Raw genomic sequence first — 72089 nt, 5'->3', positions numbered from 1 at the left:
GGATACAATACAAAAACGTTCATCAGGTTTCTCAAATAATATATAGAATTGCAGTGTACAGTACTTTCTGCAAGGCTTACGTCTTGTGCCCCATGCGTTTTGCCTTTTGGCTTCCTCAGGGGATTTATTGAGATTTTACCTGGTATAACAGAAATATATTGTCATTGTGTTATATTGACACAATTTGTATATAAACTATGTAATAAAACATATTTCAAGATCCCATTAGAAAATTAATTCCCTCTGACCTGCTAAATTCTGTTTAGGGCCAGAGGAAGGAGCCACAGTAGTGTAGTGTAGGAACAAGGTATTGTATGCTTATTTGAAAGCTGATGGATACTGATGGATGCCGCAGTATTAAAATGGTGGAGGGAAACAGGGGGTTAGGAGATACAGGCTAATGAAGGGGTGAGTTTATTGGATCTTCTTTTGCAGAAATTTTATTGTCTTGAATGTCTTTCTGTAGAGATTAGGAGTCAAAATCAAGAATTAGCATTTACTTACACCTAAAATGCCTACATTTTCTGCTGTCCCTTATGGACTCCTCAAAGAACCTCATAATTAATACAGTTAGAAGCAGTGGTAACTGCTGTGATCAATTTGTAGCACTGATAGTTACCTAAATTTGTAATGAAAAAGTGTTAAAATTCCATACAGTTTGTGGTAATAACATAAAGCATGAAAATCTGCATGTGGTATTTGCACATATAATGTGATTACGTTTTTTGAATTAGATAATATATTTCTTCTCAAATTATAAAGTTATGATGTAGTGGGCCATGGATTCTATGTCATTCCTAAAATTCAATATGAAAACAATTCAAAGGTTTGACATTGGCATAAACACGATAAAAGATTTTAGTTTAAATGCAGTTTTTTTATATATACAAAGATAATCCAACATTACCAACAAGGTTAAAAATGTAAAAGAAGCCAGCACTACATATTCATAGTACAATATAAAATGTTACATTCATTTGGTAACAACAAATCCCTCCAGAATTCTCAAACATATACGCATATAGCAATTTGATCTTTTGTTGGCCGGTTGGAGTTACAGAAACTGAATAGGTTTAATCAACCCCTTCATTGCGGAAAACTTCTGAAATTTTGCAAAAAAAACTTATCCTAAGTCATTATTATACCTCCAGTACAGATGATGAACCTAAAAGGAAAACCAAATGCTTTACCTGTGACACATTAGGTCTGATATATTACAGCTCTAGAGAATGGAGAGGATACACTTTCAGTGGTAAATCTGGGTGATCCCGCAAACCTAGAATGGATTTCTTAAAAGTCTTCTGCTAATTTTTAGCAAATGTTATCAGTCCTGGACCAGATCCATTCCAGGTTTGCTGGATCACCCAGCTTCACTGATGAAAATGTATCCTCTCCAGCCTTGGAGAGCTTTAATATATCAAGCCCAATGAAGGAATGTAAAGTTTCTTTCTTAAGATAATAAAACTCCCCAAAGGCTCATTTGAGCATGCACAAGTTTGAAAAGTGAGTAACATTTGCGTCACTGAAAACAACCACATTGTTTGTACACATCAAGACCGTAAAAACCTTTCAGGCTAATTTGCCTATTTTAACTGCAGCAAATTTAATGATTTTACAAATGTCCCTAGTTGGACTTGCAGGAAAGACTGCTCCCACAATGTTATTCTCCCAGCAGTGGGTACATTTTAAATTTTTTCAGATGTTTAATTTTGCCCAACTAGCATTGTATTTTGCCTTGGTGAAAGTTATTATTTAGTTCGGAGTAACTATATGAGGACTCCTAACATTGAGCATGCTTTAATGGGCAGCATGATGCGTCAGAGATAGCACTCCTGCCCTTGCATTGCTAGGTCCCAGCGTATACGTATATTTGAATCTCGGCCAAGACACTATCTGCGTGGATTTTGCAGGTTCTCCCCATATTTGCGTGGATTTCCTCCGGGTAGTCTGCTTTCCTTCCACATCTCAAAAACATGCAGTGAAGTTAGTTGGCTACCCCACAAAATTTACTTTAGACTGTATAAATGACATATGACCATGGTAGGGACATTAGATTGTGAGCCCCTTTAGAGGGACAGTAAGTGAAATGACTATGGACTTTGTACAGCGCTGCGTAATATGACGGTGCTATATAAACACTGTGTAATAATGCTAATATAATGTTACCTGATATAATCTGCCTTCCTTTTAATTAGGTGTCCGAACCCATTCACCTGTAGACTTTCTTACACCAAAATTATTTTATTAGAACAAGGTACTTCAAAAATTGTACATGTCCTGGTCTTGAACAATCAGCATCTGCCCTGTCACATTCCGTGCTGATTGGATTGAGGTTTTTCCGCTGTGTTGATACAAATCATGGATTATTTTCCTACACTGGTAGAACTGTTTAAACGACTTGGAAAGATGTGAAGCGTCTTCAAGACACTACACTACAAGAACACTACAAGAAAAAGTCCAGTTGAATGTGACTAACTACTACTAGGTATACACTGACCTGGATATATGAGAACCTTGATAGACATACTTTAATCACATGTTGCTTTGGATACAGAAGAACACACAACATTTATACATTTAGTCATTTAACCAAAGGTGTGCATTTTCTAGTGCTAAATACAAGCTAATTTCAGTAAGGTGAGTTGCCACTACCAAATTATACTTCTAGTTTGATTACTTCATGAATACTATGGCATATAAAAATAGTTTAAATATTGTATGAAGTATTTTTGCTAAAAGGCAGAACATTTTATTGCATGTCAGAATTAAAGAAAGATATGCTGCAGATTGTATTGCCGACAACATGTAGTGATGAATCCTGTGGGAAATGGTAAGAGCTGATTGATTTCTGTCTGAGCATTTTGAAAGACTGATTTCACTTGAAACACTTCTAAAGTTTTTCCAGCAGTATTAGGAAAAAAGATGTGTCTTGAACTGTCAGAAATTTCCACACAATAGGCAAACAATTATTAATTTTCCCTTGTTGCACCAATAACTGTTTCAGCATCAAATTAATGAAGAACTAATAGTTTATACAAAGGCTTTGGCTATAAGCATTCAACTTGTAAATATTTATATAACAAGTTTGGATTTGTCTCTGAATATTGATAATGTTTATTAAATAGATGATTACCTGAACTAGACACCCAAAACAATGTATCACTGCTTTCTGTTCTTTAAAAGGTTAGTTCATTTGAGATTGCTATTAATTAAAAGGTGGGCTAAGTACAGAGCTAGGTCTTCATGTCATACTACTCAACTCTCTTCTTATCCAATTGGGAACTTTGGATGTTCCCATCTACAATCTTACTACATCCCCCATAACTTAAAATAAATAAATGCAAAAAAATCTAGATTTGGACATGCTGGAACTCAAGTGCAGGGATTTCACCAAGTGATCTGAGAAAATGTCTACAGGTTAACATTTCCATCATCTACCAAAAAACAAATAAGAATTATGGGAGTCTGGGCAAGTTATGCTGAATGTGTGATTTTCTGACTATTTTTCATCACATTGGGCTTTTGCAGGACAAGGCATTTCTGAATTATATTACCACAATGTTATGTTCCTGTTTCACATTCTTTAGCTATTACATACTGGGAACAACTGGTCACACTTGTTTCTGTTAACTTTATTCTTACTCCATACCTCCTAACTTTAAGCGATACTGAAAAATTAATACTCCAAAAATGATTGGCAAAACCACAGGTGCTTTTTTACTCAACTATTTCTTCTATATACAGGTAGTGCCAGAGTTAAGGACATTCGACATACGGACAACTCCTAGATACGAGCAGGGCTTCCCTGCTTGTTCCTGTGCAGGACGGAGGCTTGATGGGGGACAGGAGGCGGTTTGCATGACTTGCAGAAGAAGTTTTTTGTTTTTCTTTTTGCATATCAAAGCACAGCTTGCTCCAGAAGTTAATGTATGTCTAGGCTCCAAAAAGTTTTTTTTTTTTGCTTTGTTTGTGATTAGCTCACAGTGAGGATTTTATACAGTAACTAACACCACACTGCCTAATAATATGTTGAGACAAGCACCTGTCCTAATTGCATTTATTAAAATAACGTACCTGTTCCAAATTACATACAAATTCAACTTAAGTACAAACCTACAGTCCCTATCTCATATGTAACCCAGGGACTACCTGTATTAGCCATTTCAAAAGAATAATTGGAATTCATTGGCTTGGAATTCATTGGACTGGATAAAATGTTTAGGACAAATACCAATTTTTTAACTGTGAAGTATATTTTGTATAAAGGTGTATATATATATAAATAAATATATATATATATATATATATAGTGACAGAGTGTCACTATGAACATCAGGGAAAGTGTTAAAAAGGCTCCAGGTAATAGAGAGTAGACAGGTCTGTGTAAGTTTCTAGGAAGAAACCTGGTTCTTTAGGGCCCTGGAACCGGCCAAGGGAGTGAAAGGGTGGGTTACTTGGCCCAACCCAATCCTGACTGGGTTAATATGCACCTGCACTCAGGTGCAAGGTGAGGAGGAAGTAATCAGCCAAAGGGATCCAGGCTGAGAATGAGCAGTCAGAGGCTGAGAGGGAGCCAGAGGGATCCAGGCTGGGAGAGAGCCAGAGGGATCCAGGCTGGGAGAGAGCCAGAGGGACCCAGGCTGGGAGAGAACCAGAAGGATCCAGGCTGAGAGGTAGATCAGCAAAAGGCTGAGGGAAGAGGATCAACACTGTGTTGCAAGCTGGGGGTGCTTAGGAGGTAGCTCAGCTAGTTTCCAGAGCTGTGGGGGAACAGAGCTCTGCCTTGCACCAGCAACGATTACATGTGAGTGGAACATGCTTGTTTGTGATCTAAAGACTGCCTTGTAATGGTTTTGCTTAAACTGCTTTACTGTTAGTGAGAGAGGGATTATCTAGGTAAAGGTATGTAGTTGCTCTGCCGAGCCATTTCTTTTGTTTGTTAAAGTGCAAATAAATAGACGGGCAGGAGCCTGTTTTCAACTGCAACTTTGAAGTCTACTGTCTGATTCACTGCTGTCTTCTGACCCCATTGCTACGGGCAATCTCACAATATATATAAGGAAAATTGAGAAGTAAGGGGAGGCTTGCATATGTTTTCCTTTTTTTTGCTATTTAATTACAAAAATATGCCACTATTAGATTATACATCCAATCAAATCGAGTTTTGGTTAAAGTACAGACTTGGTGACAGTCGGAGATTTCCAGGCTTTTGCAAGAGTGAAAAGAACTTTCAACCTATATTACCCTCTGTAAGTTAACTGTTAGTGGTCTTTGTGTTTAGGTCAGGGTAATTTTTATGGTTATCTTTTAAGGACTTGTCAAGCGGTGAGTGGCATATAACAGTACAGTAGGGACCTAGTTTGCTGAGCTGGTAACTCTTAGTAGAGGAAAAAATTTAAATTCCTGTTTTGACCTTGCTCATTACACATGAAGCTGACACACTTGTATACTGAGCAATGTAAAAACTGAAATTGAATGTAATTTTTTCCTCTACCAAGAGTTACCAGCCCAGCAAACTAGGTCCCTGCTGTACTGTTGTATGCCACCCACAGCCTGACAAGTTCTTAAAAAATCACAAAGACCACTAACAGTTACCTTACAGAGGTAAATATAGGGTGAAAGTTCCTTTTCACTCTTGCAAAAGCCTGGAAATCTCTGACTGTCACCAAGTCTGTACTGTACTGTACAACCAAAACGCGAATGGATTATGACAAATGATAAACTCACTTGCCACTCCCAACTTGACAAGTCCTTAAAACGATAATTCTACCAAATTTGCTTGTACTAAACACAAAAACCAGGGTGGAGAATACATTCTGGGCTCTACAGTGTGATGTTTATATGTAATGTATCTACCCTCTTTTTGGGTCACTTTACCAGGAAATATGATGAGAAGAAGTTTTACTAAATGTTGTAGGTCTATTAGAATTTTTTTTTTTTTTGAAAAGTAAAGCAATAGTACAAACCTACAGCAGTGTATTGCCTACAGGACATTTCAAAGGAAGCTTTTAATGTCTTCGTATAAAGTCTGCATTTTGTTATCAACAACAGGGAAGGGAAGATTTTGCAGGTGAACGGGAGGATATCTGCTCTGTACTAAAGTGAATCAAGTCACTTTATTTATTGTCTATTGATCTGTAGTCTTATTGCTGCAGAATGAGAATATGCAGGGCCAGCCAAAGGAGCACAGTACAGTGTGTTCTGCTACAATAAGAATTTAAGAAGACATATTGGTAGCTCTCATCTTTGTCTTATTTCTGGCGATGTGCAGAGAATTTACAAACGACAGCTGTCTCATCTGTTATAAAATGAAAACATTTATAGTGCTTACATCTGAACATTTATGAGATTTTAAAACAAAGAAAAACTGCCATCCAAAATCCTCTCATATAACAATACAAAAACACCAACTTGCCTTATAAAGCAAATGTTTGTCAAGAAAATGTTTAAGTGCTTTAAACAAATTCTAAAAAAAGTTACCTTCAGAAGAAGACCCTTCATACCTCATTGGCAGGCAATGCCCACTTGTGCCCACTTCTTTATTTTCAAGAACTATGCATATATTAAAAAACATTAACAGCATTTAAAGGAAGTATAAACCCTTCCTAAAACAGACACAACAAAATATTGTCTGTTCCCTTTATTACCTGCAAAAGTTTACGTTGTGGCCCCCTCTCATTTATTTTCACTTTGATGCTGGGGGCAAACTTTCCTTGACTTTGTGACTAAAGTCTTGTCATCAGCCATTTAACAGTCCAAATAGGCTGCAATAATGGCCAGTAAGGCTTATATCACACTAAAAATTCTGTGGCTGTTCACAACTCACCTGCAACAGTCCAACATTTTGCTGATCCATTGTTGAGCCAGCCAGTGAGATATCTTTCCATTGCAGCTTTGTGTAGAATTTTGGCCAGTTGATTGGTGCATTTTGACATTTATCAAGCGGTAGAATGGCAACTGTGAAATAGGGCAATAAAAGCTCTGGAAAAAGTTATGACATTTGGTGGAGCTTACCCATGAAATGTCAGACTTCAGAAACAAACTAAAACTAGGCTGATGTTTTTTTTGTTTAACCTTCCTGGCAGTATTCCCGAGTGTGGCCCAGGGTGAAATTTCTATACCAAGTGCGGTAACCCTGAGCCACATTCAGGGTGGAATTGCCAGGGAATTTAAAAGTCCTACTTGGTTCCCACGTTCCAGCGGCGTCCTCCAGCGGTGCCCGCTGCGTCCTTCAGCGATGCCCGCGGCATCCTTCAGAAATGCCCACAGCGTCCTCCACCCTTTCCCCCTGGCTATGCTGGCCGGGCATCTGCATACCCAGTGTGTGAACATTGGGGCGCGAGGCCAGGGGAAGCAGATGCAGGCCAGGCATCTGTTCACGAGTGTGTGGCTGGAGGGTGGGACCGTTGGGCTGGTAGGCGGGTAATTTGAAAAACGTATTTAAAAAATTGTATTCAAAAATTGTAAAAGTATTTAAATTTAAAGTATTAAATGTACCGCTTTTACATTTTAAAATACTTAGTATTCATGCAGCCAGGACGATTATTAGAGATATTAAGGGAAATGTTGTTATATATTTTCTCATGAATGACATGACATATGCAAGGTTAAAGTAATCAAAACCATACCCTCCTGTTTATAGTCACCCAGATACACAGTCACTTGAATCTAATAGCCATGGAATTTGTCAAGGGAGATGTTGAGTTGTCCAAACACATGATATGAGTTGTTAAGGTTTGTGGAAACACATTGTTTATCTACATTTTTTGTTCTAGGGTTGCATATAGTCTGTAATAGGTGTTAATCATAAAACTTACATGGCAGAAGGTGTAAAATGTTGCAGGGTAAACTAAATAATTTGGTTGAAATAGTATTAGTAGGTAGGCTGATATGGCAAAAAAGGCTATGTATATATCTTCTGCTATTCTGTCTTCCATGAACTGGAGGAGCATTAAACATGATGATGACAGAGTACCTGCGACCCATAGAGCTGCGAAAAGAAGTGGCTTTGGGGGACTGGTTATGCAGCTGGGCGGAAGCCTTTAGACTGGGTGACTGGTTGTGATGCTGGGCAGAAGCTTTGGGGGTGGGAAAATAAATGTAATTGCTCTTTTAATTTAATTTTAGTTGAAATGGATTTCAACAACTTTTAAGTGTGCCTATATAATGATTCAATACAGAGCAAAAATGAACTTGTGCAGCTGGGTAGAAGGCTTCGAAGGGTAAGGAGGTAAGTATAATTACTTTTTATGTTCATCCTAGACAAAATGTACATTTAACCCTTGCAGCAAGGGGAAGCCTAAAACACTCCGGCTCAGAGAGGAAACCAAATATTTAATTCTCAGTCATTATTATATTTTAAAAATATTATTCATCTTTTATTTAAATTTTATTTATGGTTTTAAAGTGAGACTCTCTGTTCTCGTGTTAGGTGTCAGAGGTCATCTGGAGCAGTTAGGTACTGTATTACCAACTGGTCAATCTCAAGCCTATTTCCCAGGTTCTGAGCCCTGTTTTGATTTATATTGCTCATTACCCTGGGGCTTTAACACTGCTATGCACATTTTAGTGCAAGGTCAGGCATTTGGCAGGTAAAGATCTTTCAAGCTTCAGGTGAAATAACAATAATACAAAAGAGCAAAGACTTAAGTAATTAAAAAAAATTTTTACAACACATGTATTCTGAGCAAATGAACAGTAATACCACTGATATGCACATTTTGACTTTTTGTCAGCAGCAAAGTCCTTATTTTCTTCTATACTTTTAGATTCTTATACAACACTGACATATCCAGGGAGTAAGGAAACATGACTGTCCTAGGATAGAGAGAATTTTCTTTAAGTTGGGACAACCATTATTTCATCTTCTATACTTTACAAGATGGTGGCACCCGGTGTTGCATAGACTGAATAACTGGAGAAGGATATTCGTTGTTTACTGAATATGCACTGGTGAGTTGTTTATGAGCTGTAAAGTTTATATTTGGTAGATTTTTTTCTAAACCTTGGAATACAAAAGCCTTATTGTTATGTACAGACTGCTTTCACTGATGTGAACTTTTCACCATGATGATGGAAAACGTCTGAGGTCAAGATAAAAAGACATTTTTTACTGCTACAAAAAGGCAATACCCTAATGCTGAATACTGTCATGTTTTTTATTTGTGTAGTAAAAATATTACGAGAATATTATTACAGTTAATATTATGAGAAATCCACATTTTTAAAGGTGCTTGCTTGAAATGTAAAGGTAAAGGTAATGTAAAGGTGCTTGAAATGTACTTCAATGGCTTGTTAGTGTGCAAAAATGGACACTGCAAATACAATGCTGAAGTAATCTGATGAAAAATTACAACATCGCTGTCTAGGCATTGCACTCTTTCAGATCTCAATATATAGGGTTTCCAACTGTCCCCCGATGTAAGACCCCAACTACTAGTCAATGGGAATGGTGTCTGCCATGTACTTAATAATTGGCAAAGGTTTCTCATAAAAATAGTATGTAATGTTCACGATAGTTGTTGGCTGTTGTTGACGATACGTCTTCATGTTGTGAGACTAACTGCCACATCCCAACATTCCACAATTTGTGCATTATGTTGGGATGTGTCCATGTAATAAGCTTTTATCTATGCTATTTGTGAGCATTTGCATTAGTTTCTTAAGTAGTGTAAGTTTGTCACAAACTCTTTTGAACATATTCCTAATGCTACACATAACATGGGTGTATGAGGTTGGGTGTATACACAATAAATAGCTAACCAGGGTAAAGTATATTTTTATTGTTTATATTTAATTTGACTGACATGTTTTAAATACCTTTGTTATGTTAGTTTTTACGGGTTGTAAATCCTGCCAAAAAGCTATTTGATTTCTCAAAATATTTTTTGTCCCTGTCCTTGTTCCTGCTGAAAAAAAGGTTTTTGTAAATAAAATCTTTGTAATAAAAGATAACTAAAAAGTGTACATACTGAAAATATATTTATAAACCTAACAAACTCTTTTTTAGGTAATTTGCTATTGTGTCCAACAGCTTTCCCAATCATAGATTCTGGGTAAAAAATGGTGCGTACAGACCAAAGAATGTATAGAAATGATTTTATTGTGATATCCATAACATTCCATATTTAGATCCTAAAATGTAATATGAGCTGTTGAACCTTAAGCTAGATAAAATAGAATGTAGAAAACAAAATGTGGCCTGAATAAATGACTGAGTTATTCTTAATACTGAGATAAAGCACAGGTGTTTCAATTTTAGCTATGCGAATTGTGTTATCTAAAATTGCATTCTGAAATTGAATATATAAGATAGGAAATGTGTTATGTTTAAAACTCACCTCTTAACTCCCAAGGCTACGATGGTACTGATTTTGCAGCACTTAATGTGCAACTTCTTAGCGAAGAAGCTTAACCCATTTCTGACTTTCTGTTTTTTAACCAATTCATTACTTTTTAATTTTTTAATGTGCTTTTATAATTTTACATTTTTGTATATCTGCTAAAAATTGCAAACAGAAGTAAGCAGCATCTTAGGGAAATATCAGGAAATAAAAATTAACAAGACAATTTCTGGTTATTTATGGCATCTAATTTGCCAGTAACTCAACAAACAACAAACAAGGATTCAGACAGGTAGGAGGCCATTATGCAGTAAGGTGGGATGCACTGTGTGTTTTGTCATTGTTGTCCTAGGTCTCTTGTAGTTTTTCAGCATTTGGTACTACAATGGCTTTTATGTGGCTACTGTGACTGCCCCCATGAGTGTCATTAGGCCTCTGTTGCCCATGACCTTCTTGCTTCACCACTTTCTGTTGCTTGCATGACATTTGGTGGGTACTACCCAAAAGCATACCGAGAAGACTTTACATTGCCTGGCATTTTGCAGAAGCTCTAACCAGGTCATCTAATTATCACAAATTGGCCCTGGTCAGACTTGCTAAGATTTCTACTCTTGCCCATTTTCTTGCTTCCAACATATTACCTTTAGAAGTAACTGCTCACTTGCTGTTTAATATATCCCACCAATAAACAGTTACAGCAGCACTGGGAAAAATGTTTGACCTTTATGTAAAAAAAAGGAACAAATGTACCCTTGTCATCAAAAAACTGTACCTCAATCCTTGTAGCAGTCACTATCTTTGTGCAGGATGAGTTTCATGTAAATGTAATTAAACATATAGATATATAAACCTTTATACACTACACAATCATTACAAGTATTAACAACATACAGTTGCAGAGTACAACTTTTTTTGCTATAGTAGGGCTTTAACTTCATTTTCATCTCTAATGATGAAAGCCATAGCAACCGAGAAGCTAGTAGTGAGGTTAAAGTTGTCCTGTGACTACATATTCTGTTGTATTTACAGTTCATGGACTCAATTACTAAAACACATTCATAAACTTTCACACTGATTTGACTAACTTCCTCCCTACCCCTATGTTTTTTATTTTGTTACCTTGGAAAGTAAGATAAAAAGGAAGAAAATATTTGCCAATGCCAATGTGACAGCACCTGCTAATACAATTTTTTTAAGAAGTTCCTCTAATACTCTTTCCACATTCCTCTCTAGGCTTGGAACCTGGATGGCCAGGAAAAGTGGGCGCATGTGTCACCTCCCCTTTCAAAGTTGCCTTTCTGTCTATACCAGACCCCACGCCTTTCCCTGCAGTAATTTATGTGCGCCAAGAAAAAAGCATATTTTATAATCACTTCTTTTCTGTTAGGCAAGAGTTAACCGAGTTCAACTCCTCTCCATAGGCGCCTATATAAAAGCTAACGATGCCTTGTCGGATACGTGTGCACGAGCGCGATGTTGCGGGCCTGACATCGCACAATTCCTTTTTTTTTTTTTTCTCTCAATAAAGTCACAAGCGCGCACACGTTCTTTTGTTTGCTGCTTACGTATATGTAAATAAATTACGTATATGTAAATAAATATAAATATATATATATATATATATATATAAATATTTTAGGACACTATTTGTTTCAGAATCTTTTTTTTCTTTATTTCCCTTCTCTAAAAACTGGTGCGTCTTATGGTCCAGTGCGTCTTATGGTATAAAAAATACGGTATTTTTTATATATGATTTTCATGCATTGTTTGCAAATTTTTGCACTGGTCTTAAGATCTTGCCCATTTAGTGTTGGTTTTTGGCATTTTTTCAGATGGTTCTTTTAGCATAGTGCCTCTATGACCCGATTTATGACACATGTACCTCCATGTCACCTCCTCACTGGTGATGCAAGGATGGCGTTAAATTTTCTTAATTTACTTGGAAGTATTTCCATGGTTCTTCAGGGTCTCCCATGGTCTGGTTTTGGTTTTGTACTCTTGTTTTCTTATGTTTTTTTTTTTTTGTCCAGATGGTCTATGGTTTTTTGGCTAATATACAGGATACTAATGTCAGCTAAGTGTCTTTTATGGGATTTATGGCTTTGAAACTTCTTTCTTTGAACACCCAGGGCCTTAATTCCCCCATGAAAAGAAAAATAGTCTTTAATTACTTACATAACACAAGCATAGACATTGTCTGTATACAAGAAACACCTTTTTCAACCACTTCATGTCCTAAATTCATGCATGTTAAATAATTTTTTTTCTTCAACCCCTGCCAAACATGGGGGAGTGCTGATAGCTTTCCATAAACAAACCCCATTTGTTTGCAACACTCAATATGCGAATTCTGAGGGTAGATTTCTGCTTTTACAGGGCACCTGCAGGATTCTTAGATTACATTGTTGTCGTACTATGCACCAAACTCCCCACAGGCATCCTTTTCTAGTAGAATGTTCAGTGAGATCAGTCCTTATATTAAAGGCAAGTTGATTTGTTGTGGCGACTCCAACTTTGCTCCCAACCCTAAGCTGGAAAGATCTTCCAGGTTCTCCAGGTCGGGTTTGGCAGATTGCTCGTCAATTCTGCAGATTTTTAAGGATGTGGGCCTTGTGGATTGTGGAGGGAGCTTCATCCTCTTGCCCGTGAGTATACCTTTTACTCTGCTCCTTATGATACCTATTCTCATATAGATCATATTTGGGCTCCACATTCCTTGCTTCTGCAGCTCCTCAGGGCTCACATCTCGGCAGTACCCTCGTCTGACCATGATTCGGTGGTGATGACATGCATATCATTTATTTCACGTCCCAGCTCTAGAAACTGGTCATTAGATGACTCTTTACTGTCTCATGCTGAGGTGCTCAGCATGGGGGATGCTCAATGGGGGGATGCCTCTCGGGAGTTTTTTGCTTTTCACTTGCGTCGATGTCTTCTACGATGGTGTTGTGGGAGGCATATAAGTCGGTGTTGATGGGTGGTTACAAATAACTTCGGCTCAGTATAGAACGTTCCCAGCATAAGGTCACATTGGAGGCGGCTTATGATAGGGCTGTTCACCTTCATAAATTGGCTCCTAGTGTCGCTACAAAAGCAACTTTGTCTAAGATTTGGTCTGAACCCAATTTGTGTCTGTCCCAGACAGTAGAACAGCAGTTGTGGTGGTCTAGGCAAAAATTTTACCAATGTAGCAATAAACCGGGCCCAATGTTAGCTAAATGACACCTGTGTTTGACACCTAAGCATACCCCTATCTCCTTATGTATGGCCACTAGACATCTCACAAGCAATCCCATAGAGATTCTTCAGGAATTTCAGTCAAAACTCTCACAACTTTATTCCTCTCCTCCTCAGTTTTCTGAATTTCTTGGATGTTTCTAAGCCCATTTAGAAGCCTTACAGGCTGATATTTCGGAATCAGAAATCCGCTTGGCGATTAAATCCCTAAGTTCAGGTAAACGCCTTGGAAAATTATAGACATTATTACACTCCACTTGGCGATGCTCTATAAAACTTTTAAGGAAGGCTTTACGTTTTCCCTAGAAGGTTCTTAAGGCCTCTATTGTCATGTTGACTAAACCTTCCTCTGACCCACATTCTTGGGTGAACTATAGGCCAATTTCTCTATTAAATACGGATGCTTAGATATTGGACAAAATTTTAGCCAATCTATCAAATAATTTCTAGGCTCCCTGATTCATAGTCATCAGGTGGGCTTTGTTCCCCACTAAAGTCAGCAGAGTGGTACAGCTTCTGCATTTTGCCAATTCCCACTAGACTCAGTTCATGTTACTATCATTCAGATATTAGGAAGACTTTTGATTCGGTGTCTTGGCCTTTTTTTCTGTACTCAAGCAATGGGGGTTCGGTCATGAGTTTATCAACTGGATATCAGCTCTTTACGCTTCCCCTTCTGCTACAGTAAAATATATCGGGTTTGAATCCCCTTCTTTCCCCATACTCGGGGGTACACGAAAGGGTGTCCTTTATCACCCATTCTGTTCTTGTTGGCCATGGAACCGCTGGCAGCAGCCATTTGGTCTAATCTGGACATAAGGGGTGTTCAGACATATAACATGGAGCAAAAAAAAACATTTTATTTGCATACGATGTACTTCCCCAGTGGTTTCCCTCACTAATTTATGCTCCATATTGGCAGCGTTTGCCCAATTTTCTGGGCTTTTGGTTAATGACACCAAATCAAAAGCCCTCAATAAATCTTTGCCAGATCCAATTGTTTCATCACTGAAACTCAAATTTGGTTTTCAATGGGCGGATGTTATTCCAAATTCGGGAGTCGACATTCCCTCAAAATTATCTTCCCTCTATCAGGTGAATAATCCTTCTTGGATAGGTAAAATACACGCAGTCAAAATGAAATATTTGCCCAAGCTGCTATACTTTTTTCGCACTCTGCCAGTTCCTGTTTCGGCCCATGTTCTTTTTCTGGAGCAATGGAAAATCCTGAATATTATCTGGGACCAGTGTACACCGAGAATTCTGGAGAGAACATTGTATCTCCCCAAACTTTTGAGTGGTGTTTCTGTTCCTAATCTCCATAAATATTTTATGGCTGCCCAGTTGGCTCCTTTGGTGGCTCTTCACCGCAGTGGGGAACTGCCTATCTGGGCTCGATTTTATAAAGCTGAATTCCCCTCAACACCGACTTATAATTTGTTGTTGCTCCCGGCGTCTAGGAGACCACTATTAGATGATCCCATTTTATCTTTTGTATTGGGTATTTGGGAGAGGACGAAGAGCTCTGCTGGTTTGATTTCCTCAAACATCCCATGAATGGGAGTATTACGTTGCTCTCTGTTTGCGCTGGTTGTTGACAATCCTCAGGCGTTTGCATGGTGGGCAAATAGACCAGTTCGCCATGTTTATGATCTACTTACCTTTTCTGGGGTTAAGTCCTTCAGGTATCTGAAAGAACACTGGTCCCTCCCTGATAGGGAACTTTTCTGTTTCTGGCAGATAAGGCACTATTTAATTAATTAATTAAGGAGATTACAAAGGTAACCCCCTGACCTTGTCAGCCTTTGAATCCTGCTGTCTGAGAAAACCTCAGTCAGCGGGCTTGGTGTCTTACCTTAATAGCGCTTTGATAAAAGCTAAGCCTCAGGCTTTGACATATCAAGCTAAATTGGAATCTGACTTGGGGTCCATTCTCCCAGCGGAGATTGGGAAGCAATCTGGCAGGTGGTTTCTTCTTGCTCCTTGAATGTCCTTACAAAAGAGAATGCATATAAAATGCTGTTCTGCAGGTATATTGTTCCAGTCAGGATTGCCAAATTTGTTCAAGGGAACTCTTCTAAGTGTTTCAGGGGCACTGTTTCGAGGGCACTGTACTCCATATATGGTTGGAATGTTCAGTGGTCAAGCGACTGTGAATTCGGGTGTATATTCACCTACGCACTGTCCATTGTAGGCGTTATTACATAGACCTGTCCCTGTAGTTCGTAAACATACAAACTGAAAAAATCCTTTGTGAAGTATGACCCCTAATTTATAAGAGCTCCATCATGGAACATATATAGCAATGAACAGACAAATTAGGTAGATCACAAAAAATTTACTAAAACAGTACAGCTTAAACCAGTGTTTTTTGATCACTTTAACATAGGTGAACCCCTTGAAATAACTTTCAGGTCTTTAAGAAACCCTACTATGATTACTATATCGACTGCTCACAGTGCATTAGTGTGGTGGTCACAAAGAAGAATGCCTCCTATATTTCGTTCCAGTGGGAAAAATGTCACCCTTACAGAAAGCCATAAAGATAACACCCTTACAGAAAGCCATAAAGATCATTAAAAGTAACTGGAGGGGTACAAACTGCTCACTGGTCAAAGAACCCCTAGCAACCTATGGAGTAACTCTTGTTGAGAAACACAGGCTTAAACAGTAAAGAGGTTAAAAACATGTATAACATATTGCTTAATTTATTGGGTCACTTCTATTGGATATCAAGAGTGGAGACACAAGGCTAATAAAAAATCTAAATTAAGCATACAAATCATGACTATTCTAAATGGAAATCTGCCTATTATCTGTATAGTTATTTATTTTATAATTGCATGTTAAGCAGAAAATAAATTGTGTATCAATTAACAGGAATTAATTACAGGTATGCATTTTTATCTAATTTAAAAATAATAATTCTAATTTGTTCAGCATAAAGGCATGTCTATATAGATGTCAACATACAAAAGAATGCCACATTGCACTGTAGGTATTCACTGCTGTGAAAAATAAAACAGTAAACATTAGGAAAACTAATGTTTGGATCACATATTGGGTCGGATTTATTAAAGCTCTCCAATGCTAGAAAGGATACACTTTCATCAGTGAATCTGGGTGATCCAGCAAACCTGGAATTAATTTCCTAAAGTCATTTGCTGTTTGTTAGCAGAAGTCATCAATCCTGGACCAGATACATTCCAAGTTTTTGGATCAACCAGGTTCACTGATAAAAGTGTATCCTATCCAGTCTTGGAGAGCTTTATTAAATCAGGCACATTGTGGCTTCAATCTCCTTTTGAATATGCTATTGTCCTATAATTAAAAGTGACCTGCTTTATATATCATATATTATTATGGACATCTATATAGTAGGTATTATTATTATCTTTCATTTACAAAGTGCCAACATATTATGCAACCCTGTAAAATACACAAGGGCTGTAGATGACCAGCCTACAAACTATGATACAAGGATAGAAAAAGAAACCCTGTCCAATTTAGAGAGTGATAAGACTAACAGGTAGTTAGGCAAATTTAAAGAAGTGGGTTTTGTGGGCTTGTTTGAATTTGTAAAAGGTAAAAGAAAGACTAATGGGACAGGGGAGAGAATTCCAAAAGTGGAGGCAGCCCTTAAAAAGTCTTAGATTTATGTATGGTAAGATGTTATGAATGAAGAGGTCATTATTGAGACATTTTAGCAGTGGGGAGGGAAGTTAGTGTTGTATTTATGTATGTATGTACACAATCCTATAAATTGGAACAAGAGCTGTGAAAATGCATAGCACTGCAACGTGTATTTGATTCAGTGGTGAAATGAAATCCAATGAGAGGTTTGCATTCAGGAACAGCCAATGAGGGATTGAGATAGAGGAAGGTAAGCCTAGCTGCAGCATTTATAATTGTGGGAACAATAGCCTAGTTAATACCAGATCAGAGAATGTTGCAATAGTCGAGGCAAGAGATAATGAGCGTGTGAACGTGAGTTTGGTGGCATTTTTGTGATAAGGACAGGGCAAATTCTGAAGCTATAACGCAAGTTAAAGTGCAAACTTCTCATTCTGCAATAGGTTGCCTTGCTGTCACAGAGTTCTACTTGCTTTAGTACTTTCAGTCCCTAATTTGGCTCATTAATTGTTTGGAAGCTTGAAAGTGTACGGATATGAAGGGGAAGGGGGGGGGGGGATATAAAAATGTGCAGGGGTAAAGGGTCACCTAAAAGAAAGGGAAGGTAGAGGGAGTAGAAACGAGGAAAGAAGCAAATGAGGAAAAAACTAAAGAAAAGGGGAAGGGGTAGTAAAAGGTTTTTCTTCATTTGGTCAATGTTATTAATAAGTAAACAAGACCCTAATGAAAGATAGCTAGAGTCAGATGTACTTAACAATTGTAACCCCTATATTTGCCTCAAATATTCTGTGTTAATACGTTCCTACTTTTAGGGCCTTTTTCTCTTTTTACAACTTCTTTCAGGACTTGCAAATCATGGCCGAGCATAAAAAACTCAACACAATGGGACAAGTAAAATTTCTCATCTTATTTCCATGTTCAACTTCTTGCAGTAGAATAACTTTCTCTGTGTTGAATTTATGGTGTTGAAAAGTTACTTTAAAGTCAATTTGTGATACAATGAATGAAAGAAAAACTATATCACCAGCCTCTGGAGAAGAATGGGGTATGTTCTGAAATATATCAGCAGTAAGAGTGTCTTTCAGACATAACCGGATTGGATTTGAGGCTTGTGTTATTGTTTGCTCTGCTATCTGGCCCTATTATAAGTAACTGTTACATGAAATGGGAAGATCAAGTATTCATGCCTAGCAACCAAGAGTCCTTTTAAATCACAAAAACACGATCAATGCACAAAATCACTTCTTGCACACCAATAAATTATATAGAGAGTGTATGGTCACCCACAGAATATCTGATTTACATGCCACTGTATAACAAGCCAAATTCTAATCTATTCCAGAGGGTTCAATATGTTCCTTGGTATTTCAGGAAGATTTATTTCATGGAGGCTTGGGATTATTTACAGATAGCTGCGGGTCATACTGTAAAATTGGCCAAAAATACTTTGCAGTTGCCATAAGCGCATTTGGACAAATCATACAGAACAGATTTAAAAGAATTTTTTTTTCTGAAATAGTCTTTAACCCTCTAAGTGATGTCTTGGCTATGTATTTGCAGGAGAGTTCAAACCTTCCTCTGCCTTTAAAGCATTTTGAAATCATGCAGTGTCTCAGAAATTTGTAGCTGCTGTTGCTACTGACACAGTAATTTGCATCTCACTAGCATGAAGCATAATGCAGAATTGTCTCATGATTATTTTCTCTTGCAGGCTTAGTGAGGTCTCTGTGTACACCAGGTTACTGCTTATGAATCATGCATTCTGAACAACTGACACAGGCACACAACACACATACTTATTAGCGTTATAAATCAGCCATATCTGGCCTTGAATATTGATGAAAGGTCTATGGAGTTTTATTGTTTTTACAGAGATATAAGCATTATCTTGATATTCTAAATATGTACATCTGACCATGTTTTCTTATTTATTCATAAGCTGCCCTAAACATATGACATGTTTAGACTTCCCTAGCTAAGCCCTTATCAGTCTGGTTTATTACTACTAATATATTAACATGTATTTTTATAACTCTACAAGGTATAGATGTTGCATATAATATAATTTTGGTTCTAAGATATGATAAATGTAGTTCTGAAGAATATTAAATAATGCAGGTTTTGTAGGATCTGTATAGATAGCATGAGGCTTTAGGCTCATAACAATGATGATGAGTTTCCTTAAAACACCGCCCCATGACCATGAAACTTCTATTAAAAAAAATGCTTGTGTATTCTATTGGAGGATACTTAAAATCTGCTTAATGTTCTACTACTACTTTTCAGCTGTACAAACCAACACATAGGAGACCAAAAATTGGTTTTCTATTTCTTGAATGATAAAGCCTTCTGACTATCCAGAAATGGAAAGAAGAGTGAAACTTTTGAGTCTTGGGTCTTTCCTCTAAAGCTCAATACATACTTGTGATTACTGTCATCTGAAAAAATTGTTGATGATTGTTTTGGGTAAAAGTTCAGTAATGATGACTCTCCTGCTGTATTGTTAAACAAGATTAAATTATTAACAGTCTACAGTGGATCACTAATAACCTCGTCAATGATGTTGAGTGATACCTGTACATACTCTAGATTGTGTATGGATGAAAATTTTGCTGTCATTTTGGAAGAGCTATTTTCATGAAAATGTTGATCACTTTGGACAATTGGGTTTTTCTAGGCAGGATTTGTTTGCATGTAAACTACCTTAGGTAATCTCTACATGAGATGCTGAATCTCCATAATTACAAAAGCCAGTAAATGCAATGAGCTCTATTTGATCTGCCACAGCTGTTAATGCACCATGTGAGATGCATTTAAAGGACTTTAAATTCAAAGTTTTTTCAATAATGTCTAACAGCAAGCCATAAAGTAGGTATGACACAATAGAATCAATTATTGGCTTGTGGTTTCACATTGTTTGTAGTTGTGCACTTTCCTTATGTTCAGTATGTTTTTTCTGGGTTCTCTAGATTTGCCCACAAACACATTGTTGGGATTTTATTATCAAGTCTTGAAGAATTAGCAAAACAAATTCACTCCCAGGCTGTCGACTGAATTTATTGTCATGTCACTTGGACCACTCCACCATTAATGATACTTAGTCAACAGCAGTCATGCAGAGGTGAGTTTCACCAGCCTCTGTGAGATTGCTCCTTCACTGGGCCAAAGCCTAAAAAATCATTATTTGGCCCATAATTTCTTACAAAAAAAGCAGGTAGAATTTCCTGCCAAACCTCTGCCTCTTGGTCTGTCAGACTTCTCCTTGATTTCTCATCTAATTAAAAGGAAAGAGCCATTGGCCTCACCCTGCAAACTTTGATGCTTCTGCTCTCACTGCATATTTCACTGTAAACTAAAATTAATTTTTAGGTCCCTTGCCTCTTCTGAATATATAAATAAAGTGAATCATACATTTCCTGTGTGAGACTGGCAGTACCAACTCTGCCTAAGAAGTTAGTGTTGGAAACTCTCTGACTCTTCTGAGATATTCACTTTTGCCCATTTAGGGTTTTGCTCTTCTTTTAGGAAACTATTTGGGTATCCCTTAAATTCTACCTCCTAGCACCTGAAGTAGACTCAGCCTTGATCTCTGTGTTTTAGCACACATTAGGCTGCAATGTATCAGACACTAAGAATATTATACCTAATATTGCTAATGTGAAAGGCCTTCTTATATTCATGCTTACAAAAACATTATAAGAAGGATAGTATGCAGACCATACTACTAAGTCTCTGCTTTCCTCTAAAACAGCCTTGTTAAAGTTTTCCAGCAGAGCAGTTTTAATAATATGCCAGTGGTTCAATTACATTTCTCATATCAGAAGAGCATGCTGGTTAACATCTGCGTAAATGGGTGATTTGGCACATGAAGCACCAAATTAAAATTTGAATGCCAAAAATACAATATAGGTCTATTTTTGTTTCAGACGGTACATTAGGTAAAGAAAGAACTGTCCTGGCCAAGTACAAAAGGGTTGGATAAGTCACTTTTTTCCTGTTGTAAAACAAGATAGTTCTTTGAGGCAGGTTTAAATCTAGTTAAAAAAAAAAACATTTAAAGCCTAAAAAATATGATCCAACCCGACAATCCTTTTACAGAAAAAATGATTTTATGGTAAATGTAGACCTGAAGGATGCTTACCTACTACAGTACTGATGGATTGGGAAACTTTATGATTGCACAATCATGATGTTTGGCTTATCCAATATGCCAGTGGTCCCCAACCTTTTGTAGCTTGCGGACCACTAAATGCACGGACTCTGGACCGTGCATGTGCGGGGAGCCGTGTGTCAATCAAAGAGGAAGAAACTTCCCCCAGAGTGATGTCATGATGCCAGAATCCGCCCACTCACCCATTGTAGGTCTGAGCCTGTGATGGGGGAGTGGGTGGGTTGAGACAATGCATACTGGAGACATGGTCCCTGGCTCTGGCCGGTGCACCCCCCCAGACTACCTGTCACTAGTGGACTGCAGACTGGGGGTTGGGGACCCCTGCAATATGCTATACACCTTTTGCAGAGTTCTGAAACTGTCAAACTCATTTTTCCAACAAAATATAAAAAAAAATGTATTTTTTACCTAAACAATCTTATAATTTTCCAGAAGGGTCTACTATACTTCAACAGACAGAAATAGCCCTTTCCTCACAAATCAAAAAAAAATATTCTAGAACCCACAAAGTTCTCTTGGTTTCTGTGATTTGAGACACATATAAAAACCTTTACTTCACAAGTTCCACAAACAAGGTCAGAGACTCTAAATTTCTTGCTCCACTGAGTTCTTCTCTCCAAAACTCTGTCCCTCTATTCCTTAGTAATGATAATGAAGAAAGTCCCCAATTCGTCTCGAGGTGCAACAGAAGCTCTCTAGCTGTACAGGATCATGCAGCTCAACCTACTAGAGCTGGGACCAGCAAAATTATCCCTACTATAGCTGGTGTTCTGGATACATTTTGGGAAGTCAATTCTGATACAAATAGACAACCACATGACAAGGTGCTGCATCAACTTTGGGAGGCATGAGATCATCCCCTCTGTGTCTGGAAGTTAAAAATATTTTAAATTAATCATTATCCCTTCATCTCCAGATTTCTAACATGTCTTAAAAATGCAGATAGGTTAACTGGCTTCCCACCAAAATTGACCTTAGACTGTGGTAAAGACATATGACTATATTTTGAGCCCTTTTGAGGGACAGTTAGTGACATGACTGTGAACTTTGTAAATTGCTGTGCAATATGTCAGCATGATATAAATACTGTGTAATAAAAATAATAATAATCAGCACAGGTTGCAAATGAGTGTGTGCAAAGGAGATTACCCGAAAATGCATTGAAAATGGACACACTCCCATTTCTATGGACAGACCTTCCCCTTCCTAGGATCCCAAGACATTCCACAGAAACTACTAAACTTTACCAGTACAACATTTGAATTGTTAAATACCTGAATATGATTAAAATGAATCTGGCTTTGAATTGCTAAAATGCTTATGGGGTATCTTGTAATTGTTTTATGGCAAAGTTCACTCAAGAATATCAACTTCAACCTTGAAGTCTGTTCATTGTTAGCCTCACTTCTTCCAGTCTACATATCAGACATAAAGGACAGACATTTTTTAAGTCCAATACTCCTTAAATATAGTTCCACTTTGGCCATCAATATATTTCCAAAATGTTTTAGGTACCAGGGCCATGACACATTGATCTTTTATTCTGCAGGGTTTAGGTTAGCATACCACTGACCTAGAGTTAGTTACCCTAGTGTTAGATGGTATTTCCTTTGAATTAACTTTTATACACATCACTGAACCTTGGATATCATTTACACTTGGTGGTTCTCATATCTTTCTCAAGGGCAGAACTAAGATTTTCTATATTACAACATGCTTGGTTGAATTGACTTATTACTTAACCATGCTTACCTATCCTTATGTGGAAAATCTTAAAGAAATACTTACAACGATTCTTAGTGTTTGGAGGTAAAATTACCCAACTGTTCAAAGCATCTAGATGTCCTTTCTGAATGTTTAAAATATTACCATTGGGTTTTTTACAAGGGAATCTTAAAAACCATGATCTTAGGAAAAATTTAATTTTTGATTTTTAGAGCTCACACCATTTGTGGTGTTGCTTCCACCAAACCAATTTCTACGAAATTATTATGAGTATCATTCCTAAGACCACAATATGTATTTCTGGCAAAACTTTAGTTAAACTCTACTGGAGTGTCTCTTGGATGGACGATGGACAACCATCCTTCCCACCCTCCCATGTTTCCGTCATTTCCTGATGATTGAATTGACCACTCACATATATATGTTTCATACATGTATATTAATTTATCACTTTATTTGAAATTTGTAAATATTACTACAATTGTTCTTTTCTTTTATCCCTTACTACATAACACCTTTGTGATTCCCTTTGAGTATTTAAAGTTCCAGAAACCTTCAGTTTCTACAATTTAACCTGACTCAAAGTAATGATTAACTGGCAGTGACAGTTCCTCTCATCCTCCAATGTTTTACTTTTTATTGTTACCTTCTCTAGGATATGATCCATGTTAATAATTTTATTTTCTTTTGTTTCCGATATTCATTTGTCATTACAAAAAGGGAGAAAAAACTAAATATTGGAAACAAAAAAACTCACCTTCAGTTTTGCAGATCTATCAATTCCCCCCAGAAGTTTTCTAGATTGGGTCCCATGTTGTCCTGTTGTCTCTGTGTAGAGGAAACACTGGGTGCTGACATCTTCTTTTCCCTTTTTCCACCTTCTGCCTATGTGACCTAATCTCGCAATGCGCATGAGTGAAATTGGCATTTTCCTTATTCCCTACTGAAGAAAAAGGAGCAACCAGAAGCCACCTGAGATGCATGATATATGTATCCCAGGAGGCTCTGTGCACCTATTCTGTCTTTTTCACCGCAGTGAGGGGGTAGAAAAAACTGTTCAAATCTATTTCCAACATGTTGCAAATGATGTTTTGTTTTCATTAGGACCTGTGCTTACCTGGACAACAGACTTTGATGTCATGTTTGTTTATAATTGAATATTTTGGAACACTTAGTGGTCTATTTATAAAGCTGTAATCTAGTCAGGCCTGGAGCCTGTGAGGCAAGAGGGCTGAGTGGAGAGCTGGCATGACTGGACAGACAGGGAGCAGACAGGATAGGGTTATTACATTTGTTTTGCAAATGATCAGGATTAGGTTAAGGAGGCAGAGGTGAGGAAGGGGTAAAGTGTTAAGAGGTCAGAAAGAGGAAGTGGTGAGGTCATTAGATCAGCCAGGGTGCAGGAGAAAATTTCCTACCCCCCCCCCCTTTTTTGTATAATATTTGTTTTATATTAAGGGTTGTATGAGTGGTTGAGGTCCTGTTGATTGATACAAAAATTGCAGTAGAGTTGGGGACCTCTCTTTAGTGTGAAGTCTCCATGGGTTGAAACATTTTTGGTTGGAGAACATATGGGAGTAGTATGCGTTAAAGAAGGGGCTGCGTCGTTCCTGAACTGGGCAAAATGGTGGCTTGGAGCAATTCATATCAGGTGGAAGCAGACTACACGGGAAATTAAATGCCTTCGAGGATCAGCAACCAGCACTGTTAATTTGGGAGTCTAAGTTGGGGATCGTGAAGTTACTGGTAATTATTGTTAATTTATGGTTATATTGTTGGTATTTTGTTAATTCTTTGTTGTTAGGTTACTTTTGTGTAAGAACAGTATTTGAAGAATCGAATTTGGGAGATGACTACCTACATAGTAGCAACACATCCCTAGTTTAATAAAGCAAATCTGAAGGAACGTTTGGAATGGGATTTTTTAGGTTCCTATATAAAAGAAACCACCATTGTTTTTGTTTAAAATAGAATATCTCTATGCATTTTTAGTATATTAGGTATAAATGAATTTTTTACAGGTAACAATACAAAACATGAAAACATGTCCAAATTTCCTTAACCTCCCTAGAGGTAACCCCGAGTGTGACTCGGGGTGGAAAAAAGTTGCTAAAAGCGGTAACCCCGAGTCACATTCGGGGTATGTAAACCTATGGGAAGGTAATAGTAAATAGAAGCTTACCTGATCCACAGCATCCCACGTCGTCCAGCGCCCCGATCTCCGTCTTCTTTCTTCTTCCTTCTTCCTGCTTCTGCATCCGATGAGTCACCAGGGAATTCCCGGTGACGTCGGTGCATGTGTACGTTGCCGGCGGCGCGGGAAATTCAAAATCCATTTATATTGCATTCAATACAAAATACAAAATAACTGTATTGAATGCAATACTAATAATTGGATTTTTATGTGTAAAAGCAGTACATTGTTTTCAAGAACATTTATTTTACAGTATACATAATAGTATGAGTATAATGTGTATTTTTTTTTTAAAGTTAAAAAAAATTAAAAAATTTTTTTCAAATATATTGATTTTTTAATTTATTCAATTTATTGTTTTTACATGATTTTATGTTTCAAACTTTATTATACTCATACTATTATATTATACCGTAAAATAAATTTTCATGAAAAACAATGTACCGCTTTTAGACATAGAAAACCGGAAAGAAATGAACCGCTAGGGAGGTTAATTGGAGTACATGAATGTAATTAGTCAGTTAAATCATAACAATATCCATTCTACCATCCTTAAGAATAGAAATTGTTATGATATAACTGACTAATGACATTTATGTACTCCAATTAGGGAAATATAGACATGTTTTCATGTTGTGTATTGTTACCTTTTAAAAAATTATTTTGGTACCTAACTTTAACCTCCTTTGCCTGGTGCATCTTTTCATAACATTAACCTGCCCCTGCCTTCATTTTTATTAAAAGCTAACTTACCCAGAATCTGACCCTTAACTCTATGGAGTTTAGCATCTTGAAACTTTTCTTTCAATATACTGTCCTTTAGTACTTTTTCAATTACCCTGACCCTTTACTGTGTAATCGTTTTTTAGCTCTGGAGACATCATTACAGGGACTGCAAAAGATCTATAGCTATAAATATCTGTTACTAACAAAGATGACCCGTCATATGAATAATAAATATGACCTGTCAACGATCGTGTCGTTATCTGCATGTACAGGATCGGTGCTATACGATCGTTCAAAGATATCGTGCAGGATCGTTGGTTGTTCGTTTACCAACGATAATTATTGGAAGTGTGTACGTAGCTTTAAAGCTTAGAGTCCCAAATCAGCTGAATCCAGAGACAGGAACTACTAATGAAAGAACACAGTTGCCCTGCCATGCTCTATGTTATAGCGTGCAGACAACCCTTGATCTCTCTCATTTACTGAAATGAAAAGAACACTCTCCTGCGTTAACACCGAACACCGAACAACTGTGGAAACTTAAAACTACACTATATGTTTTCCCCACATTGCTGAGCGTCTCTCACAGTTGTTAACTAACCCTCACTAGTTCCCCTTTACCACAGCTTACAGTGTAAGTTTGTGTCTGTGCTTGTGGAATTACTGTAATTCTCAGTTCACAGCACTGCCTCTCACACACTGTATTAGCACATAGGCATTCCTGAACAGACTGCATTTCCATGCAGACTAAATAACTGACAAGACAAAAAGAAAATTTCTGGAGTTTGGACCAAGATAATATTTATGGGGATTAGTGGGCTTCTGGATGCTGTCCATCAGACCAGAAATGAGATGGGATCAAGATACTTGCTGCAGCTTTTGCCACAGGCTGTAAAAAGAGGCTCCCCACAAGTTGGACAGTCATAATTTAGATGAATACGACAACGCTCCTGCCTGTATGTAATTTATATAAAGTCAGGTTCAAACAGCAAGTATGGTTAATACAAAAAAAAACTATTTAAATGTCCCACAAACATGTTCTATTTCTAAACCTTGGGAATAGGAAGTACTTATTTCCTGTCCTTAGTTTTATAGTCCCATGTACATATTTACACTGCTTTCAGCATTTGCTTTGCTTGTAGTTTCAATCATCTGAAATTGTAATTGCAAATAGCACAAATTGTGACAAAAAAGCTTTACTAAATGAGCCGCAGTTCAGTGATGCACAAGGCTATCTGAACTCCATAATGGGATGTTCAGAAAGCTGATGGTATCCATTAATTCACAAACCAGTGGCATTTAAAATCCAAGATTCACTGATTGTTGTTACAAGAAAAAAGGATGCTGACTTTAGAAGATGAAATGTTTATATTTTAAGCAATTTTCTTCCCGTTCAATATAAAGCTCATGAATGAAAAACATTTTAGAAGCTTCATGCATGCAATGTAAAATGTATGAATTTCAATGTGGAATACGGTCAGCCTCACCAATCTCCTTTTCAGAAGGACCCATAGATCTAATAGCATCTTGGTATCTTTGCCAGCATCTCATATGTCACAATATGAAAACATATTTCTGTATGCAAATGCTTGTGTTTACATCACAATTTGACAGTCACCTCATTACGAGCACATTGTATGTGCTACTGTGAAAAAAGAACATATTTAGCATTTCTGCATTACTTTGAAGGATTGTCGTCATTTTCTAGCCCAGGCTTTAAACTTGTTATAGGAATTTATTGTGCTTGTGCTTCCGAAAGCTCTTTTTTGTAACATTTGAAAATGCAAGAGGATTGATAGAAAAATGAAGTAAGAAGAACACCTTTTTTGTAGACTAGGAACTGTGTTGTGCTAACCAGGGATAACGTAAGAGGCCATTTGATGGCTAATACTATTGCAAATGGGAGAGTTTTTGGACAAAAGACTCTTGAAAACAACTGGATGATGTAAATGCAAGAAGGAACCTTTAGGCCTTCAAGTTAATAAATGCATTATGGCATAAGTGAACCTGTGCCCAAACTATACACACCAAAAACTGAAATATCTAAATTAGCCAGTAAACGTACTTTAAAATGCTAATTTATACTTGTAACTATAAGCATTATAAAGAAAATCTTTTTAAAAAATGTCTTCTCTCTAGGAAAATTGAAAACGAGAGGTACCTTCTTTTCCACAATATACAAGGTTTATTAGAAGAACTACTCTCCAGAGTACCTATACTAAAGTCTCGACAATGCCGCTGGAACATGATGATATGATCAATGACTGTATATCTCCTTATCCTCTGAAGAAGCGTAATGGTGAAACATGTCAGGATTCAAGATTCCCAGTCCATGATGTTAAGTGTCACGCTCGGGGAGACAGGGCAACTAGGGTGCGCTACGGCTTGCACAGAGGGGGTGTGAGCCCTGGGAAGGGCCAAGGCGCAGAGTCTAAGCAGTAACCAGGTCTTCTCCAGAGCCTCCAATGGTGAGGATGCTGCGCTGCTGGTTACTGCCAGGTTGCGGTTCTTGGGCACACCAAGGTGTGCAAAATGAAGCACGGTACCAAACCACAAAGTAGAAGGATAGTACAGGAAGGCCAAGGTCGAGGCAGGCAGCAAGCAATAGAGATCAGGTCACACACCAGGGGTCAATTACCAGGGATCCAGGAGACAGACACCAGTGACACAGGGGCCACTGCAGGCACAGGGAACACAGGAGACACAGGAAGCAACAGGAGGACAGAAGACTCAGAGATATCCACAGACAAACAGGAACACTGGAACAGCACAGGGAAGTTGGCTGGGAACCAACAGACTGGACAACGAGGGGTTAACACAGGAGCTGGACAGAGGAAACACTGCAATAGCCAACAGGTGTACAGGAACTAGGGTCTCGGCACTAATGGTGACACTTTGCTCGAACATAGAGTGCAGTGTGTGAGATATCTAAATAGCCAGGGCTGGTTAAGAGGCTCTTTTCTGATTGGCCAGCAGATTGGACGGAATTGTTAAAGCTTTGAAACAGAGGCATGCCCAGAGTCAGAACTGCCCACATGCGCAGGAGAGAGGCGTCTGCGCTTTAGTGAGGAAGAGGTAAGTGTGACAATAAGCTAACTTGAGTGCTATATTTTCTGTGCTATACAAGTTGAACCTTATATAGATTTGGTGCAACATTAAAATGATAAATCAATGTTTAATGACTAAACAAACCTGCTTTCCTGAACCTATCTCTAATAGGTGTTCAAAGTATCTCTGTAAAAATCCAACATGTGGCTTCAGTAAGTATTGGTATCAATATAAATTGCTGGAGGTATTCAACTAAATTTCACACTCCGTAAAGCCAATAGTAGTCAGAGAACATTAAATGTCATTGAGCCTAATGTCTCTAGCATAATATAGTATTGCACTAGGATCGAGCAAATTATTCAGAGGCAGTATGGACAAAATGGGCCTGATTTATTAAAACTCTTCAAGACTAGAAAAGATAGACTTTCATGGGGGAACCTGGTTGATCCAGTAAACCTGGAATAGATTTCTTCAAACTCATTTAGAATTAGTTAGCAAATGTTTTTAATCATGGTTGAGATCAATTTCAGGTTTGCTGGATCACCCTGGTTCTACTATGATAGTATATTTTCTCCAGTTTTGGTGAGCTTTATTAAATCGGACCTAATTGTTCAAATACATGTTCAATACAATAAATCATATATAGGTTTACATTTTTATCAATAGTACCAAAAACATCAGAATTGCATTCAAAATAATATATAATATTGCCAAAAATGACATGCTATGTAAACAATGGTGAAGATCATGGAGTGCAAAGGTGAGTATAAAAGTAGGAGAAGTAGATGGAGGATAGAAGGTTTTGGGCTCTGCTATTTAATTAGGAGCAATGTTATAAAAAAAATGTCAGTTGTTGGACTAATCGAAAAAACATCCTTTTCACCTCCCATCTTTCACTAATACTAATGGTAATTTTATGCCATTTACTTGTGCTCTTTGCCCATCTTGGTCTTTTTGAGGCTCTATGTAATCATTATAGGGCTGAAACTTTTTTTCATTAAGAAGCGTAAGAGAGATTTCATGTGCACGACCACAACTCCCATGAGTCTTTGGCTGCATGCATAAGGAGAATGGGCACATAGGAATGACTGACAGCTGGGTAGGTACTGCTGTTGGCAGTGCCTTTGTGATAATAGAGGAGTAGAGGCATTACTGGTCATAGCTGGAGCAACCTTTCGTTGGTATGCATAAAGTTCTGCTCTGTTAGGACTTCCGTTGGCAAAATGTGCAAATATGTTTTAGGTATCACAGATGCAAAGAAATGTACTATGAGCGGAAAAAAAATAGTGTAAATTATGTGAAAATATATAGAATATGTATATCTAGAAGTTTTCTAGTATATCCAATTAAAAAGTTCAAACTTTCTCACTATTTCTTCTTTTTAAAATGCTTTGGTTAGTATACATTGTATATCAGTATTACATTTCATGGCAAACCTAAACTTGACTTTCCTTGTTCTTCTAACCTCTCTGCACTTTTCTTTACACACAACATTATAATACACAGAAAATAATTTGGAGGTAACAGATGGATGTTCAGGGGAATATAACAAACACATATGCCCTACTACTTCCATAAATAATATTTGATTGACATGTGCACTCTCTATGAGCTAAATTAAAAATGTCATCCCATTGGGTTTCTGTGCTGCACACAGTACAATCTCCCTTTTCTAAGCATTCTCGGTGTCATTTAAAAACTATTAAACCTTTATTGAGCATTATTTTAACAATTTTATTTTATCGTTAAATTAAAAATGATAAATGATCCTTTAATTATAAAGTTTAAATAAACATGTACATTTTCAAAGAGGGATGCTGTTTCCAATAACAACCAATGGGATTCTGATTATCAGTTTTTTAGTGCAGGCAGGTCTGTGCATGGCATATAGCCGTCACAGACCGTGTAACTTCTGTCTTGTTAAAATGTTAGATCTGACATTCCTACAATGCATCTCCTTGATACCTGTCAGGTGAAAGCTGAGAGACAAGCTATGCGCTGTTAGAAAGGATATAGCTACTGCTGAAATCTCAACACATTGGGCCTGATTTAATAAAGCTCCCCAAGACTGGAGAAGATAGACTGTAATGGGAGAACCTGGGTGAACCAGCAAACCTGGAATGGGTTTCTTCTAACTCATTTATAATTAGTTAGCAAATGTTTTTAATCTAGATCTGTTACTAGACTGGACTAGATCTGGTCCAGATTTGCTGGAACACCACCAGTGAGACCTGGACATTAAAGGAACATCAGAAGGCTGATAAGGTCATCCCTCCAATCACTATGCTTGCCATCACATGCAACACAGCTGATTATCTCTTGTGGCTTTCTGACTCTACAAGTCTGAGCGTTGCTGTACAACATATTGCAGGAGACTGATATCAAGGCGATTTCAGGTACATAGACTACTTTAAAAGAAACATTTACCGTTTTATATTAATACTTTAGGTTGATGGCTCAGCTTCTAATGCAAAGTCACCAAATATTTTCTTACAATTATTATGATAAACTTGTGTCACCTATGAGGAAGTTATTGATATAACGATTGTGCCCATTATTTTAGGTGCTTTGACCAATAAAATTATGTTTTATGTTCCATTCTAGTTTTTTTTATATCTTAAATCATCAAAACAGTAAAAAAAATGTTTTCCCATTATCTATTAAAATTACACTCCATATAAACAGAAACATTCTGTTTTGAAACCAAATGGTCAGCAGAAAATATTTTCTATATGCTGTAAATGAACTTGAAACAAAACCATTAACCTCCATAGTGAAAGCGGCATCGCATGCAATTCAATGATAACATGGCCTGTCAAATGAAAAACAATAAACTGTTCATCATATGAATGGGGCACATTGAAATCTAGGTGAATGCTAAACATATAGTGAATCCATCCAAAACAAATGGCAGTATGGGAAATCTAAGCCGCGTATTTAAGAGGTCTCCATTGAGTTCAGCTGGCTCACTTTGTGAAATCTATTGTCACATTTCTGAAATTGGATTCTGCAAGTAAAACAAATGAGAGAGAATCGGCATACAGGGAATAGAAAACCCAATTTCACGTCTGTCAGCTTAGTTGCTAAGGTGTATATAAACGGAGTTCTTCACCACTTATTCCAATCGCTGCAAGATGCACATTGCAAGAATGTTATGGCAGGGTCAAAAAGTACATCTATGATTCTGTGTTTTAATCACAAATAAAGGACAGAAAAGGATACGACATTTTCTACCATCGAATACAAAGACTTATGTATTTACAGTAACAGCGCACTGCACGCCATAGATAGTAGTATATAGTGTTAGCTTTAGAATAGAAATCAATGGGGAATGATTGCATTTGGAGATAAAGTGAGTTTATGGTAATTCTTTCAACTGCTAGTTGTAATTGCCAAGTGTGGCATCATGCATTAAGCCATGTCCCTTGATATCTAGGGGTAATGAATGTGGTTGCCCTAACCATGCCCTTCTGTAGATGTAATTGCATGTCTGATACTCTGATGTGTGCTAACTAGTCAGCAAAGCCTAACAAACCTAAGGAGTGATTTTGCCTGCTTTATTTACTTTTATTTGTAAATAGACACTTAGGAACCACACAGACTATAGGTAAATATATTGACTAAAACATTGGGAAAGAAAATCATTTTGTGGGAACCTGAAAGTATTTAAAAGCAATAAAGTAAAGCCTGGAACCAAGGGACAGAGGAGTGTAGGTAAACCGTTGGCATGATGGGGCTCAGGGGGACAACCAATATTATAAATGGTTATTTAAATGGTTTATAATTATTTCAATTATAAATTTATAATAAATGGTTATTTCAATATTGGTGGGGTTAGGAAAAAGAATAAAGGGATTGAGTAAGGTAAGGGGTGGGGTTGAGAGGGTAAATGGCAGCATTTCTTATCCTTTTTACATGGGGGAACGTTGAAATAAATTTCAGGTCCTGAGGACCCCCTGCTATAGCACTCCCAGCATTAAAGAGTGACAGATGAACAAATGAGCGCTGTATACACAGTGCCATTCTGTTCTATAGGGAAGGAAGGGGAGAGAACAAGAGAGCGGCATCTTGCTGTGCTCTTCTCCATTGACTAGTGGTCATTCTTGATCGGTAATCATGGATATTTCAAGATGGTCTCATGAGCAACGTCGGGTAAGAATCATCTGACTTGTGTACATAGGCCAAAGTTCCATTAGTAAATCAGGTCAAGTAGGCCCAAATCCTTAAAACCTTGGGAAAACTGAAACATGTTGCTCTGTAGGGACACTGGGGTTAGATTAATAAAATAATTTAGTTTGCTTACTTTGCACGATGCATTTAGACTCTGCAAGGGAAATTTTCACTTACCTTAGTGAGTATGGTAGAAATTCACTTTGCAATGAATACTCCATCACATGCAAGAAATGTAAAAAAAAACATGACTTTTGCTTTAACGTGAAGTCGGCAAAGCTACATCATTTTTACTGAGCTAAGTGAAAAATCCTTTGCAAGTTGATAGGTCCCTAAATTACCCCACTTTAGTGGAAACTTTGAAAGGAAGTCTGTAAGGAAGCTGCTAGAACCTTTGTTGAGTGGTTAGATTTAAATAAGCTATAAATTCCTTTTTTCTTTTCTTGTATATTATTGCTGTGGACAGATTGACTAAGGTAATAAATGGTAGAACAGCTGTTTATCATTTTGTGATGTACAATAAAGCTGGTTGTGGCTAGCAGAGGTTGCAAGATTGCTTCTATTACATTATATTACAGGGTTAGTCATTGGTAATGATGCAAAACCTTTTTTTACCCAGTGCAGATAAATATGCACACTGATGTTCATGGACTCTGACCCCAGATACTGTGCCTGTCTTTTCATTAATGCTTTTATTTAAAACTGATGAAATGTTGGCCAGAATTAATTAACTGGATAACTCACTGTAACTGTTAGTATTGTTAGTAGCTACCTGAAAATGGTCTATATAAAAATGCATCAAATATCATAAATGACATACAAGTAAAGTGTCATGTGAAGGCAACTAATAAAAAATATCATTTTTAGGATAATTGGTCATTGGTAGGACTGCTGCCCACTGCCCAGTTTCAGCACCTCCAGATATCATTTGCACCAACATATTGGTAAGATGTCTGTACAGACTCAAGAATTAGAGTGGCCCAGAGTTAAAGGAAGCTCTACCAGTCTTCCCCATGGCCCAGGTGTGTCACTTGATACAAATCTAAAACTCCACCTTCCATCCTGACTAGTATGACAGTAGAGGGTGAGGGTCAATATGTCATTAACAAGGAGGGGCAATTATTAATATAAACTTATATTTATATAGTTCTAGCAAATAACCCAGTTACCCCAATTACTAACAGTCCCTCAAAGGGGCTCACAGTCTAATGTCCAAGCCATCATTATTAGCACAGTCTAGGGCCAATTCTTGAAGGGAAGTCATTTAACCTATCTGCATGTTTTTGAGATGTGGGAGGAAACTGCAGAGCCCAGAGGAAACCTATGCAAACATGGGGAGAACATAATAAACTTAACAATATGTTTTTGGGAAGTGGGAGGAAACTGAAGTGCAAGAGAAAAGACACACAAGAACATAAATATCCCATGCAGATAGTGGCCCTAGTGCTCATGATCTATGTGTGAATTATATGGTTACTAAAATGAAGCAAACTGGGAGTGAACACAACTTTGTTCAATGCACCAGCTAAAGCCATCTTTTTCATGTTCCCATTATACCCCAGCTCAGGCTTAAATGATGTCACGGGTATAGTAGAAACAGTAGGTAGTTAGTGTAATTCTTGTTTAGGTATGTTCAGAAAAAGTGTTATTATTATGTCTATATTCTGTCTTCAAAAGCAAAGGAATGAGATTCACTTCTTAAAACTTAATCTTTGCCTTAGTGTGCCTATGATACAATAATTAAGAAAAGGTTAGGGATATAATGACTATAGAAAAGGTGTAGGACATACACATGGAGAAGGTTCAAGTAGTATTTAACATGTTCCTTTTAAGCCTCACTTTTGGTGCAATGATTCCACACATAGCAATTGCCAAGTCAGGCATTATTGCTCAGATCTTCCACAATGCCAGCAAAGCCTCTGCACAGTTATATGTTCAATGCACATTCTCTAAAATACACATCAATACAAGCACTAGAATAAAGTTTGGCTGCTAATTCAATCCATCTGGCTTATAATTTTCTTTTGATGTTTAGAAGAACAATTCATAACAAAAATTGCTGGTAAAAGCTGACTTTGTGATTGTTAATACATCAAGTCTGAAAATAACATTCTGCGTAGCTGTCATACATTCACCATTCTTGCAGTTTTCAAAATGCCATGATTAAGCAGAAACTAATTTCTGGAGAGGCAGCATCAGCAGAATGTGAAGCTACGAGCGGAATAGCATGAGGTAAAACAACAAGTCACATAAAACACTTTACTGTGGAAGAAAATGCTCTATAGAGCTGCAAAGTCACTGGGACACATCCAGGAATCAGCACATTTTAAATGATACTAATTCACAAATTAAAAGGAAATTTGCCATGCTCGTCCTCTAAATCTTAAAGCTAGTGTAATACTTTGCACCTTGGCAGAATTACATTTTATTTTTTTGTGATTCTTTATGTAAATACTGCAAATTGTGTGTGTGGATAAACTGAAGGTGGTTTTCTTATATTTCTTTATGTGAACATGCCTTTATTGGTGATAGATCATCAATCATTCAATGTTCTGCTTTTATGATAAGGTGGGGCATTGATGCTACAATTGGTTTGTAGCAAAGTACAGAAATTTGCAAACAATGAATTTTCTTGACTGAAAACAGGCTTGCTACCAAAGCAGGGAGCAATTCACAGTATAATGCAGTTCTTGGCCTTTTGTTTTTGGCTAGCTGAGTAACAATTCAGAGTAATAGATAACCCAGCATCCTTTCTATAATTTTCACGTCAGCGCCATATTGGCAGTGTGTTATGGAGCTGTTATGGAGAGCTGACTATTCATTTCATTTTTATATACTGCTATATATATATATATATATATATATATATATATATATATTTATATATACACAGCCTCCTCCATTCCACCAAAAACTAAACCCCAGTTTCCCCGATGCTGGAATTCGACCCCAAGCCAAGTGCAGGTCACTAGAACAACAGGGTCCCAAGCACATGAGTTGAAAACAAGATTGTTGTGGGGCATTTCTGTACATGTTGTGAGGGGGTATCACAGTATTTAGTCGGAAAAGTATGTGACAGTATGTAAATTTCACTCCAACCCCCCAATTTTAAGACTCCCATGTTCAGGTTATCTTTTTCATTATGTTCAGCAAAAAATAAAAATCAGTTTAGGATCCTGGAGCTGGTCAGGTAAAATTTGGGTTTGTTACCTGGCCATGTGGTCTATGCCTGGATTTTCTTGCTGTGTAAGGTGAGGCACAGGTAGCATATTTAGGTCACTGGCCTGGAAATACTGAGCTCTGTATTTATTCTGTGAATTAATTCCCAATCTGTGTCTAGAGGCTGAAAGGAAAGAAACTCTAAATTTACCATTACAATGAAAACAAATAAACTACTGACAACAGCCTGAACATAACCAAACCACTTGCCAAATTGCCTGCTTGCCCCGATGCCCCTGGTGAATGCCTCAGGCAACTAACAATGTATATCACAGAGAGTGCCCCCATGAAGTCAGATTTGTAAGAAAGCAGCACAGTTTTAGAGAATATAATGGATACAGTTTCTGATTAAACGTAACATAAGTTTAAAAATTTTATTTCTTCATGTTTTTGAACATTATGGTTGTGTTAAGGCAATGCTCAGAGTCAGATTAAGCATTTTGTCTTAGGGTTGGGGAAATGAAAAGTATTATTAGAAGGTTGGATGGTGTGTATGTAAACCCTGACAATGTTTTTTTCCCCTATTTGCTCTCTTTTCTCTCTGATAAATAATCTGATAAAAAAACAAAAATGTTCTGCTTTAATTTTCTGTTAAGGAATTTTCTGTTCTCAATGTTAAGAAGGTTAATACCTGAATGTAGCTATATGAAAGCAATGTAACCAATGGTTTACAGGGATATCTACTACCTATGATATAATTAAAGTAGAAATAAACCCTGATATGGAAGAAGAATGTTGGATACATGAGAGGTTAGAAATTAAAGGGTTGCCAAGCCTGAAATATCACATTAAGTATTTGAAAAGTAGAGAAAAAGAAGGCTTTTTTGAGACAACACTTCAGTTAAAACGTGTTTTTACTCAATAAAGAATACATTTGAGTACTTAGTGCTATATAAAGGTCATCTGTGCTCAAAAACAGCATGATAACGTGTATTACAATACCAATAGTACAATATTTTCTGAGATCTTATACACAGTGTCTCTTTATCCCGACGTGTTTCGCCACTTGGCTTCTTCAGGGGATTTGTTTGGAGATTTGTACTGAACAATATAATAAATGGATCAAAAAGGGAGACAATTATAATATTTGACATGGTAAATCAAAAATAGTGCAGAAATACTGTTGATGCATGATTGTACATACTGGGTAATCAATGAAATCAAATTCAGGTATTATGCCTTTTACATTGGTATCCTATTAAACTAAATAAACTCAACTCAATACTTTTGGTAAAGAAATGATTTGTACAAGATAGTGCATATTGAAAGTTATAACAAACCAAACAGTGCATATTGAAAGTTATAACAAAGATATAAAAGAAATACTAAATGGTTACTTACTTGGTTGTTGGTACTCAAGTAAGTGGTAAGTGTGCAATATGGTGATAAGTTTGGAAAGGTATGTGTAATAGTTGGGTAACGATCAGATGGTCTCTAAATGAATATGAGAATTGTTCATTTTTAGAAATAATATGAGAGTTGTTCATTTTTAGAGGAATGTAAGTGTAATTCAATTAATTGGCTTGGATATAGTGGTGTTTGAGGGTTCAGGTACTTACAGGTGATGGAGAGAGGAGTAGGTTGTATTATCCATGTTTATTAGTGCCCATAATGGACTTTTTGACTGAAACTTTCTTCCATGATTATAGAATATGGACCTGGTTGGAACCTGATTGGTAATTAGTCCAATGGTACATTCTGGCTTAGTGCACCCAAGGGTGAGAAATCCAACTGTGTTATCTAGTTGTACACAGATAGATTGGTAGTCAGCTATTTTTAGAGTTTTTTTGTAAAGATTATTAGGTACTTACATAAATCCTATAGATAAATAAAGCTTGGTTTTCTAAGATTGGTATACCTGCACAATAATATAAAGATTGTTTCAGGTGATGTAAAAATATAACAGCTAAAAGGGTTTTGTTTAGGAAAGTATGTGAGAGGGATAATGCATGATAGTTCGTACTGAAGCGGGTGTTGAAGATGAAATCCACTACTGGCTTCCGCCCTCATTTAGCTCAAGTTCTTGCTCATACATAGATCCGTGTTTGGGGTTAGATTTCCTGTACTTCCACCTATAGGACAGATGGTATAGTGCTATTTGGAATATGAAGTTAGTAATTAGTTTATCGCAAATGGGAAGGGACCTAAGAGGGGACACTCCCATGCTCATTCTGACCCATCACCCATCGATTGCCAGAACGAAGATGTCCCGGCTATTTAGCAGGTCCTGGTCATTGAAGGTGATTTATTGACCAAACGAGGGACGGTGGTGGGTCCGGCTGAATAAACAGCCTGGCTTACCCACCTAGGGGCACTCTGCTGGGCACAGGTGTCCCTGTCCCTCGAACGTCGGGGGGGGGGGGGGGGATGAAAAAGAGGACAAATACAATTAAAGAGAAAATTGTTATATATGTATGTTGTATGATTTTATGCAAAGGTATATAAAATAAAATAGGTGTATGGGCTTTGGACTGTGTCAACCACAGTATATTAGACTGTATTGAACAGTGAAAAACCCTGATATGCTCAGCTGTCCCTGTTTCATCAAAGGGTGCCACCATCATCTCTTCCTAGTTTGATTTCTGACTATCTTGATTGGTCAAGTTGGGGTGAAACAACTCCCATGCAGGTGCCCAGGAGTTAATTCAGTAATGGCAGATGTAGGGAAAGGATTGCCAGGAGTATTTTTTCATGGTGATTAGGCTGGTAATAATGTTTATTGCAGAAGAAACATTGTCTGTCCCTTCCTGCAATACAGCCCTACCTGATCACAGACTTTTAAAATGGAACAGTTAGAGAATCATCATCTGCTCACTTCTCCAATAACCACTACTGTATCTGACAACGTTTCTACTAAATGCCACTACAATGACTGTGACCACTCACTTCTAATTCACCAACATATGCTTCTTTAATGACCACCACCTCACAAGTGTGCACTTCTCTTCTGATTATCCCTGATCTAGCAGCACATTATGTACCAAAAATAGGAGAACAGGGAGACAATCCACACTTCAAATACCAGAAAATATCCATAAAGTATGTAGTGGCTTCTAATTATTTCAAAGAAAATGGAACAATATGTAGCTTTCTACATTTCATTCAGAGTACCACATACTAGCATATATTTTTTTCATATTACAAATTTTGTATTTCAATGTGACAATTACCAATGATCCTTTGGTGTGAAAGTCTGAGGATGTTAAAAATACAGAGTTTTATTACCATTGTCCAAGTTTCAATAGGCGCTGGATGCAAAACAATACTTAAAGTCAAAGTTTATTGGACAGCTTTTTGTCTATGGTTTGACTACTATCCTAGCAGAATGTAATCTGAATAAATAGGTAGCCACGACTTGAATTTTTAATTCAATGTCCATGTTGCATCACTATAATAATAGACCCTAGAAACTGCCTATGTAGTACCAAGCCAGTTAGTTCAGTGCTTGCTAATAACTGGTTGTTTGAGGAACATTTAAAAGGGATCAAGGCAACCTACAAAGCACCCATTTTAAGTGCATCCTGGCCCATATTTAACTTTTGAAAAGATTGTAGTTTTAGCAACAAAGACATTTATATTGATTTAGCATTTGCCACTGTGTGGTTGTGATTTAATGGATTGTAAGAAATCATATTCTGAATTGCAGAGTTTTATATCAAAGAGATACTGTTGACAGTAATTTATTAATAATATTAACTGGCAACAATAATGATTGTAAAACAAATACACATTGGTACCAAGTATGAATATATCAGTATAATAAATACCAAGTGCTTCAAGCCCATAAACATTCATATGCATTGCTTCTGTAATACAATAAAGTTCTTGATGTCCGATTGTCAAAACAAAATCATAAACCATCTGGTTGAAAAGCAAGTGGGTGGATGGAACATCAGTACAAAGTAAATACCAATAATAGAAACTGGCTTACCATATAAAATTAAATAAATTACACAATTCAAATAAAGTACACAGTAGTTTACTATTAAATGGAAAATAAAAGTATTTTAACTCTTTGTCCTTTCTAGGACTGTCTGGTTGATTTTCTCTCATTTTCTCCTGAGTTTTAGATTTCCTTTCATTTATTTCTTCAATCTAAATGTTGTCCATGCCCCCCCCCCCCCCCCATACACCAGAGTAAGAAGTGACAGAAAACCTTGCTAAGAGGATATCTGTTTGAGGTCTGGTGAGTTGAACTGAAATCAAGACAGATCTTGCATTTAAACTACAGAAGAGGAGAAAGTAAAAAAAATGTGTTGTTCTTGTTCTAAAGGTGATATCACAGTCCTTCTGATAATTTACTGTATCCAAAATTCCATGAAAACTGCCTCAGCACAGTGGGAAAGTGTCCCCTACAAAGATTTTAAATTCTCAAAATTCTTAGGATCATGCCAGAATGTCAGTGTTTCCCCCAGTAGTCAGGGACTGGATCAGGGTGCAAGTACAATTTATACTTATAGTTTTAGTTTACAGATTTTGTTTGTTATGAAGTAAAAACCGTTTTGACATGGGGTCAGCAAGTATTTAATAATTAGACTTTGCAAGTGCAAGATCTCCTTTGAATTGTAAATGTGGCCAGGCTAAAGATATAAAAAGCCATTGTTAATTTATTACTACTTTCCATAACGGCCACTGTAAATCAATTCATCCTCTTTCTGTAAAGTGTATAAAAGAAGTTCTGAAATTGTTACCTCTCAGCAGAACAACTTAACTTTTTAATATCCCAATAACATTGGGATGTAGACGAAGGAAAAGGGAAAAAATTCCAAAAAATACCTTATAATCCAGTTTTTCTCAACCAGGGTTCCGCCAGAAGTTGCTTGGGGTCCCTTGAGCAATGTGTAACTCTCTGGTCAGTTTAAGTGAAACCAATAATCTTTTTGGCTATCTGTAAGGGTGACATTCTTCCCACGTGTCAGTAACGTAAACACATATGTCCTACTGATTATAACATTAATGTACTGTGAACTGTAGCTATTATTAGTAATTATTGAAGTGGTTCCCTGAAGACCTGAAAGGTTTTTCAAGGGTTCCCCCACATAATAAAAAATTGAGAAACACTGCTATAATCTAAACCCTATGTCAAAAAGTTGACTTTAACACATCCTTATTATATTAGAGGTTAGGATTTTTTGTTAGAGATATATTATACTCTTTGTATAATATTTTATTAATATAATGAGAACATTGATCAGCAGATCTGGGCAGGATTCAAGCCTAATTGCTGAAAGAACAGTTTGAATGTTTTACGTGGTCCTGCTGTAAACTTTAGAGATGGACTGTACTATAAACCTGTAGATACAAAGGTTAGTGTTTTTTTTTTTTTTTTTTACAGCTCTTCTACATGTAAAAATATTTAAATATTTGAATGTCCGAAGCCTGGCCAGTTAACTTTATTAAGTTATCCATCATGCACATATTCTCTCATAAAGTGAAATTAGTTTGAGGTGGATGAAGCCTGTAAAATGACATTGTTTATCACACAATATAGAAAATATGTTTATTTAGCCAAGTGCAAAGTTTAATGTCAATGTTCAAAGTGCCATTGACAATACCAGTTAAATATAGGTCTATAGTAGAGCAGTCATGTCAATTCAGAGATGCACTCTGACAAGTGGGTGTAAAAAACTGCTCTTTCCACATAATTGTTGGTCTTTGCACTTTCTCATTGTGTGTGTTAGCAGGCAGCTGCCCCTTAATGCTTGCTATTCCCAACATCAAGTCCTTAGCCATACCTAACTTGCCCAGGTGAAAGTGCTTCCCCCCTGAATAAATTAAAGTCACTCCATGTGAATTCAGTTTTACGTTTTTTGCTTATGTAGCCCCACTGGTGAGAATTCAACTACCCTATATATGCTGGTGATTGTCACCTGAACTAAAAGTGAGGAAAATCTAAAATATTAAGGTACCCCAAAAACAGGAGTATTTGGAGAGTAATCTTCCAATTAGAATTCCCTTTGTCTATCTAAGAGAGTGTTTACCTTACTTTTGGAATTTTTCCTTTAACTTTCTGTTGTGTCTCAAAACAAACAATATAAGAAGTGAAGTGAAATTATATACAAAAAATTATTTGTAAGCTATTTTGAATATCTATACAGGTACCCCCCGGGTTACATACGATATAGGGACTGTAGGTTTGTTCTTAAGTTGAATTTGTATGTAAGTCAGAACAGGTACATTATTTCAATAAATGCAATTAGAACAGATGTTTGTCTCAACATAATTTTATGTAAGGTGGTGTCAGTTACTGTATAAAATCCTCAATGTGAGTTATTCACTAGCAAGGCAAAAAAAAACTTTGTGGAACTTTGTAGACATTCATTATCTTCTGAAGCAAGAAACAACTGCAGAGTTTGTCCTGGCCATTAAAGATTTTGAAAACGAGCTCAGTCTCTGCTGTGTTTAGCAAATAATTTCTACTGCAAGTCACGCAAACACCCCCTCCCCCTCCAACCTATCAAGCCTCTGTCCTGCACACCAACGAGCAGGGAATCCCCGTTTGTGTCTAGGAGTCATCTTAGAAAGTACAGAACTACCTGTACTTTGATTCCTATAAAGTGAAAACAGCAACAGCACACTCTGTGTTGTACACGTCTTTGTGGTAAGCCCACCTTCTCAACACTGCAAACACAAATTACGTGTTTTCCACACTTACAAATATAGGGTGTGGATCAGACTGGACAGGGAAATATGATTACTTTGCACTGACATCATGTCAAAATAACTACCAGTAAGAAATATATCTTCCTTGATGCAATAAATCTTTTATCAATACCTAACCTTTAAATTATTGCAATATGTTCTAGGCTTCTACGATACACCAATTGACAGAAAAGAGTTTGCCTTGTACAGAAAACTGAATATACTTCAATGTCATCTTTAATTCAAAAAAAGCAAGAGCTTTTACATGATTCAGAAGAATTACACTATAATAATCCCTGTGTTCTGATCCTTATACCAGACCTTACTGGGCATGCTGCCATCATTCTATGGCAACTATGAAAACAGAGGACTCCTTGAAAAGGAACATTCAGTTTGGTGGAGAAAGCTTGGGAGAAAGTGACATCAGGCAATCAGTACAGTTTTTTTAATCTTCCAAATCAATGTTTCATTGTAGGTTTGATCTTTACATGGGTACAAGACTGATGTCTGATCTGGCAGCTTTCATCTTATGGCTATGAGAAACTTTATTGTTATTTACCTAAAGCAGCGAGGAATTCTAGAAAACAATATCCAAAAAAAAAAAACAGTAAAATTAATCTTTGTCCATGATCCTCTCCTTTTTTTTTTTTTTTTTTTTTTACTTTAGTGCATAACCCTTTTACACATGCCTGATATCCTGAGATTCCAGTTCAGTCTTTACTGTTGTGGCAATAAAAACTGAAAGTGAGGGGTCTCCCTTTCTTTTTAAAAAAACACCAAAAAACAACACATTTTTACCCTTTATAAAAGGGTACATAAAAGGGTGGGGAACCCCTTTAAATAAAATAAAAAAAAGTTTTGATAGGTCTGCTTTCATTTAATTCTTGCCTTTAAAATGAGCTTTAAACAGGGATCCCCATAATATGGCCCCTAGGTCAAATCTATCCTGCTAAGTGACAGGCCATCCCCTGCTCTGTGCCAACACAGTATCTTTTTGTCCAGCAATGTCATTTGCATCAGCAAAGAGGACACAGAAATGTCAGCATCTTCTGCTTCTCTTTAGCTCTGTAGACTAAGATGTTTTTTCTTGGCATCCCCAGCACACAATCTGAGGTTACCTGTGACTTACCTGTCACCCTGACTCTTCTTTGGTATTTGGCCTTGTACCCCTCATCTGGGAGATTGATTATCTGTGAATTACCTCTTGCTCAGTATAGTGCAGCAGCCCCCAACCTGTGGTCGGCAGACCACTGGTGGTCCACAGGAAAATTTTGGTGGTCATGGCTCTGGCCGGTGCACCTCCCAGCGGGGCCAGGAAAAGGACCCCACTTGGATGGACCCCATTTGCATCACAGGCTCAGGGCAGGTCTGTGCCTGTGATGGGAGAGTGGGCAAGTTCTGGCATCATGATGTCACTCTGACGGCTCTCCGCGCATGCGCTGTCCAGAGTCCGTAAATTTTGTGGTCTGTGAAGTCCGAAAGCTTGAGGACCACTGGTATATAGGACTTGTCACTGCTTGACTCTCCTGTACTGCATTATCTGTGGGCTCCTGGTATTCTGTCAGGCTTTTGCCAACCTTGTGCTGGGATGTCGCAACCACCCGAGGCTAAGCGAGGGCTTACTATTGGCGAAGAGTGCAGCGTTAGATTGGGGGACTGTCGCCTGGTGGGTACTGGTTCTGGGCTAGGGCGTTACATCAAGCATGTTGTTGTCCATGCTTCCAGGCATGCAATGTACAAACCAGCATATTGAAGGCCACTATTTTTGAATTAAATCCTCTGCCAGCTCCTGCCAAAAAAGGTAACAGTATTGTTGACTCTTCACTCACTATCGAATATTAATAAAAAAGTTTTTAGCTGAAATTTTACTTTAATATTTTTCTAATATGGTAATATAGAGACATGCAGTATATTTCATAAACCACATGCAATATTAATAACAAATAACAATTAACTGATGCTAAGTTATTTATATGTTAGTTAGTATGTTTGAATGAATGTATGAACTAAAGTTCGCTTCCGAAAAAATTATATTAACAACTTGTTATATAGTATAAGTAAACAAAAAATGTAGAAATATCTTTCAAATAATATCCCTGGAAAATATATCATGAGCAGCACTAATATTATGTTCAGCATAATCACAGCCATAGAACGTGCAAGTCTTTGAAAATGTTACATGACTACAAAGACGCTCTAAAAAGTATATAATGATTTTGCACTCAATGTGGTCCATCCTTTGGATAAACAATAATTACAATAGAAGGTGGAATGGAAATAGCATTTCTTTTATTGTTAATAGCTAATCTATCATTTATTTTCCCCCTAATCTTTAGCTGACAATTGGAAATGCCAGTAAAAAATTGTGTGCTACTTTAAAATAGGTTACATGTCTCTCGCTGGCAAACAATCCACTCTGAAACATTACAATAGCTGTCCTAAACACTGCATTTTAGCTAAAGAATTGTGCCTCTAGTTACAAAGAAAACTAGAACCATATACTTTTGGGCGGTTGGGTTTTCTAATGTAGACAGAATGAAATCAATGTAATAGCCTGGTAGGGAGAGCAGTGATTTGCACTAGCCTGTTGAAACAAAACATATTTTTTACAATATTTTATTTTTTTTTGACAAAAGATTTTAAAAGCTTATTCTATTTTCTAGTTACGGTATTCTTTTATTTATCATTTATTTATATGTCTATAAGATAATAAAAATAGTAATACACTTCATATGAAATCTTAAATTAGTAATTATTAAAAATTGTTAATTATTATTATTAGTTAATAATTCATACATTCAGTTTGTATACAGTATTACAATAAATAGTAGACTAACAAAATTTACCAACTATCATTTTTTGGAGAAGTTTTTTAAGGCAAAAAATGTTAATGTTTGCCATATGCTACAAGAAATGTATTCTACATAAATGGTATATGATATTCAAATTAAGGGATGTCATGGGGTACTGATCACATTTTCAAGCTCTCTAGGTTGATACAATCCTGAGAATGATGAATTTAACAACAGGAAAGCGACTGGTGTTAAAGAGGAACTAAACTCATTGGTGGGTGGAATGCACAGCACACTTGCCAGTTATTACTTAGCCATGTGCAGTCATCTTGCAGCGATGGCAGATCTGAGCTCACATCAGTTCCACAGAGTGATCGGGCAGGTAAGAAGGATTATTGCAGTATGGACATCACCTATTCCTAATGACCTGCCCGGTCAGACATACAGAGCCCAGCATGTGCAGAACAGGGAAATATTGACTATTAGGATAAGATGGCATTAAATAATAAAATAAAACTGCTGCCAAATGATACATGGCTTTCCACAAAGATAAACCATTACTGCCTAATATTTAACATGGCTTCAGGTTGGAAGAGTAGGCATACCTGCCCAGACTAGGTTAAGAAAGGAAAGTAAATAGTTAAAAAACGAGGGCCATGGGCAAATATATCACAGCACATCAGTGGGGGTGGGGGTGGGCTTGGTTCAAGATACCTGCTGCAGTTTCTAATGCTTCTTGTGTGTAAGGTGAAATGTGCAAGGAAGGAACTATTTCTTTTCATGTCATGTGAGGACTCTCTTTAAGTGAGGGAAAAAACAAGGTAAAGCTAGAGTCTCTTTTTAAATACTTACTCCATCAGCTTCTGCAAAATCTGAGCAGAGCTGATGTGATGCTGTATTAGACCACACACATTACCCAAAACCAATAAAACCGTAGGGTATCAAAACAAATACATTATTGTGATTGGTCACTTAGCAAATGATTGGACATGGACATAGATAGACAGGTAAGGTTTAGTTATTCTTGGAGATAAAAACACTTTACTTACTTTCTTAGTATAATGACTCGCTGAGTAAAATTTGTTCCGGTGATAGGTATCTTGTGTAGCAGAAATCAGATATAGCACATTCATTAGGTAAACATCATTACACAGACATGAACAACCAACTGGAGCATTGATATGCCTGGGACATATACAAATGATGGACAGCATTTGATTCATTGATGCAGTAGATGTATGTTTTGCTTCACAAATCCTAACTCCCCAGGTTGACATTCCCAAAACTGCAAAGCTGAGAAAACAAAGTAAAGTATCTTGATGAACCAGCTAAGCAAGTCACAAAATGCCAATTTAATATCTACATTCAGTTTAAAATTACACATTTTGATTAACAACATACTGTGAATGTTTTTATATATGTCACACAAATGTATACACTCCTACATGATTTTATATTAAACTGTCTAACACTCTTCCTGACCTTTTGTGTTTGCAAAAGAATATGAGTCTTTGCTCATCTAACTTGTAGTTTTCAAAAGGATTTAATACATGTAGGTTTTGTATAATATTAAGTGAACTCTGAAAATCTAGAACTTCCCTAGCTGATCTGTTTTTGCATTTGATCTCTAAAACAACCATTGGGGAAAGTTGATTACACTTTTTTTGAAGACTGAGGTCAAGGAGTGTTTAAACCTTTTTTATAGAAAAGCGTTAAAATACAATCAGTTTATTAACATTTTCTGTTTCATAGTGGGGAGATTTCCTCTCATTTTCTGTCCCCAAAACACAAAAGGACAGAAAATCTCTAACAAATAAGATAGTCACCAGGACTAATAGAGAGGAGGAACTTACCTAATGTGGAGACAAGAAAAAAACTGGCAGGTTCTAATCTTCTCCCAAACTATCCAAAGCTAAAAACAAAATGTTTGGCTCTACATATTCTATAAAAAGTTCCTAAACTCAAAAAACAAAGGTAGTGTTAACTGACAAAAGAGACATACAAATAAATGAAACCCTGGCTCCTGCTGGATTTTTTCTTTAGCTCTACACTGCATGGTGAGTGCGGTGTGTAGCTTTTAATGTATTCTATTTAATGTACAGTGCTGTGTAATATGTTGGGGTTATAATAATTCTGTTTATTAATAATAATAATAATAATAATATTAATAATAATAATAATAATATTGGTGTAGAGATTGTCTCTGTGTGAAACAGAACCAGGCACCAGAGACACTCTAACTCTTGCACGTGTGCAGAAATTACTTCATCAGTGGCCAAATATTGGCCATAGAGGATCATTGTTGTCTTAAAAGTCTACTGTGGAGTGGGCAACAACAATGGCGGCTTTCTCTGACAGCAATGACAAGTCCTGGATCTGTAATCATTGCAGAGTGGCTGTACACCGGTAAAGGTGCGTACACACTTCCAATTTTTATCATTCAAAATGAACGACGAACGAACAACGAACGATCGATTGGGCAAAAATCGTTCGTAAAAAAAGTAACCGACGCCGACGAACGAGGAAAGTCGTTGGAAACGAACGACCGGACCGGCGGATCGGATTGGACGACGATCGTTGACCATCGTTCGTGTGTACGATCGTTCGTTGATCGTCCATGGTCTGAGCATGCGTAATGAACGAACGTTCGTTCACTTCCAGTCTCAGATTAAGCAGTATCTGGTAATGTAGGTGCAGGACTACACCTAGAGTTCCTGGAGAGTTTTAAATAATTTATTGGTGTTGGTGGTCCTACATCCTGAAATATTCTCTTTCAACCTAAATTTTCTATTACAGAAATATGATAGATGCCATCTTATGTCGCCTCTCTACCTGTAGCCCCATTACTGGACAATGTGAAGGGAGCTAACCTAGGAAGCAGTAAAACTGTCCTATAAAGCAATGCCATCAAACCCGAAAGCACCAGTGTAAAATTTAAAATAAATAATCAGAAAGAATTTGTTGTGTTGTTTGTTGTGTTTCGAAATATATAAGGCTGTAGGTTGGTAGCAATCACCTGTGTTTTGAAACTGTGTTTCAGCCTGATTCATTAAAGCTTTCTAAGGCATGAGAAAACAGACTAGCATAGGAGAGCCTAGATGATCCAGCAAACCTGAATATTCTCTCCTTTGCTATTAGTTGGCAAATGTTTTCAATTCTGGATGGGATCCAGTTCAGGTTTGCAGGATCACCCAGGTTTTCCCATGATAAGATGACAGTATATCTTTTCTTAAAGAGACGTAATAATTCAGACCCAGTGTGTTTTAGGACATTGCACCTATAGTTATATACATGTAATGCTATACTTGTGAGTATGTTAAACTGGAGATTCAGGCAAGTAGCTTCCATACAGGTATGGGAATCATTTCTTTGCCAAAGGGTTTACTTTTTTGAATGATGATGTAGAGAACATTACAGGTAGGTGATGTCAAATTTAACTTACACTACTTAAGCTACGTACACACTTCCAATTATTATCGTTGGTAAACGAACGACTATCCTGCACGATATCTGCGAACGATCGTATAGCATCGATCCTGTACATACAGATAATGACACGATCGTTCGCAGATATTGTACACACGATGGATGCGATCGTTTGGACGATACAGGAAGTGACGTGCACCACAGGAAGTGAGCGAACGTTTGTTCACTGCGCATGCTCAGACCATGGACGATCAATGAATGACCGTACACACGATAGATGGTCAACGATCGTCGTCCAATCCGATCCGCCGGTCCGGTCGTTCATTTCCAACGACTATCCTCGTTCGTCGGCGTCGTTGGTTACTTTTTTTTACGAACGATTTTTGCCCAATCGATCGTTCGTCGTTCATTTCCAACGATAAAAATTGGAAGTGTGTACGCAGCTTTACATTTACTGTTCCATTTTAATTTATGTCTAATTGTATCCATCCAACCTCCTTTATCAATAGAAAGACATGAGGGCCATCATGACTCAACGTTTTACCATTCAATCCTGAAAATAGCATAGTTATTGTCATGAATATTTATTATATTATTAGTGGTACCCATAATAATGACATTAGCAGTGTACACAAAATATTTCAAGTGACAAGTATGCAGCATTTCCAGCAGGATCAGCCAATGTTTTCTTTACTTAGAAAACAAATGCTCCCAGAATAAGATGTTCTTAGAAAACAAATGCAGCTACCACATCTAAAGACCGATAAGCTGCAACATATTTTACTTTTGATTTGAGAAATATTAAAAGCATAAAAAATACAACAAATGCCAAAGTTTCATTTGATTTGTCAGATAGATATTTACTACCACATGAGTTTTTGTCAACTCTTTGGAATTGAATGGAATTTTTATTTTTTCTAGCATTTTAGTGCAACTATACAAAAGCATTTTTTAGTGTTTTGTAAAATTGTCTTTCTTTTTAATAATGCATGAAAATGTTGCTTCAATCAAGTACATTTAAGATACAGATAATACCATAAAATCTTCGGAGTATAATACATTTACTGATCTGTGTTTGATGAATGCATAGATTGTAGTGACATAATGACAGCAATAAATACTTGTTATGTCTTCAGAACGTCTGCTTGTTTATGTGCTATTTTCCTTGCATTGATTGCTGACCCTACAGACTCCTAACTATGTGCTTAGTCTAATATTTTTTGTCAATTATATAATATTTACAGAACTGCTTTCATACTGCTTGCCTAAAAACATATTTATTAAACCACTGTTAAATTACAGTATGTTGATAGAGCGGCAGACATCAAAACAAAACAGCTTTCAATGGTAAGTATTAATAGCTTCATTTCATCAAAGAGTCTATTCCATAGACACTAGTGATGTTTTTTAAAAATAATTAAATAGTTTTCAAGTCAATAATATCCTCTCAGATGTCTTTGGTGTAAAGCTGATCAGTAGCCAACCCAATCAAGTTATATCTAAATTATGCCCAATTGTGGTAAATAATTTTCCTGAATTATATGAATTCTAAGAACGTGTTTTTTAGTTTCCACTAATAGGTCAGGTAGGGCAGAGACCAAGGCCAAACATGTCAAGGCCAAACAAGTAAAAAATCCCTTGACATGAATGACCTAGGAATCTGTTACTGTGACACTGACAACAAAAATACATGCAGTCAACCAAGGATATCTCCCCCTGACTCCTAGGATGCTTTAGTGTTTGTATCCTAGGACTAAAGGTGGGTACACACATGCAATAATTTTCCTTGTAAAGGATCTTTCACAATCCTTTCCAATGACTAAGCACTGTAGGATGCATGAACGAGTGCTGTACATAGATCACTGTTCTGCTCTTTGGGGGGGGGGGGGGGACAGAGCGGCACCACGCTGTGCGCTTTCCCCCTTACTTCCATTACTTCCATTACGACCCGATTGTTGGATTCGCTGTACATAAAAAAAGCCGATTATCAGACAAGAAGCATTGGACGTGTATTTCCCTCTTAGTTTTTGCTTATTCAAACAATTTCAACCTTTTTTTTTAACCCTAGATTTTGAGAAAGCAACTTCCCATGGCTGCTGCTGCTCTGCGGGGCCACAATGGTACCTAATACTTAATACCTTGAGCATTTGTTTGTATTACATGACAACCTATACAAGCTTGGATACACAGGGAATTGTCCCAACTGTCCTTGTCTCCCTTCTGTATTGTGATTAAAAAGGGTGAAGAGCGACTGTAGTGAGCTGAAAGGTATATTATCTGGAATCCAGACATTACCAACATGCCCTGATCCTTAAAGTATAGAAAAATATATGTAAGGCATGTTTTTTTTCCTGTAAAAGCTTTCCTTCTATAGCCATGGAAAGCTCTAAAACTGCTGCTGGTCATTACTATTTTGCATATGATGTCCCGTCCTATGGGATATATTACCCCCCTTTACTTCCTCTACAGCGAAAAAATAGGTTACAGTATTACAGTATGTGGAAATATAAGGGGAGGGGTGGAGAAGCCAAGCTAACACAAAATGTAAAAAGCCCCCCCAAAAGGGGACTGGGTAATGCCATGTAAAGAGGAAGGGGCTTCTGCTAAGGAATGAACTTTTAAATAGTTACATTTTTTTTCTGTCTTGGCAATACAGCAAAAAGTTTGTGACAATGCCACTTTAAGGTCAGAGAGGAGGAGATGTTCCTTAGCATGTGTCCTTGAGATGTACTTGTATACAGGGAAAAAGAAAGCAGCAGCGTATACTCTGCATTGAATAGCAATGTATGGATAGCCTTATGCTTTGAGTTGACTTGATTGTTAATACAGGTGTATATATGCACATAATATAACATTATAGGTTTATTTAAAGGAGGAAAAAGGCTATTAAATCAAAGCTTTCTCCTGTGTTTCATAACCTAAAGTTGTTGGAGGAGTCAAAAAGGTAATTAGCATAATAACAGAATTGCAAGCAGTATTCAAATGCCAATGAAGACTTTTTTTTACAGATTGTTACATAATCCACTCAAAGTACAGTACTTGTATAACTGTTGGAGAAAGCTTTTTTATTCACTGATATGTTCTACAACAAAGGTATTTAGGCAATCCAATCTGCTACATCATTTTGTATATTAATAAAAAACCCTAAACATACTGGAAAAAAGAAACAAAGCTAACAAAAAAAATGAAAGGCTAGCAATTGCAGCGTACACATTTCCTCAGTACAGGTTTCCTTTAAATGAAAAAATGTTGTTTTGCATTATTAAAAAAAAAATAGTGTTGTTTATACAGTTACATTATTTTCTAAATAAACAATGGAATTCTGTTAGTGGAATATTTAGAATAAAATACAAAATACCAGAAACTCCCCTTTGTACCTGGATTACATTCTGCTTTGTCTAAAGAAAAAGAACATTTTGTTCATCTGAGCCATTTAAATTAACAGTTCCCATAAATAGCAAATTTTTTATACAAATTAAACAATACAAAAGTTCTTTGAAACAATTTTAAGCTAGCTACCAAAAAAAAAAACTGTTTCACCAGTTAAAAACATTAAAAAACACATGGAAGCCAAATTTTGTTTTATTTTCTATTTTGCTCAGCCCATGTACAACTTTCCCCCTTTCCCTTTTTTTTGTGGCCTCAGCCAAGAATGTTACCTCTTTTTATATTGACATTTTTTTTGGGGGGGGGGGGGGGGGATTTGGTGAAATTACCTAAAGGAAGTCATCTGCTGGCTTCCAAAGGCTATGTCGAGCTTCTGCTTTATACCTTTAGGGAGGATAGGACTGCCTCCAGGTAAGACTGTTCTCTGTTTTTACATTGCTATATATACTGTATGTTCCATAGCTGGTGAGTATGAAGCTGTTGTTGCTTTACTGTATGCTGAAAATGTCCGAATAAATCATTTAAGTGTGCTGCAACCTGCTGTTTGGCCTTTTAAATTTAAGGAGAATCTGAAGTATATATTTGCTATCTTGTGGAAATGTACTCTAAAAAATACAGCTTTTGTCCTAATGTTTTATCAGTGTTTTAGCCCTCATACTTTTCATAGACTTTTCATATCTCTCATGGACTAGGTCAATATTCACATTTTAATTTTTTTTTTTTACACAAAAATATGTCATTATGTAAGATAACAAAATATTAAATACATTGTTTTTTTGGTGGGGAAAATGTTGGATTTCTTGTTTTCTTGTCCCTTGTCTTGTTTTGCGAAATTGTATTTGTTTTCTATGCATTCTATTATTATTTTTATCAGTGCTGGTTTTTAAAAACATTTTTTTACAAAACATAAAAAACATACATTTAAATCTATAATTGGTTCTGTTTAAAAAGCATTTTTTCAAAGTTTTTTAGTTATTAAGAGCTGATTAGGATAAATAGGGTGAGGTAATTGACCCTTACCCCCTTTCACACCTTGGGGAATAAGTACAGAAGGCTTCACTTTCCCAAAATGGCCAAAGTTAACTCCTGCTGCTATAATGACAGATTTACTGATGGTCCTTTATAAGGCATAGCACTGCCCAGTTTGTTTACATTCATAGAAATATAATGATTAATTCATGCCATGATTGTTGCATGAATTAATTACTGACTTTCAGCAGCCAAAGACATTCACTTGTCCTGGAAATAAGCAGTTTTAGCAGAACTATTGCTTAATTTTACTCCTATAATTCCTAATTCCTTTTAATCCTATAATTATAATATTTTTGTAATTAAGTTTGTAATTAATTATGTCATGGTGTTCAAATGGGGCTGACTATGGACCTTTATAGGGAAATTAAAACATTTGTTTCTGATCCTTCTAGTTATTCACACCAAAATGAATTTGCTGTTACCATTTTCATTTTTACAAATATAGGGAATAAACATCCCCAAACCTGTTTCCTTTAAAGTTCAGACAAACACTCTACCCCAATAATATACTCAATCAGATGATTCATACAAGTGCATAATTTAGCATTTAGAAATGTTAAATTTCCATGTCCATTGCTTTAGACAATCTTCCAGCAATGCCAAATCATATTTCATGTTACAAACAGGAATATCAACCCTATTCCATGCCTGCAACTCAATAGGAAAAAGAAAAGCCATGCCCACCAAACTTCAGCTATATTTCTTGCTAACAAATTAAATGAAACAGAACCTAGTACAGAGTGTCAATGTACACCACTAACGGTTGATATCTATCTTTTAGTCAATTACTGATACACTAAACTACACTAAAGTTAGGTCCTAGTGTGTACAACATTTTCATGTGATCATTATTGTGTACTATAACTGTATCAAAAGCTTTGCTGAAATCAAGACAGGTTGATCTCCACAGCAGAACCATTCATCAGTTCTCATGTAGCTCCCTACATCTATGTTCAAAAGTATTTTACTTTAGAAACCATTTTCTAGTTCTTTATTCTTTTGTTGCACATAGCCCTTTAATAATTCTGATTTAAAATGCAATACAAAGTCCAGTAACTGTCCAAAAGTGTACAGATGCCAGTTAGATTCATCTTTTTTAAAACTTTTGACTCATCTTTCTTTTACACATCATTTTCTTGTCAGCCCCACTTGATCTGACGAGGAGAATAAAGGCCCAGAGATTTAATGTTATACATACATAACTTTGAGGTATAGCCCTCCAATGAACAACTTGCAAAGCTTTATTAAGACACTGCAATATCAACTATAATTATCTATTCCCTTTCTGCTGCTCTGAATGGCAACTGCTGGCATACTTGAACCCTTAACTGCCTAAGTGGATGAATTTAATAGCCATTCATTAAGTCTTTCACATAACACATTAAATAAGCATTCACTTAATAATGTCTCATTTTAGGTGACTATAAACTTTAAAACAAAGGAGCTGTTCCATTTACAGTGGGCACACAGAAGTGGGTATTCCTTCAAAAATGACATTTGGACGGCATCACAAATGCCTAGTGGAATCATTTTGACTTAAACTATGCATGACATTTTTAACTGGGTGTGTAATATTATGTACTGAGCTGCAGGGGAGGAATGGGCTGGGGACAAATTCTTCCTGGACCAGTCCTAGTGAGATATGGAAGATATGGTGGTCTTGTGGTCCTGAGTCAAGATGCTTCAACATTCAGTCATTGATCAGGGTGTGACCTGTGTGATGCATGACAATAATTATACAGCAGCCAGCTATACTTTCAGACCATCAATCACAGCTTTATGCATAAACTTTCTGAGATGCCACATGACCAAATGCCATGAGCTGCAAGCTAACGCTGCCCTGCACCAAAGGTTCCCTGTACTTCCATACTAAGAAATCATGCCTAGGACCAAAGGTATCGATTGTGATTGATCAAGTCACCTGAATTTACTTATGGTACACTTATACAATAAATTGCAATATAATAATGTCTCACAAAATCCACAGTCTTTTGATCATTATCATAATGATCTATAATGTCTCATGACTGCAGCTGAACCCACCCTTGGTTGTTGGACCCAAGGCTATGATGAGGTACAGAATTTTAGTTGTGGTTTGATATAAAGCATATATATATGTTATGATGCCAACTATAGATTCTTCACATGGAAAAGTCAGATTTGCTGATTTAAAAATACCCCCCTCCCCACCCCATAGATGTGATCTATCCATCTATGGGTGTTGAATCTGATGATGTTGTGTGAAAAACAACCCCAGAGTATGTGCAGGAATATATGAAAAAAAGAGAGTTGTGACAGGACACAATATTGGGCAACAAAGATGCTCTAAATTTTTTAACTTTAAAACCATTAACAGCTCATCAGTCTAGAGGTAATTGCAAGTAATGGCCCGGGAAGCATTCCTCTGACTATCAATGCTGTAATACCTAAAATGTATCAGCCATCATTTAGGTACCCGCTGGGCTACCCGCTGGGCTAATTTTTAAAGTTAATTTATTAAATAGCCATTTTTTTAATGTGTGTTTTTTTATTCCATATATCTTAATTGCCATTAGAAGGGTACTAATGATTCTCCTAATCATTAGGTACTAATGATGTGACGGCTTATGCGACTGTATTGAATAGATTTTTTTTCCAAGCCACATTGACCTTGATCTGATAGCTCTGAACCCCAAACTGCTTATAGCTGAGCTCTTCCAGTTTCTTTCACCACAGAGGGAACTAAAAATGGATGTTTTGTTGTAGTGGAATGCAAAGGGTAAGAGATCACAGTTGTAGTTGACGGGTTATATACCTTCCCCACACTGTCCGAGACTAAAAAAAAAAAAAATAGCTTGGATTGAGTTTTAATTAGGAGTCATTTTTAAATCACAAGTTTCAGTGTCTCTTATTGTCCTGGCTCAATCCACGAATCCAGTCATTCTCACAAAGCTGATATTGTATGTTTTGCAACACTTTAAATCATGATGAAGAATATCTAACCTATACTGATATTTCTTATTTGTAATCACATTCTCCCATAATAAGCCTAAGCTACAGAAGTGCAAAATTGTCCTACATTTTCAAAGAATTAAATGACCAATGAAGCCTCATTTGCTGTATTAGAAAATCATTCTGGAGCAGAAAAACTGTATTATTAAATTAGCAGCACATAACGAGCAGTCTTCCCTAATTAGTATGTGTATCAGACGCTGAGATATCCTGTTTTTGTGTCTCTGCTATAACAGCAGCCAAGCAATCAGCCTGTCTGCACATTACCAGCCAGGATGCAGATATAGATAAATATTTTGGGACATGAAGTTTTATTGTTTGTTGTTTTTGACAATCTGGGTTGTAACCCTGGTCTCCAAAGGAAACAAATCCACAAATGTTATATATAATGACTACAAACATGCCTGCCATCTGTTACCCAGTGTGCGTACTGGGGAAACGTTGACTGCCTTAATGTGGCTGAACTTGAGCTAAGTAGTGATACTGAATATTACAGCCCTGTTGTGTATAGAAATACACCCGGCAGATCAGCTATTATATGGCGATATTTTTTACTTACTGTATTTATCAGGCTGGCGTAATGGAGGGATTCTCCGGATGTGTGTGAAATTCACAAATAAAATGGGCTAGGATGGCAATCACACTTTTGTTAAAAATGTACCTAATTATTTTTTTCCCAACTACTTTTACACACAGTAATATCATTAGGGAAAACCTGCACACAAAGCCCTATGGGGTCTACTATTGCTGCCATCCTTCTGAAAATACAGTCAGTTGGAGCTCCTTATCTGTCTATATCTATTTAAGGTTATCACACACCACAACTATCCTAATTTCCAAAGGACTGGCTGGTTTTCTGCAAAGGATTTAAACTCTTAAGTTCCCACAAACTCACCTATGTCATTGTACCAGGTGGTGGACGCTTTTTCCAGCACGCAATGGCAGACCTCCAACCAGCACAGTGTTTCCATCTTTGCTTTCTGTTTTTAGTTATGTAAAAATGATATAGAGTGCCACAGGAGAGGTCTGGAACAGATTTCTTTGGCAACAGATCTAAAGAGGTGGTCTGGGGGAAAAGGTTTATTGGTGGTCTATATATTATAATACTTATGTATTTTTTCTTGAAAATCTTTTTCCATCAACCAGTTAATCTAGGATATGGACTTCTCACACAAACCAGCACTAAAACTTCAGAAGCATGAAAGCATAAGCAATGGAAGAATTCCATTTTTTTAAATAAAATATTTGTTTTTCTGAAGGTATAGCGGCTGTGACGCTGTAACGTGTTCCACAAAAATGATAGAATATTTTGTGGATGTAAGGACTGTAACATAAATGTGCAGTGTATAATAGGAGTTGGCTATTTAGGCATGCGTCTTTAATAATGCCCTATATTTGGGTATTGTGCTACATAACCTTGCACCAAGCTAACCTTTTTCCTAAAATCATAAATTTGGGTGGCATGGATCAGTAACTAAATATATTAGCTTACCATCACTGCCAGCCAGCTGACATTTACATAATGAAAACCTATAAACATGTTTAGGGAAAAAGTTATTCCAAGGAAAAAAGTTATTCCAAGTATGTCCAGACAAAATCACTTTCCTGCCAATGTGGACAAACACAGCCTTCCTGTCTTCCCTTTACTCTTTTAAAAGTGAACCATTTATCATTATAGCCACTGGGCATTGAGGCTTTCAATGGGAGCGCCAGTTCTCTTCCTCACACAGCTTTCACACAGCTACCAGTTCTGTTTTTTAGCTACATGCTCCATGGTTGAGGATAAATCTGACACGTGTCCACCTAAAATCATATCCCTGCTGATGGGCCAGTCTCAGTCCTATTTCCTCTCCTTCACTCTTAAAAGTGAACAATTCATCACTGGGCATGGAGACTTCCAATGGGAGTGGCAATTCCCTTCCCTAAATTTTTAATCAGGTATCCAGAATTAACATATGGTAGTTTTACTGCCATGTTAAAACAATACATAATAAGAAGAATAAGAAGAATATATTGCAATTAACCAGTATTTTCACCTAGTAACCCTTCAAAGAATATAGTTCCTGTCCCTCAGTGGCTATGTTCCCTTCTTAATGGTATTAACAGAGGCAGTCATGGTTGTCCCCTAGGCTGAACTAAGTAGTAGGGAGATAAGTAGTTTACAATAAAGATATGGTTTACAATATGTTAAAATAATATAATGATTAATTGGGACTTTTGAGGCACATGCCCTAAATGTACCATTTAGTTTACAAAACAAAAAATACTTTATTACATAATCAACAATACATAAATAGTTAAAACCATATATATATGTTTGATTTAATAAAGACAATTGCTCATAGCAAAAAACAGTGACATACAAAGTTCATACGTCGCCTCAATGAACATCGACTGGTTTCGTGGAAGATTTATGTCCGCTTCTTCAGGGTAAAAACGAGACCTAGATTTTAATACATGATTCTTATTAACAATTAAAAAAAAAAAAAATCAAGAATAACTATCAATACATGTTTAATAAAAAAAAGGCTTACTTTAGCCTGGATAGTCAATAAAGTGTAAAGAGCTTCCCCAGAACTAAAATTTGGCGACAGAGGATAAAGAACCAGATGTGGCAGTTGAACAAGCAGCAGAGGTCTGCCCCCACCCCTCTGGACTGCCCTGAAAAAAGGGGCAAATAGCAGGGGTGATATGTACACCTCTGAATCCAAATATGGTTGAAGTTGGGTTATTTTCCCATCACACTAATGCATTCTCTGTTGGTATGAACACCTTTAAAGCTGTACCAGTTTTTTTCACCGATTGATACATGCAGTTTGTGCAGACTGTACAGAATAAGCGTGACTGATTTGTGTAGTAACTGGTTTGAGCATCATTACTGCTACAAAAGCACTAATGTGAATCCAGCCATACTCATATCATTAAATAGGTTAATTAATAAAAAAAATGTTGAACTAAATTAGGGTTGAACTAAATTCTGTGCATAAATTACTGCTTTTAAACACCTGTAGTCAAAGTCTTATTAAAAAATTAATTACACACACTTAAACACTAACATAAAATGTTAAATTACCCAAAAATCTCATTACTGTGTTAAGTGCTGGATAAGGAGAGAAATTATCAGTCTACTGAAGGCAAAGAAAAAGAGTTTGTATCTGCGTTGGTGCTTGTGTATGGATACACACACTTGTAATATTTCTCTACACATTTCTTTCTTTCTTGTGGCTTTAATATGTTGCAATTTGAGTTATTTTCCTGTTAGTTATTTTAGGTTTGTGTTGCTTTTGTTTGGCTAATTATTTTTTTTGATATCTGTATTATGTGCAATGTGTCCAAAAGAAACAGCAGAAAATAAGAGGAAATCTTCCAAATTAAGGAGATTTTCCTTTTAAGATGGTTTTCATTAGAAAAAGGTCTCCCTACTTGGATAACTTCTTTTACCCTCTCTACTCCTTTTTTACTCTGCATAGCAAAAAAAAAGTCAAATTTCAAAGTTCAGCTAAAGATAGTCTTCAAAAAATGATTGCTATAAGGGTTTTTAATAAAATGTCCAACCATGTTCCCAAAATGTTAACTCCAGGTAATGATACAGTAGGAGGTGATAACGTGTCAAGTCAAGGATTGATAGATATATTTACAGTTAGGTCAATAAATATTTGGACAGAGACAACTTTTTTTCTAATTTTGGTTCTGTACATTATCACAATTAATTTTAAATGAAACAACTCAGATGCAGTTGAACGGCAGACTTTTAGCTTTAATTCAGTGGGTTGAACAAAAAGATTTCATAAAAATTTGAGGAACTAAAGCCTTTTTTAACACAATCACTTCATTTTAAAAAGGAGGAAACCCAGCATCTGGTGATGTCCATGAGTTCAAGACTACAGGCTGTCATTGCCAGCAAAGGGTTTTCAACCAAGTATTAGAAATGGCTTTAGTTCTTCTCATTTTTATGCAATCTTTTTGTTCAACCCACTGAGTTAAAGCTGAAAGTCTGCAGTTCAACTGCATCTAAGTTGTTTCATTTAAAATTAACTGTGGTAATGTACAGAACCAAAATTAGAAAATTGTTGTCTCTGTCCAAATATTTATGGACCTAACTGTATGTCCTTTAATTTCTCCCTTTCTGCAGCCAACCATAAGTGTCTATCCTAGTAGAGGTGTGCACAGGGACATATTCTTGTCACCATCCTTGTTTAGTTTGGATGTGTCTCTATATCTTCTAATCCTTTTCCGTGTTGTAAATTTGCCACCCTGTCATATCCCCATCCTTCTGCAATTCTTTACCACCCTATCCCTGTTCAGTTCTTAACCATTCACATCAAATTACTAATCATATCAACCCATTATCTCCTGATCATACATTTTAGGCAATTATGGAAATTCATAGAATAGCAACATAAAAGAAAACCACATTATGTGAAAAAAAACTTTTTAATAAGATGTAATACTGAAAAATGCATAAGCAGATCAGCACAAAAAAATGTAAAACTGTAAACAAATATTATTACGCAGGGGGATAGCCTTCTGGTATGGCAACCTGTACTAAGCCAGCAGAAATCAATACCACTACTGAAAAAATGGTTGTTACAGTAAAAACTTTGCTTTTTGGACATTTTGACTTTTGCAAGGTAATTTCAAAGCCTCTGAGAGTCTGTCTAGGGTCTCTCAATGAATCATTTACAGAAATCCTAATACCACTAGAGCATCTCTGTGAAGTGATTCTTTGACAGATTATATATTCAATTCTGCTAAACGGTCCAATTTTACACAGTCATTAGGTTTGGGTTAAGTCACCCTAAACATAACAAAGACTTGAAAAAAAACACCCTCACAATTTAATCCCAATTCAATTCTAGTGAAGTGTTAAAGTTAAAATCCATCAATATATAAAATACCCTTCAATATAATAATGTATAAATTTAAAAACTTAAATATACACTTAATGTATATCTATCTATCCGTATATATATATTTATATATATATATATATATATATATATATATATATACAGTATATACATATTTGAAATATGTTTGTGTTTTATCCTTCTATAATCCCTTTCAGATAAAAATGCGGGTGAAAAAGAAAGGCTAGCATTTTAAACCAATTAGGACGCATTGCACTTAACTTCATATGTTCTTTTTTGGCAGCGGCAAACAGATGACCTCACCTTTATGGTGATGCTCATTTACTGTCCTATTAGCATGTCAAGAACAGAGACTGCTGCTGTAACTATCTATACCACTAGAAAGGAAGGTCACTCTGCAGCATGGCAGGGGTAAGAAAAGCACAAGAGAAGATTTAGAAATTACACATACAACAGAATTTCAAAGTTCAGCTGTCTACACTGATGCTAAGCATAGCAAGTAGAACATACACAGGAGTTGAATAATTCTCTCTCCCACTTTGCCTGCACTTCTGCCTGCCAATTTGGCCTCCACAACCTTTTTATAATACCAAAAGTAGGTTTTACATGTTGGACAGCTGGAGGGGTGCAGGAAAAGAGAGTTCTGACTTCCTATGGTCCTGTAAAGTGATTTACTATACCATGTTTGGACAAAGAGGCAGACCCAATGTGTACCTGCTTTATTATTACAATTATAATTATCATTATTAATAAACTGTATTTCTATAGCACCAGTATATTACGCATTACTGTACAATAAATAGGGGTTGCAAATGGCAGACTGATACAAACAATGTCACAGGAGGAGTTGAGGACCCTGTCCAGAAGAGCTTACGATATAGGAGTTGGAGGAAGTAGCACACAATAGGAGGGGGTATTAAATGGTGGGAATGTAGTAAGGGTTTTAGACAAAAATTAAGACAGGTAGGTGAATATGAAAAGATGGGTTTTAAATGTGCATTAAATTGGATGAAAAAAAGCATGTGATGAGCTTCTGATTCGCATGTATACCGCTAAATTAGCAAAATTATACAAGAGATAATGGAATTGTTCTGTCTGCTAAAGTATTTCTATTTCTTTTCATCTAGTATTGTTTACACTTCCCTACCAGACTAAGGCAGGGACCTGACATGTCTCTGTTACAACAAAACTATACATCTTGCTAGCCCTACTTCACTCCACCTTTGGATGGACAGTAAATACTAATAATAATAATAATAAGCGGCAGGCTAATGAATTTATTTCTCTGTTCTTCCTTCTGCCTCCTCCCATGTCAACACATGTACAAGCTGCATACTATAATGGTTCAGAGTACCCCCACCACCTTTCTAAAATGAGATTACATAACACTGATAATAAGTCAAATTGATATATTTACACGTCACGTTTAAAAAAAACATATAATGATCTTTAACACAATACAATACAATAATACATATATGGTGTGTTTTCTCTCTAATCTGCCTGGAGCTAAATTTAAATTTACATATACATTTACATATCACTTTTCCTTTTCTCTGTGGAATTTAATATACACGTTATGCTGTATGATTAATCTAGACACCTAATTTTATTATTGCCCTAGGCTAACTTCCCTTTAGTATCCCTGAACTTTGGTACTCTCAAGTCTCCATATTGTTCATAGCTTTCATTTTAGGTTGTGTGGACCTTTAATATAAATGGGGATTAAAACCCCTGAGAAATGAGCAATCACAATCCTGTACATAAACATATATTGACAGCATTTTGCTCTGCTGAAATGATAGCTCTGCAAGTCTTTAATACTGACACGGTGACCACTGAAATTTAATATAACTGAAGAGCAAAGAAACTAATTTCTTTAATGTGGAGCTCAAGATTAAAATCTGTTTATTTTATTTAGATGGCAGCTCTGTTTAATGCCAACATTTGAAAAAAATTTGTTTTTTAATGCTGCAACTTACAATTTTGTACACATCAGCATTTTCTTGCCCAGACTAATCAAACTTGGCATTTCTTTATCATTTGTAAGTTTTTCGTCTAATCCTTTGCACCAATCACGTTGAGCAAAACTGTTCAGTGAAGCAAGGAATATTTTATCTGAATGTAATTTGGGATGACATTGATGAGAGTTGGGTGGAATAAATGAGAAAGAAGAGTATGTTTATATTGATAAGATTTCACTTCCTTCCACCTGACTCTCCTCTAAGATAGAGCCGCTCGGCAAGTGCTACAATCACATTACAAGTTTGAATTTAGCAGCCTCCATCTTCATTAAATTTTCACAGCATCTACAGCAAATGATTCTTGAAATTAAATGTTCAACGTAAGTCATCACTTTTTTTTCCTCAGTTGATGGTGGTATGCAGTAAGAGAATATTACATTTGCTCATGAAAGTATGGAAATGTAAGCATAAGCATTAAAAACAGCACATTATACATATTCACACCTATAATTCTGATAAAAGGGGTTACATTTAAAGTGTTTTAGGAATATTTCTCCTGAAAAGCAGGCACTGTAAGTCTTTTTTTGTGGCCGGTGCTTCTATAGTGGTTTCAAACCCCCTTAAACTCAGCATTTGCATACATGATGCTCCCATAAGACAGTCCTTGGACCTGTTGGCTTTGTTAGTTGCACAAGCACTGAAAATTGATTTTTAAGTAGAGAAGTGAATTTTGTAATAACTGCACCAGAATTAGTATAGTAATCTGTTTATTCATAAAAATAAACACAATATCCATGATGGTCCATAGTCTTCGGGTCCAATCCTAGGTAGGAGCAGGAGATAAGTTTAGGCTCTGGAAGTTAGAATAGCTTGTTATTACTTTTTATGCAAACAGTCCCAATTCTCTGCGATTAGGCTGAAGAAGGAATCAGACTACCAAGCAAGCAAGCAACCCTTTCACTATGTGGCAAAAATGACTCAATGGTCAAACAAGTGGTTACAGAAGACACTGGTAATGTATTTATTCACCCATCATTCTCAGGGAAGTATAAATCCATCTAGGTCCACCCGTAAGTAATATCATGTTATGTTTAAGGAATAAATATTTCCTAATTAAAGCTACTTTATATAATATGAGGTATTGGTGTTTCTGTTATTTTTTAAGAAAATGAGAAGCAAATGCAAGCCATGCAGGACAAACTCACTTTGTTACCAGTTATCATCCTGCTTATACACAGCGGCTCCTCACTTCCTCACGGTCTCATCCTTTCTTTGCATATTGTATATCCATTTTCCTTTTCTTAGCGGTCAGGTCAATACTGATAGGTTTTTGTGTTGCTGGAGTACATCTTCTTTAAAGCCCAACTCAGGGTACACTTCCCCTCTTATACCCTTTCACCTAAGTTTACTTAGAATTTTTCTATTCATTTTCTTAGCTGACAATAATGAATTGCATGGTCTTCTGTTGTTTTAACCCATCTCTAAAACCGGTAGCTGATCTTTAAAACCTTTCCCTCCCATTCTAAAAATCTTTTTTACTTACCTAAGTCTGCCATCTATGCCTTGCTTCAACACCACTTACGAATATGACAATTTGTCACCTCTTCTTGACATTAATTGTGATTTTTCAAAAACAAGGAAGATCCTACTGCTGGACAGCCAGTTCTTTCAGGAAGGAGAAAACATACAAGCAGTTTAAAAAAGTTATGACCTCATAGAGTATGATAAGGGACCCCATTGGAGCAAAATACTTGCTTCGAGCAAAAGAGAAAAATTTTACAGGTATGTAATGATAAATAACTGAATGAATGAATGAATCGTATTATTTGTATTATGGAATAGTCTGTAGGTGGATAATATTAACAAACAAATTAAAGACTTGTCCTCATGGTTTTAAGATGATTTTGAATATGCCACATCCCATTTTGAATAACATCAAAGACTTTTTTTTTTAACTTAGTCAATAACCCTGGCACTTTAAAGACATATACTATTCAACAACTCGATAGAACAATTATAACAATATGATAATTTATTAACAAATATTTAATAAAACTTTTTTCAAAACACAGGTGTGGTCCAATGGTTAGTACATGATCATTACAGATAGGCTTTAGATAGTTCAATGTGTTTCTCGGAACATAGTCCGCTTCTTCAGTAACACATTAGCTTCTATCTTTATAATCACTTGGTACTCTTATGGGTCCACCATGTATGATTTTTTGTGTATCCATTTTTTTCAGTTTTTTTGAAAAGATGTTACTAAGTACACTTAAAATTCCTATTATATAATTTTTTATGAAGGGATTACTAGTGTTTTTTAAGACAGAACATACAATTCTATGGTAAAATTTCATGTAATGCTAAAGAAACATTCAATGATAAATTAGGATATGATATGCAAGAATTGTATCAGAGAAAGTTACTGCCATAGTTTGGAGAAGACCAAATATGAAACCATGGGAAGGTGCATGCAGCACATATTCTAGGGGAGGGGCAGTAATTAAGATTCCTATAACCAGGGGTGTAGTGGGGCAGGCACAAGTGGGAATGTCGTGCCCCCACTTTTTTGAAAGTGGGCATGCATGCTCACTCTTTTTTTACAAAGAATTCTTTGGTGGTCCACAGCTCTGGCCGGTCCGCACCCTCCACGGGGTCAGGGGAAGGACCCCACTGGGGGGCGCACTGGCCAGAGCCACGAACTTCTTCTCCTGTACTGAATTGCAGGCTCAGGGAGGTGGACAGGTTGTCTCTGAACACAACCCACCCACTCTCCCATCGCAAGCTCAGACCTGCGATGGGGGATTTGGCGGGTTCTGGTATCATGACGTCACTCTGGGGGAGGTGTCTTCCCCTTTGAGTGACACAGGCAGGGGTGTGGGTGGGGCAGGCACGTACCGTGCCCCCTCTTTTTTTTTTTTTTCAACTACACCCCTGCTGGTAAGTGTTTTAGTTCTGCTTTATCATAAATCATTGCATTTTTTTTTTTTTTTTTTTACGACTACACTCCTGCCTATACCAATAAACCAGAGCTCTCACAAGGACTAAATAAACGTTTATTAAACCCCAGCACTAGACAGTCCCGTGCAAGTCAAGTACACTAGGGAGTACACACTACCATTCAATGTAATATGAAGAATACCAGACAGCAGTTTGTACTGTACTTTTTAATGTAAGCATGGTTAGGTAGACCTTAATTGAGCATATATATAGCAAAATGAATCAGTTGAATAGATGGGACAGGCATCTGCTGTTGGTTGGATGGGAACCACTGTTTTTTTTGCTGTTACCTTGGACCTTTGGCTGATATAACTGCAGGATTTCCTCTAAACAAGTGAAAATGTATAAGTTGATAGTGAGATAAGCATTTATTTTATGTTGGATTATGGGCAAACATGAAATGCAGCAATGGATCAGTTAATGCCAAGAGCTTTTAATGAATTATTAACAGGGTTTATTTATGTTTCAACTGTCAGCTTGGCTCAGCAGATAATTTTTAAATATGCCAGTACAGCTCAAGAGATCAAACTACAAGTGGACAGCAGTTTTATTTTTCCCAACTCTGGCAAATGGCGTTATTTTACACCAACATAAATTAATGTCTGTCTATAAATGATGGATAACACATCCATTTCATTCCATAGCTGCAGTGATATATGAATATTGAGGGAACAGCAATGCTTAATTCCAATAGAAGGTAAGTTAACCAAAGAATTGTAGATTTTCAAATGAGTTTAGAGATTTATTTTGTATATTTTTTCCAGCAATTTCAAGGAGAAAAAAAAAAAACATCAATAGGAAACCACAATTCAGTTTACAGTTTAAGAAAAACAATAGGAAGAAAAATGAGATGAAAATTAATTGCTAGACACCAAATAAGGATATCAAAGTGTAATAAAGTGTATATTTTATTAATGCATTTTGTTGAAGCTGAACTCTAGCCATTCAGTCTTGTACTGCTGCGCTGGTCCCTCTTCTGTATTGTAACTGCTTACTGTGATCTCACTGCATACTGTGAGCATCTTATAAAATGCATTTGAGATTGAAGCAAGTCAGATATAGCCCACCTCATTTCCTGACTGGAGGGTATCTCATATCATCTCATCTCAACTTTCCTGTCTACGCTCCACACCTTTCATTCTTTGGATTTCTGTTCTTTCATACTTTCATATTCTAAGTGGAAAGGGGCCTGTATATATGTAGTGCCACATCTATCAATTTCACATTTCACACAGCCAAAAACAAATCTTTAAATGCACTAATTATCCAACGTATCACACATTTTTTTAAGTTAACAATATGATTTATAATTTCGTTAAAAAATATTAGGATCTGTTAGCTGTTACAAAAATGTGTTTGTACATCCAATCTCACAGTGTTTGACACATTTTGCAACATAAGCTTTCTCAGGACTGATGAAACTGGTATATCTGAAATTATATCAACCAATTTTTAAAACCTCTTTCAATATGGCAAATCCAAAGGCAGGCTGATCAGGTGGTGCCAATATCCACTATCAACCTGGCTTCTCTGTTAGTGTGTAAGTTTTTGAGAGGGCCATATAATAAGGTCTATAGATTTTGTAGTGCTTGATATTTAGAGTTTATTTATCAGGCCTATTTTAATCAACAGGCTGTGTGTGGAGAGCTGCTCACCATACACAGCATGATGAACTGATACACCTGATCATTGATTGATACGCCCCCTCTCAAAAACGTACGCACAGAGATATCGGGTTGATGGTGGATATCGGTGCCACCTGGTCTGCTCCCCTCATTAAACTTATCATATTGAAGGATTGAGGCAGTTGGTTTTAATACTTGGTTGATATGACTTCAGATATACCAGTCTTCCTCAGTCTTGAGGCAGCTTATTATCACGGCTCCACAGGGCGGGGTGGTGGACCTTCTGTGTCACCAGCTCAGAGGGAAAAGATGTGCACAGGGCACAGAATTTAAACAACAGCCCAGTCTTCTCCAGAGCCTCTAGAGGTGGGAATGTTATGCTGCGAGCTGCTGCCAGGTGTCGGCCCCCATGCCTGTCAAGGCGGGTGACTGCTAACTAGCAGGAACAAAGCGAAGTGTAAGAGCGAGAGCCAGAGAATAGTCAGACAAGCCAAACATCAGAGCAGACAGCAATAGTCAGGAAACAAGGGTCAGTACATGAATAGGTAAGGAACAAGAGGCGCAAACTGAAACAAAGGAAACCTGGGAGCAGTACCAAAAAGAACTCCTTGTCCAGGCAACTTCATGTGATAAGTGTGAGTCATGTGAGCCGCAGACTCCTAACCCACCAACAGGGGGAGTGCTGGTGAAGAGACAGTCCCAGATGTTGGTCACATGCCTGCCAGCAGATGGAGTGCATCTGCAGAAAACTCTAGTCCTCTGAGGCAAAGGAGCAGCTGATCGAGAGTCACATGACCTGCAGAAAGTTGAATCCTGAAGCAGAGTTGGTGCTGGCACCAGGGGAGTGCAAGGTGGGTCACCTTAAAGGAGACGCAGATCCCCCGGACTTGGGGGGATCTGTGACACTTATGTTGCAAAATACACCAAAGACTGTGAGATTGAATGTACAATGTGAGATTGGATGTGCTAATATATCTTTGAATTATATATTAAATCATATTTGTAAAATTAAAAAAATGTGTGATACACTTTATAATTAGTGCCTTTAAAATCTGGAAAATTCATTTGTTTTTGGGTTTAGTTCTTTCACTCAAAAGAACTTTACCATGGCTTACTATTTTGTAAGCAACTATGTACAGCAGCCTGCCAGCTCCTTCCACCAAGTCTGCCTGCATTGCACCAAGAAAAACAAAGACCTAGTGATGAGCAAATCTGAGCGGTAACAGTGGTTTATGTGCTGACAGCCAATATTAAAGTACAACAATAGAAAGTATGTGATATATAAGTTCCTTGACATACATTCCCCAAGGTGCCACTTGTTGGCTAACCAAAACAAGGTAATCTTATAGGGTAAATTTATTGAGTAAAATAGGAGTCATTTAATGGTCCTAAGATTTCCATAAAGTTACAATTTAATATTGGGGATATATAGAAAACAAGTATTACTTTCTGGAAATGCACTGAATCTAAGCTCTACTTCATAATAAATGAAATTAGTTGACATGTCCATTCGATGTGACGTATGTCAAAAATCAAAGTCAAATGTTTGGAATAGAGTGGTGCTAACAATATTGTATAAAGTGACTTTTTAAGGTTTCTCTACACAAACTAGACCTCATTTGAAGTACAAGAAATCAATGATAAGAAGTATTTATTGTACATTATGTCCCACATAGTTACATACTAGTGTTGAAAAAGAACAAAAGATAATTGAGTTCAACATATTCGTATAGTTCTGAAAGACTGATTCAGAGGAAGAAAAACTAAGCCCAAGAGAGATCACTGCCTATTTATTCTCACAGTTGGAGGAAAAAATTTTCCTGACCCTAATAATAGCATTTGAATTAATTCCCTGGCTCAGTTGCCTTACTGATTCTTATAATTACAGCCAAAGATGGCAACCCTAGTGAGAAAAAAACAGTAAATTGGTAGAGTTTACTATATGTTAGTATCATTTATTTGTTTTATTAAAAGTGTGAATGGAATACTTCCTGTGTTCAAACTCTAGACAAGTTTTGCTCATAAACTTTCAAAGAAGAATTATTACTTTGTCTATTCATTGTATGCTTAATCTCTTGTCAGACATTCCAGGAATCCCAACCCCTCTTTAATTGCAGACACCACCAAAATACCAAAAACTTCTTATAGCTTAGAGCATGTGAGTCTTTAATTATTGTTTGGGCAAACACTGTCTATGAGCACTATGGAGTGGGTAATATTGTCGCTCCCTCTAACACATAATTGGAAAAGTAGAATTGTACCATTAGTACAATTAAAACAAAAACTTGTTTTTAAGATACCCTCCTTGCATGACTCCAAATGCCAACCATACCTGGTAGGGATATGACCTTTGTTGCTCTCTGAAATTAAATATCAGAATTATGTAAATTCACAGATCTAAACCAGAAAAAAGCTCAACACTAGTGATGTAAAAAGAGCCTTGACACTTTTAGCACATCAGTGATCTGGAAATATTAAAGCATTCAATATGAACATAAAAACCAGACATGTAGCATTAAAAAGAAAATGCATTTACACATAATTTTAAAAAATGCATTTGCAAAAAATGTATAGGTGTTAAAAATAATAAACCTAATGGAATGAAAATCATACATAAAACTGAACAGGGTAGCTATAAAAAATGACAGCACACATAGAAAGTACTGTACTGTATAGAAAGTACTTGCATTGCATAACTGGAACAGCATTTATTTCTTCATTTAGATCTAGACATCTGTATGTGACATGTTAAAAGGGGAGCTATTATTTGTACAAAACTAAGATATGCATAAAACAAAGGCCATTAACAATAACACACTGAATAGAACAATGGTTCTATAATAATAGAACACTGGTTTTACAGCCTTCTCCTTTCGATTGGCTGACATATAACATACTCCATTCACCTGTATACAGCCACCTGAGGCTTTTATTGGTTTGTGTTGAAGATTTAATTGAAGATCTCCTTAACAGTATAGTTTATAGGAGGACAAATAATAATATATAATTCAAAAAAACTTGTATGGATCTGAAGCCCACTTTGACACATACTAGTGTAGCAGAACTGTAACTTAGTATTTCACAAAAGTACCTGCGTATCCCAAAATATTTTCAATGTTCAGAATTTCAGTTCCTGTGTGATTTTATCATAACCCTTTTTTTCTTCTTCAAGTCACCACATATCAGAAGAATCATGCATAAATTTGATTCAAATTACATGCTTGGTCACACAGTAGTGTCTCCACGATGTACGTAAATGCAAATGATATGGTAATATGATAGCTTGCTGTGTAATAATTTTATAAAAATGCATCTTGTAATTCCCCCAATTTGCCATAACTTTGATACATGAGTATTCTCTGAACCATGGCTACAAGGGTAACTAGCAACAAAATCATGATGAATGTATTAGGTGTTATTCACATGTGTAATGTATCTCTTTTAAAGGGAAAGTTGTCTTCCTAAAACCAATAACTGCACCAATAGACCACCGAAGGAGGCCCAGAGGGTTTGTTTCTTCTGGTGTCACTTTTGGAGACAAGTGTTTGCCTGAAGAGACGTGATATAATGTAGAAATGAGCATTTCTTAATTTCACTTATGTCATCTCTATATTTTTTGCATGTCAAGGACAGTTTGTAAAAATCATTGAATCAGATACATTACTTTAGCAAGCAGAAATAAGCAACGTCAGTCATCCTCCGCCAGCCATGAAAGATTCTTCTTTGCCCAGAGGAAATGTATTGCTTTATAACAATGTTTTCTAAAATAGAAGCTTGAGGGTTCCTATACACAGCCACTTTTGGTACTTACTATTTTGTAAATAAAGCAGAACTCCAGGCAAACATCTGGATATCAAGATATATCAGTTATAGGCCTGACCTCACCAGACATT

This window comes from Pyxicephalus adspersus, chromosome 5, assembly GCF_032062135.1.
Source record: "Pyxicephalus adspersus chromosome 5, UCB_Pads_2.0, whole genome shotgun sequence".
In the NCBI taxonomy this organism is placed as follows: Eukaryota; Metazoa; Chordata; class Amphibia; order Anura; family Pyxicephalidae; genus Pyxicephalus; species Pyxicephalus adspersus.
Note: the sequence above shows the minus strand (reverse complement) of the source record.